General features: G+C 44.9%; 2 protein-coding genes, 1 long non-coding RNA gene and 1 pseudogene across 5 annotated transcripts; 2 read left to right on the top strand and 2 right to left on the bottom strand.

Moving 5' to 3' along the window:
• Positions 1-33,195: 33,195 nt before the first annotated feature.
• On the bottom strand, positions 33,196-38,800 carry LOC125535120 (CSC1-like protein At4g02900). Its single transcript, XM_048698176.1, has 11 exons — positions 38,439-38,800; positions 38,104-38,253; positions 37,104-37,239; positions 36,835-36,936; positions 36,463-36,582; positions 36,261-36,341; positions 35,850-36,190; positions 34,703-34,948; positions 34,253-34,577; positions 33,740-33,973; positions 33,196-33,639 (listed from the first exon to the last, which is right to left on the bottom strand). The coding sequence occupies exons 1-11, from the start codon at positions 38,750-38,752 to the stop codon at positions 33,385-33,387; spliced, it is 2,304 nt and encodes a 767-aa protein (XP_048554133.1). The 5' UTR covers positions 38,753-38,800; the 3' UTR covers positions 33,196-33,384.
• A 4,426-nt stretch (positions 38,801-43,226) lies between these two features.
• LOC125516841 lies at positions 43,227-48,377 on the top strand. Of its 3 annotated transcripts, none has more exons than XR_007287399.1 (7): positions 43,227-43,443; positions 43,722-44,080; positions 44,470-44,565; positions 46,046-46,105; positions 46,661-46,898; positions 47,667-47,732; positions 48,009-48,377. XR_007287399.1 is itself a non-coding variant. In XM_048682139.1 (5 exons), the coding sequence occupies exons 1-5, from the start codon at positions 43,329-43,331 to the stop codon at positions 46,883-46,885; spliced, it is 855 nt and encodes a 284-aa protein (XP_048538096.1). In that variant the 5' UTR covers positions 43,227-43,328; the 3' UTR covers positions 46,886-47,165. The 3 variants fall into 3 exon arrangements, 1 of the variants encoding a protein (XP_048538096.1); XR_007287400.1 differs by having other exon boundaries at positions 46,661-46,902; XM_048682139.1 differs by lacking the exons at positions 47,667-47,732; positions 48,009-48,377 and having other exon boundaries at positions 46,661-47,165.
• Positions 48,378-49,794: 1,417 nt separating this feature from the next.
• Positions 49,795-52,084, top strand: LOC125535113. The gene is made up of 2 exons (XR_007294581.1): positions 49,795-50,412; positions 50,850-52,084. It is a non-coding gene; the product is annotated as an uncharacterized LOC125535113 (long non-coding RNA).
• A 17,470-nt stretch (positions 52,085-69,554) lies between these two features.
• On the bottom strand, positions 69,555-69,693 carry LOC125533322 (annotated as a pseudogene).
• Positions 69,694-72,089: the final 2,396 nt, after the last annotated feature.

The raw sequence follows: 72,089 nt of genomic DNA, 5'->3' as shown, positions 1-72,089 counted from the left end.
ACTCGAAACAAAGACAAGAGATATTTGCGTAATACAGGAGTCAAAACCCCCGGGAGATTATATAATGAATTTTTACCGACCAAAATATGTATCGTGTAAGAAAACGGAGTCCGGAAAGTGCACGAGATGCCCACGAGGTAGGGGGCGCGCCCAGGGGGTAGGGCGTGCCCTCCACCTTCGTGGAGCCCTCGTGTCCTTCCCGGACTTCTTCTTATTTTTCTATTTTTCTAAATATTCGAAAACAGAGAAATATTGCCTTTAGAACTGTTTTGGAGTCAGTTTACTTACCGTACCACATACCTATTACTTTTCGGAGTCTAAAACATTCCAGAAAGTGTCCCTTATGTATTCCTCCAGGGTTACGGTTTCAATAACATTGGTTTCAACATTTATGGGATTACCTGAGATATAATGTTTGATTCTTTGACCGTTCACCACCTTCGGATTTGTGCCTTCGAAGTTGTTGATTTTTATGGCACCGGAACAATGGACCTCCTCGATAACATAAGGACCTTCCCATTTAGAGAGAAGTTTTCCTGCAAAAAATCTTAAACGAGAGTTGTATAACAATACATAATCACCTACATTAAACTCCCGCTTTTGTATCCTTTTATCATGCCATCTTTTAACTTTTTCTTTAAACAACTTGGCATTTTCGTAGTCTTGGGTTCTCCATTCATTGAGTGAACTAATATCAAATAACCTCTTCTCACCGGCAAGTTCAAAATCATAATTGAGCTCTTTAATAGCCCAATATGCCTTGTGTTCTAGTTCGAGAGGTAAGTGACATGCTTTTCCATATACCATTTTATACGGAGACATACCCATAGGATTTTTATATGCAGTTCTATAGGCCCATAATGCATCATCAAGTTTCTTGGACCAATTCTTTCTAGACCTATTGACAGTATTTTGCAAAATTAATTTGAGTTCTCTATTTCTCAATTCTACTTGACCACTAGACTGTGGGTGATAAGGGGATGAAATTCTATGATTAACATCATACTTAGCAAGCATTTTACGGAAAGCACCATGAATAAAATGTGAACCACCATCAGTCATTAAATATCTAGGGACTCCAAATCTTGGAAAAATAACTTCTTTAAGCATTTTAATAGAGGTGTTATGATCAGCACTACTAGTTGGAATAGCTTCTACCCACTTAGTAACATAATCAACAGCAACTAAAATATGTGTATATCCATTAGAGGCAGGAAAAGGTCCCATATAGTCAAAGCCCCAAACATCAAATGGTTTAATAACGAGTGAATAGTTCATAGGCATTTCTTGACGTCTACTAATATTACCAATTCTTTGACATTCATCACAAGATAAGACAAACTTACGGGCATCCTTGAAGAGAGTAAGCCAATAAAAATCAGATTGTAATACCTTATGTGCAGTTCTATCTCCAGCATGGTGTCCTCCATAAGCTTCGGAGTGACACTTGCGTAGGATCTGTACCTGTTCATGCTCAGGTACACAACGTCTAATAACACCATCTACTCCTTCTTTATAAAGATGTGGGTCATCCCAAAAGTAATGCCTCAAATCATAGAAGAACTTTTTCTTTTGCTGGTATGTGAAACTAGGTGGTATGAATTTGGCAACAATGTAATTAGCATAATCAGCATACCATGCAGCAGTATGAGAAGCATTTATGACATTTAATTGCTCATCAGGAAAGCTATCATCAATAGGTAGTGGTTCATCAAGCAATTTTCTAACCTAGCCAAGTTGTCTGCAACGGGGTTCTCAGCTCCCTTTCTATCAACAATATGTAAGTCAAATTCTTGTAGCAAGAGAACCCATCTAATAAGTCTAGGTTTAGCATCTTTCTTTTCCATGAGATATTTAATAGCAGCATGATCAGTGTGAATAGTTACTTCAGAATCAACAATATAAGGTCTGAACTTATCACAAGCAAATACAACTGCTAAGAATTATTTTTCAGTAGTAGCATAATTTCTTTGAGCATTGTTTAGGGTTTTACTAGCATATTGAATAACGTTTAATTTCTTATCAACTCTTTGCCCTAGAACAGCACCTATAGCATAATCACTAGCATCACACATAATTTCAAAGGGTAAATTCCAATCAGGTGGCTGAACAATAGGTGCAGAGATAAATGCTTTCTTAAGTATTTCAAATGCTTCTACACAATCATCATCAAAGACAAATGGTATATATTTTTGTAATAAATTAGTCAGAGGCCGAGAAATTTTCGAGAAGTCCTTAATGAACCTCCTATAAAATCCGGCGTGACCAAGGAAACTTCTTATACCTTTGATGTCCTTGGACATGGCATCTTCTCAATAGCATCAACCTTGGCTTTATCAACTTCAATACCTCTTTCAGAAACTTTATGCCCCAAGACAATACCTTCATTAACCATAAAGTGGAACTTTTCCCAATTCAAGACAAGATTAGTTTCTTCACATCTCTTCAAAACTCGATCAAGGTTGCTCAAGCAATCGTCAAAATAAGATCCATAGACAGAGGAATCGTCCATGAAAACCTCACAAATCTTTTCACAAAAGTCAGAGAATATAGCCATCATGCATCTCTGAAAGGTAGTAGGTGCATTACATAAACCAAAGGGCATACGTCTATAAGCAAAAGTACCAAAAGGGCAAGTAAAAGTAGTCTTTGATTGATCCTTGGCTGACACAGGTATTTGAGAGAAACCAGAATAACCATCTAGAAAGAAAAAATGTGTATGTTTGGATAATCTTTCTAGCATTTGATCGATAAAAGGTAAGGGGTAATGATCCTTTTTAGTGGCCTTATTTAATTTGCGGAAATCAATTACCATCCTATAACCTATAATAATTCTTTGAGGAATCAATTCATCTTTATCATTAGGAACGACAGTAATACCTCCCTTCTTAGGGACACAATGGATAGGACTTACCCACTGACTATCAGCAACGGGATAGATTATACATGCCTCAAGGATCTTTAGTATTTCCTTTCTTACCACTTCTTTCATTTTAGGATTCAGCCGTCGTTGATCATCACGAACTGGTTTAGCATCTTCTTCCAAATTTATTTTATGTTGACATAGAGTGGGACTAATGCCCTTAAGATCATTAAGAGTATACCCAATGGCAGCATGGTGCTTCTTTAGAGTTTTCAATAATCTCTCTTCCTCATGCTCTGAAAGGTTAACACTAATAATAACAGGATATATCTTTTTCTCATCAAGATAAGCATATTTAAGAGTATCAGGTAACGGTTTAAGCTCAAACACGGGATCACCCTTGGGTGGAGGAGGATCCCCTAGGATTTCAATGGGCAAATTGTGTTTCAGAATAGGTTCCTGTTTAAAGAATACTTCATCTATTTCCCTTCTTTCATTCATAAACATATCATTTTCATCGTCTAGCAAATATTGTTCTAAAGGATCACTAGGAGGTACGGCAATAGAAGCAAGACCAATAATTTCATCCTTACTAGGTAATTCTTCTTCACGGTGTTGTCTACTAAATTTAGAGAAATTAAATTCATGAGACATATCATCTAAACCGATAGTAACAACATACTTTTGGCAATCTATCTTAGCATTAACAGTGTTTAAGAATGGTCTACCAAATATAATGGGACAAAAGCTATCTTGTGGGGAACCAAGAACAAGAAAATCAGCAGGATATTTAGTTTTCCCACACAAGACTTCAACATCTCTAACAATTCCCATAGGTGAAATAGTATCTCTATTGGAAAGTTTAATTGTGACATCAATATCTTCTATCTCCGCAGGTGCAATATCATGCATAATTTCTTTGTATAAGGCGTAAGGTATTGCACTAGCACTAGCACCCATATCACATAAGCCATGATAACAATGATCTCCTATTTTAACAAAAATAACAGGCATGCCTACCACAGGTCTGTTTTTATCTTTAGCACAAGGTTTAGCAATTCTAGCAGTCTCATCAAGGAAATGAATAACATGCCCATCAATATTATCAGACAAGAGATCTTTAACAATATCAATATCAGGTTCAACTTTGATTTGCTCAGAAGGTGTATAAGTTTTAGTATTGCTTTTACGAACCATAGTTGAAGCTTTAGCATGATCCTTTATCCTAACAGGGAAAGGTGGTTTCTCAACATAAGAAGTAGGAACAATAAGATCATTATAAGTGATAGTCTTTTCTTCAACTTTAATAGGTGCAACTACTTTTACTTCTATGGGAGGATGATATTTAAACCACTTCTCCTTGGGGAGATCAACATAAGCAGCAAAAGATTCACAGAAAGAAGCTACTATCTCAGAGTCAAGTCCATATTTAGTGCTAAATTTATGGAAAACATCGGTATCCATAAAAGATTTAACACAATCAAACTTAGGTGTCATACCTGACTCCTTACCTTCGTCGAGGTCCCAATATTCAGAGCTGCGTTTAATTCTTTCCAATAATTCCCATTTGAATTCAATAGTCTTCTTCATAAAAAAAGCCAGCACAAGAAGTATCGAGCACGGTGCGATTGTTGTCAGAAAGCCGAGCAAATAAATTTTGAATAATCATCTCTCTTGAGAGCTCATGATTGGGGCATGAATATAACATTGATTTAAGCCTCCCCCAAGCTTGAGCGATGCTTTCTCCTTCGCGAGGCCAAAAATTATATATATAATTGCGATCACGATGAACAAGATGCATAGGATAAAACTTCTGATGAAATTCCAATTTCAATCTTTTGTAGTTCCATGACCCCATATCATCACATAGCCTATACCATGTCGATGCATCTCCCTTCAAAGATAAAGGGAAGACCTTCTTCTTAACAACATCTCCGGGTACACCTGCAAGCTTAAATAATCCACAAACTTCATCCACATATATTAGGTATTCATCAGGATGCATTGTTCCGTCTCATGCAAAAGGATTATCTAGCAGTTTTTCTATCATACCCGAAGGAATTTCAAAGCAGACATTTTCATTTTCATTTTCAGTAGGTTGAGGAGCAACTCTTTGCTCTACTGGTCGGGGTGAAGATACCCCAAACAAGCCCCTCAGAGGATTACTTTCCATAGTAACAAGTGACAGTAAATTTCAGCACACTATATAAAATTTTCCTTACCAAATTCCACCTACCAAAGGCGCTACACTCCCCGGCAACGGCGCCAGAAAAGAGTCTTGATGACCCACAAGTATAGGGGGTTTATCGTAGTCCTCTCGATAATTAAGAGTGTCAAACCCAACGAGGAGCAGAAGGAAATGATAAGCGGTTTCCAGCATGGTATTCTCCGCAAGTACTGAAATAAGTGGTAACAGATAGTTTTGTGATAGGATAGTTTGTAACGAGCAACAAGTAACAAAAGTAAATAAAGTGCAGCAAGGTGGCCCAATCCTTTTTGTAGCAAAGGACAAGCCTGGAAAAACTCTTATATAGAGAAAAGCGCTCCCGAGGATGCATGGGAATATCGTCAAGCTAGTTTTCATCACGTTCATATGATTCGCGTTCGGTACTTTGATAATTTGGTATATGGGAGGACCGGTGCTTGGGTGCTGTCCTTACTTGGACAAGCATCCCACTTATGATTAACCTCTATTACAAGCATCTGCAACTACAACAAAAGTATTAAGGTAAACCTGACCATAGCATGAAACATATGGATCCAAATCAGCCCCTCACGAAGCAACACATAAACTAGGGTTTAAGCTTCTGTCACTCTAGCAACCCATCATCTACTTATTACTTCCCAATGCCTTCCTCTAGGCCCAAACAATGGTGAAGTGTTATGTAGTCGACGTTCACATAACACCACTAGAGGAGAGACAACATACATCTCATCAAAATATCGAACGAATACCAAATTCACATGACTACTAATAGCAAGACTTCTCCCATGTCCTCAGGAAAAAACATAACTACTCACAAAGCATATTCATGTTCATAATCAGAGGGGTATCAATATGAATATAGGATCTGAACATATGATCTTCCACCAGATAAACCAACTAGCATCAACTACAAGGAGTAATTAACACTACTAGCAACCTACTAGTACCAATCCCGGACTTGGAGACAAGAATTGGATACAAGAGATGAACTGGGGTTTTGAGAGGAGATGGTGCTGATGAAGATGTTGATGGAGATTGCCCTCTCCCGATGAGAGGAGTGTTGCTGATGACGATGGGGATGATTTCCCCCTCCCGGAGGGAAGTTTCCCCGGCAGAACAGCTCCGCCAGAGCCCTAGATTGGTTCCGCCTCGTGGCGGCAGAGTTTCGTCCGAGAATATGGCTTGTGATTTTTTTCCCATCGAAAGACTTCATATAGCAGAAGATGGTCACCAGAGGGCCACTAGGGGGCCCATGAGGTAGGGGCGCGCCCAGGGGGTAGGGCACGCCCCCCACCCTCGTGGGCAGGGTGTGGCCCCCTGGTTAACTTCTTGCGCTCAATATTTATTATATATTCTGAAAATGTCTTCCGTGAAGTTTCAGGACTTTTGGAGCTGTGCAGAATAGGTCTCTAATATTTTCCAGTCCAGAATCCCAGCAGCTGGCATTCTCCCTCTTTATGTAAACCTTGTAAAATAAGAGAGAATAGGCATAAGTATTGTGACATAATGTGTAATAACATCCCATAATGCAATAAATATCGATATAAAAGCATTATGCAAAATGGACGTATCATGGAGACTATGATTCCCCCACAAGTCGGGATGAGACTCCGGACGAAAAAAGGCCATAAAAATAGAAGGCCAAAAAAACAAAAAAACAAAAAAAATGAGAGAAAAAGAGAGAAGGGGCAATTCTACTATCCTTTTACCACACTTGTGCTTCAAAGTAGCACCACATCTTCATGATAGAGAGTCTCCTATGTTGTCACTTTCATATACTAGTGGGAATTTTACATTATAGAACTTGGCATGTATATTCCAATTTTGGGCTTCCTCAAAATGCCCTAGGTCTTCATGAGAAAGAGAGTTGGATGCACACCCACTTAGTTTCTTTTGTTGAGCTTTCATACACTTATAGCTCTAGTGCATCCGTTGCATGGCAATCCCTACTCACTCACATTGATATCTATTGATGGGCATCTCCATAGCCCGTTGATACGCCTAGTTGTGAGACTATCTTCTCCTTTTTGTCTTCTCCACAACCACCATTCTATTTCACCTATAGTGCTATATCCATGGCTCACGCTCATGTATTGCATGAAGATTGAAAAAGTTTGAGAACATCAAAAGTATGAAACAATTGCTTGGCTTGTCATCGGGGTTGTGCATGATTTAAATATTTTGTGTGGTGAAGATGGAGCATAGCCAGACTATATGATTTTGTAGGGATAACTCTCTTTGGCCATGTTATTTTGAGAAGACATGATTGCTTTGTTAGTATGCTTGAAGTATTACTATTTTTATGTCGATATTAAACTTTTGTCTTGAATCTTTCGGATCTGAACATTCATGCCACAATAAATAAAATTACATTGAGAATTATGCTAGGTAGCATTCCACATCAAAAATTATGTTTTTATCATTTACCTACTCGAGGACGAGCATGAATTAAGCTCGGGGATGCTTGATACGTCTCCAACGTATCTATAATTCTTTATTGTTACATGCAATTATATTATCTGTTTTGGATGTTTAATGGGATTTAATATACCTTTTTATATTATTTTTGGGACTAACCTACTAACCAAAAGGCCCAGTGCAAATTGTTTTTTGCCTATTTCAGTGTTTCGCAGAAAAGGAATATCGAACGGAATGAAACCTTCGGGAGAGTTATTTTTGGAACAAACGCAATCTAGGAGACTTGGAGTGGACGTCAAGGAAGCATCGAGGAGGCCACGAGGCAGGGAGGCGCGCCCGCACCCTCGTGGGCCCCTCGTGGCTCCCATGACCGACTTCTTTCACCTATATATACTCATATACCCCAAAAACATCAGAGAGCACCACAAAACCCTATTTCCACCACCGCAACCTTCTGTACCCAAGAGATCCCATCTTGGGGCCTTTTCCGGAGCTCCGCCGGAGGGGGAATCGATCACGGAGGGCTTCTACATCAACACCATAGCCTCTCCGATGATGTGTGAGTAGTTTACCACAGACCTTTGGGTCCATAGTTATTAGCTAGATGACTTCTTCTCTCTCTTTGGATCTCAATACAAAGTTCTCCTCAATCTTCTTGGAGATCTATTCGATGTAATTCTTTTTGCGGTGTGTATGTCGAGATCCGATGAATTGTGGGTTTATGATCATGATTATCTATGAACAATATTTGGTCCTTCTCTGGATTCTTTTATGTATGATTTGTTATCTTTGCAAGTCTCTTAAAATTACCAGTTTGGTTTGGCCTACTAGATTGATCTTTCTTGCAATGGGTGAAGTGCTTAGCTTTGGGTTCAATCTTGCGGTGTCCTTTCCCAATGAAAGCAGGAGCAGCAAGGCACGTATTGTATTGTTGCCATCAAGGATAAAAAGATGGGGTTTATATCATATTGCTTGAGTTTATCCCTCTACATCATGCCATCTTGCCTAATGCGTTACTCTGTTCTTATGAACTTAATACTCTAGATGCATGTTGGATAGCGGTCGATGTGTGGAGTAATAGTAGTAGATGCAGAATCGTTTCGGTCTACTTGTCGCGGACGTGATGCCTATATACATGATCATGCCTAGATATTCTCATAATTATGCACTTTTCTATCAATTGCTCGACAGTAATTTGCTTACCCACCGTAATACTTATGCTATCTTGAGAGAAGCCAATAGTGAAACCTATGGCCCCCAGGTCTATTTTCCATCATACAAGTTTCCAATCTATTTTACTTTGCAATCTTTACTTTCAATCTATATCATAAAAATACCAAAAATGTATATCTTATTATCTCTATCAGATCTCACTTCTGCAAGTGGCCATGAAGGGATTGACAACCCCTTTATCGCATTGGTTGCAAGGTTCTTATTCATTTGTGTAGGTGCGATGTGACTTGTGTGTAGTCTCCTGCTGGATTGATACCTTGGTTCTCAAAAACTGAGGGAAATACTTACGCTACTTTGCTGCATCACCCTTTCCTCTTCAAGGGAAAACCAACGCAGTGCTCAAGAGGTAGCACTCCCTTTTGGGTATATGGGTAGCGTATATCATGCTCACCGTTTTAACCTGGGGGGACTTCTTCTGTCCCCCTGTGTTCGGCGGACGGGGCTCCTCGTCGTCATTCTCGCTTTGCGACCCCTTCTCCTTGTCTTCGACATTTAACTTGCCGGCCTGTTTAAAGACCCAACAGCTCCGGTGGGTATGATTGGTTGGTTTTATCAGGGGTGTTGTGGATCTGACATGGACGATCTAGTATGCGGTCCAAGCTAAATGCCCAGATTGTTCCTTTTATATGACTTCTTCCGCTGATCGGACTTGGAGCCACTGAATCCGGTGTTGACCGTCGTGTCATCAGTATTTTCACCATTGTTTCGACGCTTATGCCTGTTGCGTCGGGGCTTACCGTTGCTATTCTTGCCTTGGAGGTGCCAGGTTCACTTGCATTATGATCGCTACAGGCTAGCCAACTATCTTCGCCCACACAAAAGCGGGTCATAAGTGCCGTGAGGGCCGCCATGGACTTCGGCTTTTCTTGGCCGAGGTGTCGGGCGAGCCATTCGTCGCGGATGCTGTGCTTAAAGGCCGCTAGGGATTCGGCATACGGGCAGACGACGATCTGGTTCTTTTTAGTTAAGAACCTTGTCCAGAATTTCCTGGCTGACTCTCCGGGCTGTTGAACTATGTGACTTAAGTCGTCGGCATCCGGGGGTCGGACGTATGTGCCTTGGAAGTTGTTGCGGAAGGCGTCTTACAAGTCCTCCCAGCTGCCAATGGAGTTTTCGGGCAGGCTGTTCAACCAGTGTCGAGCTGGTCCCATGAGTTTTAGTAGGAGGTATTTGATGGCATGAAGATCATCACAGCTGGCCATATGAATATGGAGAAGAAAGTCCTCAATCCATACTACGGGATATGTTGTTCCATCATATGATTCGATATTTACAGGTTTAAACCCTTCTGGGAATTCATGCTCCATTACTTCATCAGTGAAGTAGAGGGGGTGTGCGGCGCCTCTCTATCGGGCCAGGTCGCGACTTAGTTCGGATGGAGTCTGTCTGCGGCTTTCGGCCCGGGCGTGATTATGCTTATCATGTTTGGCTTGATAGCCGTCGTCGCGCGTCGAGGCACGCCCCCGTGATCTGTAGATCGACCTGGCCGAACTTGCTCTATTCTTCAGGTCCTGCCGCAGGTCATATGTGTATCCCCGAGCCGTACTGTCTCTACCTTTACGGCGAGATAGTATGGGCCGGTGATCGTCTTGAGTTGTCGTTTTGTCCCGGCCACGTGGTGGTCGGTCAGCCGCATTACGTGTTGCTGGTATGAGCTCAAGTGCCTCATCATCGAATTGAGGTAGCAGTTTACGCTTCGGCTAACTTTTGGTTGGGCGCACGAGGCCGTATTCCTCGGCTGCCAGGACATTAGTCCATTTGTTGTTGAGTAGATCTTGATTAGCTTGAAGTTGCCGTTGTTTTTTTTCAGACTCCTTGCAGTGGCTATTAGTCGTTGCTTAAAGCGCTCCTGCTCGAGAGGTTCCTCAGGCACGATAAAGTATTCGCCGCCGAGGCTCACCTCATCCTCGGAGAGTGGAAGGTAATTACTGTCCTCCGAGTCTTTGTTTGCGGCCTGTTCATTAGGGCTAACTTGCCCATCCTCCCAATCGTTTTGTTTAGAGTTTTGATCGACGGGGTTTTCTTGGTCTTCGGCATCGCCTGGAGTATTGTTGTCTCTCGTGCTGGTATTGATGTCTTTGCTGCGGCGTGATTCAGAGCGGCATCGTCGGCATTTTGGTTGTATCTCGGGAGGTTTATCCTCTACAGGATTTTTCTCATTATAGCCGTCACCCTCCTTGGGTGTATCCACCATGTACACGTCATACAAAGAGGTGGCCATCCAGCGTCCGGTAAACAGCGGGTTTTGGGCCTCCTCTTCTCCGGCATCGTCGTCCATACCGTCGATGTCTTCGGAGCCGTAACCGAGCATGTCAGTTAAGTCCTCGACAGTGGTGATGAAGTGGGTGGTGGGTGGGACGTAAAATTCCCCGTTCTCAGCCCCTAGTCCGGGCTGGGCGTAGTTCGGACATTGCTCCTTCGTAATGATGAGGGATCGCATCAAGTCCAGAGCCTCGCTTAAACGCGAGGTTTGGCCAGGGAGAAGAGAATCCGTGGAGTACGACGGGAAGGGGATTTCTCAGCCGAGCTCACATGATGCTGACTCCGAGAGTTCAGAGCCAGTCTGGGGAAGAGTCCGACTTTGTGATGGTTTCCAGCGACACTGCTTCCTCCGACTCTCCCGTACTGGGCTTAGTGGCCACAGATAGTCCGGCGGGTTTAGAAATCCCGTCTTCGGACCTGGCGACATGCTCTGGCTCCAAGGCCATAGCAGAGGTTGGGGTCGTGAATCCTTGGAAGATCAAGTCTCCTCGGATGTCGGCGACATAATCCAACTTTCCAAAACTAATCTGGTGACCTGGGGCATAGCTGTTGATCTGCTCTAGATGGCCAAGCGAGTTGGCCCGCAGTGCGAAGCCGCCGAACACAAAGATCTGACTGGGGAGGAAAACCTTCCCCGGGGAAGCATTGTTGTAGATGATTGATGGAGCCATCGAACCTTCTGGTGACGACGCAGGGGAACTCTCAATGAAAGCACCAATGTCGGTGTCAAAACCGGCGGATCTCGGGTAGGGGGTCCCGAACTGTGCGTCTAAGGTCGATGGTGACAGGAGGTAGGGGACACGATGCTTTACCCATGTTCGGGCCCTCTTGATGGAGGTAATACCCTACGTCCTGCTTGATTGATCTTGATGAGTTTGAGGATTACAAGAGTTGATCTATGACGAGATCGTAATGGCTAAACCCTAGATGTCTAGCCTGTATGATTGTGATTGCCCCTACGAACTAAGCCCTCCGGTGTCACAGCCCTAGAATTTGATTGTAATTAGTATCATAAGCATCCATGCATCATGTCTATATTTGTTTGAAATTTGAAATGGGGATGGCAGAAACCTCCAGCACCACTTAATCCAACTAGGGTTACTAAAATATTTTTCAATGATCCTGAAATGCCCTTCAAAAATGTTCATCATCTTTGTCTTGGTCTAAAACCTCTAACAAAAATGGTGCAATACTTTCTAGGTCATCCAAAGGTCACTGGATTAAATCATATGTTATTTGAATTTGGGCATTTAAATGCTAGTAAATATTTTAAATGCCCAAGTAATACTAAACTGAAATGTTCCATGTTGGATATATTCTAAACAGTGGGCATGTTCAGTTTGGTGATTTTTGAAAGGGTCCAAGTATTTTTAATAAAGCCCTAAAGACTACAGAAAAATAGAAAACAAATTAAAAGAGAAAGAGGGAGAACCTACCTGGTGGGCCAACCGGCCCACCACTGTAGCAGCCCAGCCGGGCAAAGCCAGCCCAGCCCACCTCCACCTCCCTGTCGTCTTCCACCTCCTGCCAGAGGGCAGGAGGGCGTGTGCCCGCGGCACGCACGCGCGCGCCCGGCCACCTCCTGCTTCCTGGGGCGCCCTGAGCCTTCCGTCGCGCCATGCCCCCCCCCAAGACCCGTATGGATCGATCTCTCCCTCCCTCGCTCTCCCCCTCGCCCGTTCCCCGCCATGGCTGAAGCCTCCACGGACGCACCGCCGCCGTTCGCCGCTGCCATCGACCTCCCCACGCCCATCCAGCTATGCCACGAGTTCCGCCTCGACCCCCGCGTCCTCTTCACCAATCCAGGCGCCGCCAGGAGCTCTGTGACGACGACCCCGATCTCTTCTTCCTCCTCGGGCCCGTGGATCACCGCCGGTCGATTCGCGCCATCGAGGACGTCCCCAAGCCCACTGAGCTGCGCTTCGACCTCCCAGTGAGCTCCTCCGTAGTTTTCCCTTGTCCCCGTGGCTTGTCGCTTGCCGTAGCCACGCTAGCCACCGTACTGAGCACCGCCGTCCGCCATGGACGCCGGGCATGGCACTGCCGTGCCGCTCCACTCAAATCGACGAGCCTAGCGAGCTCCTAGATGTACCAGGAGGCCGTAGATCCCCTTAGCTGGCCTCGCCGTACCCTGCAGCCCCACGCCCGCATCAACCCGAGCTCCGGCCGCCGCCTCGCTCGTCGTCGGTGCCTCTGCAGGCCACCCCAGCTCCGACCGCCTCCACCGTTGGATGCGCCACCCTGCTAGCTCCCCGTAGATGCTTCCCGCGCGCCAAACCGGCCCCCGTAGCGAAATCCCTAAGCCCTCCGCCGCGTTTTGGTCGCCGCTGGTGGAACTCCGGCAAAGCCAACGTGGCACTGTCATTAGCCACTAATGACCCCACTAAACTAACCCCTAGCTCACTAACGGATGGGCCCCACTCTCTAATTAACCTGGTTTAGTTTCTGTTTAGTTTTAGCTAACCACAAGGGCCCCACAGGTCAGTTTGACCTGGCCACCTCACCTGTTGACCAGACCCCACCTATCTGTGTCACTAGCCTGTTCTGGGTCACTGACCAGTGGGTCCCACTGGTCAGGTTTGACCTGGACCATGCCCCGTTGACCTGCTGACATCATGACGATCTCATGCTGACGCAGTAATTAATTTCTGTTTTAAAACAATTCAGGAAATTCCAGAAAATGACTTAAACTTCAAAAAAATCATAGAAATTAAATCGTAACTACAAATGAAATAATTTATATATGAAAAATTATCAGAAAAATTCAAGGAATCTGTTTATGGCATTTTCATGCATGTTAGAAAAACTTATGGCTGCTGTTTAGGCCAATTCACATAAATGGAATTTAAACTCTCACATATGGAGTTTGAATTTGAACCTAGGGTTCAAACCAACTCCATTTAACATGTTGCTAGTTGCATTAGCTCAAAACACAGCATATTGACATGTCATGATCATGCATCATATTGTGCATTGCATTGATTGTGTTCTTTCTCTGTTGCCGGTGGTTGTCCCCTCTCGATAGACGTTGTACCGACACTGTGATCGTTGACACCGATGAAGAACTATACTATCTTCAGAAGTGCCAGGCAAGCAAAACCCCCTTGTTCATTCCGATACAAACCACTCTCTCGCTCCTGCTCTCTTTTACTGCATTAGGACAACAACGATTCAACTGTTACATGTTGCGGTAGTTGAACCCCTTTCCTCTGCATGACCTGTCATTGCCACAGTAAATAGATGAAACCCACTAGAATGAGTAGGAGTTGTTTGAGCCCTGATGTGCCTACTCATTCATGCTTGTTTGTCATGCCTGCTATTGCATAGAGTCGTGTCAGGTCTGGTTCATCGGGGATGAACCGGAGGTGTGTAAACATGTCCTACAGTGTGTGAGCTAAGTGTGTGAGCTAAGTGTGTGAACACGATTTGGTAAAGGTAGCGGTGCGAGGCCATGTAGGAGTACATGGTGGGTTGTCTCATTGAAACCGTTCTTAGGAACTGAGTTCTGTGTTTGTGATCCATGAAATAGTTACTACCACGCATTGGGCCCGAAACCAATGGACCCTCTCGGCTTCTTAATGTCAGGACCCCGATTCCAAGTCACATCGATCTAGCCGGTAACACCTCATATCACTTTGCGGCCTCACGCACGGTATTCCCACGAGTGTCGCCTTACCATGGCCCGGGACCGTTTGCGCCTTTTGGCTCACGTATATGATAGTGTCGCTAGCATCCATATGACAGAGAACCTGAGCCGACATGGCTAATCGTGAACCCAAAGCGGCACTAACCTATGGGGACAGGCATACATGAATCACATCGAGCGTGTCGGTCAGCAGCGTGTGAATCCGGGCTGTAGCACTAAGCTAACAGGACTCCGGGAACCCGGGCTGTAGCAGGCTAGGCAGGACTCCGGATGTCAACGCGTGACATTTCCCCGAAGGGACAGACAAAGGAACGAAGAGAAACACATGTCGACCAGTCAAGTGTCCTGAGCAGTAGTGCTGGGCTAGCAGGACTCCGGTGAACCGGGCTGTAGCGGACTACTATGGCTCATGGAAGCACTAGACTACATTTCCCCATAAGAGAGGCTGCCAAGGATAAACCACTAGATTGTCGAATCCCACACATACCAAGCATTTCAATCATACACACAATATGCTCGATATGTGTAAATACAACATGGCATCACAACAGAACTCTACAACTCAAGTATTTATTCATTAGGCTCCGAGGAGCGAGATATTACAAACATGGGTCTCATGACCCAACAATCATAGCATACAAATCAAAGCACATGCAGAAGCTTAACATGTCTGAGTACAGACATCTACAAATGGAAAAGGCTGAGAAGCCTGACTATCTACCAGATCCTGCCGAGGGCACAAGATCGTAGCTGAGGTATCAAGCTAAACGTCGAAGTCCATGCGAAACTACTAGCGAGACTGAAGTCTCTCTGCAAAACATAAATTAAGCAAACGTGAGTACAAATGTACCCAGCAAGACTTACATCAGAACTATCTACATATGCATCAGTATCAATAAAGGGGGTGGTGGAGTTTAACTGCAGCAAGCCAGCTTTGACTCAGTGGCTAACCTGAACTACGACTGCAAGCAACTCTTTTGAGGTGGCGCACACGAGTCCACATATTCACCATTCAATACACCACTATGGATCCGCTCCCGTCTCCCTACGGGAAGGCCATCCATAGCACTCACACTTATCTTGCGAGTTTTGGAGTATCCACTTTCACTTGTCTATGAACTGTTATAGGCAACCCAGAAGTCCATTACCGCGGACACGGCTATTCGAATAGATGATGATAACCCTGCAGGGGTGTACTTCTTCACACACGCTCTCACCACTTACCGTCGTTTACACGACATGTACTCGGCAACCTTCAAGCGGAAGCCCAACGAGGGTGTCGACCACGGCCTACCTAAACACTCAAGTCTCTAGTCCAGGTTTATCGCCTATCCAGGTTCCATCCGCAGGGAGTCCGGTCGAGGTTTCCACATACGGCCCCGGACGATGTGTACAGGGTTCCGAGACACCAAACGGGCGCCCGGCATGCCCGGCCACGGTGTATCTACCGCATCATAGCCCACCCCTAGGGTCAGCGCTACGCACGGCCGCCAACACATATCCTATAAACACCAGAAACTAGTTGCAACTCCTGGACAGAGGACAAGGGTGATCAAGAAGTTGAGAGGGTTCCATTGGTTTCGGGCCCAATGCGTGGTAGTAACTGTTTCATGGATCACAAACACAGAACTCAGATCCTAAGGACGGCTTCAATGAGACAACCCACCATGTACTCCTACATGGCCTCTCACTTCTACCTTTACCAAATCGTGTTCACACACTTAGCTCTCAACAGTAGGACATGTTTACACACCTCTGATTCATCCCCGATGAATCAGACCTGACACAACTCTATGCAATAGCAGGCATGACAAACAAGCATGAATGAGTAGGCACATCAGGGCTCAAACAACTCCTACTCATACTAGTGGGTTTCATCTATTTACTGTGGCAATGACAGGTCATGCAGAGGATAAGGGGCTCAACTACCGCAGCAAGTAACTGTTGAATCGTTGTTGTCCTAATGCAGTAAAAGAGAGCAAGAGCGAGAGAGTGAGATTGTATCAGAATGAACAAAGGGGTTTTTCTTGCCTGGCACTTCTGAAGATATCATTGGGTCTTCATCAGTGTCAACGATCACAGCGTCGGTACAACATCTATCGAGAGGGGACAAACACCGGCAACTGAGAAAGAACTCAATCAACACATGACGATATGCAACAATATGATGCATGCTATGACATGGCAATATGAATGTGTTTTGCACTAATGCATCTAGCAACAATTTAGATGAAGTCCATATGGACCAAGGGTTCATATGCAAACTCCATATTTAGCATTTAAAATGCCATTATCATGTTTTCACTTATATAGTGGGTATAAGTTGGTTGAACATGCATGAAAGTAGTGTAAATGGATAGATTGGATTTTTCTGATAATTTTTCATATATAGATTATTTCATTTGGAGTTATGGTTGAATTTCTATGATTTTTGGAAGTTTAGGCAATTTTCTGGAATTTCCTGAATAGAAATAAATCCAGAAATTACATTATTGCATCAGCATTACGTCATGCTGACCTCAGCAGGTCAACAGGGCTGCCCCGGGTCAAACCTGACCAGTGGGGTCCACTAGTCAGTGAACCAGTGCTGGTTAGGGTCGCTGACGTGTGGGCCCAGTCAACTGCCTCGTCAGCAAAGTCAACCTGACATGTGGGCCCGGTGGGTTAGTCTAAGTTAAACAGGGAATAAAATCCGGGGTTAATTAGCACGTGGGGCCCATCCGTTAGTGGCACGGTGATCAGCTAATGGCATCATTAGTGTTAACTAAGTGTGCCACGTTGGCTCGCCAGAGTTTCACCGGCGACGACCAAAAACGCGGCGGAGACGCACCGGGGTGGCTCGGGTTTCGCCTATCATGCACCGTTCGGTGCGCCGTTTGGCCCTACAAAGAGCTGGCGCGATAGCGCGTCGGATGGTGGTGGTCTCCGGGCCTAGGGTGGCCGGAGTCGACGGCGGCGAGCTCGGTTGCGGCCGCCGGAGTTCAGGCACCGATGAAAACGATGACACCATGCACGGGAGGATCAACGGGTAGCACCTACGCGTTCTGCAGGCTCTCACAAAGCCAACGGGCATATGAACGGGGCCGATTGGCCACCGGAGCCTCGTCGGCGACGGTTTCGTGCGGCGGCGTGCTTCAGGCATCATGGAAAATGGTGCTGCAGCGAGCGCTAGGCCGCGGGGTTAGGGGGAAACGATGGTGCAGCTCACAGTGATCACGATGATGGGTTCGACTTGCTCGGGGATGTCCTGTGGCCGGCGAATCGACGACGGCGGTGGTCGGCTCCCGAGGATGAGGACGACAGTGATGGCGAGGCTGAGGGGCTCCCGGGGCTTGTTTTGTTCTTCTCGTCGACGTGCAGAGCCGCGGTGGAGCCTAGGGATACGGTGGGGAGGTCAGGTGTGCTCGGTGGGCGCATTAGCAGCGAGCGGCGGCGATGGTGGTGTTCGGTCGCGGGAGGGAGAGAGAGCAGAGGAGGATAGGGTCGGAGGGAGAAGTGGATGTGGCGCCAGGGAGGTGCGTGGCATCTCCAGGGGGTCGGGGAAGCGGCAAGCAGGAGGTGGCCGGGGCGCGTGTGCACGCACGGCGGCCACACGCCCATCCTCCTGGCGAAGGAGGAAGACGACAGGGGAGGGGGCCAGGTGGGCTGGGCCGGCCACTTGGGCCGCCAGGTAAGGTCCAGGTGGGCTTCTCTCTCTTTTTTTATATTTCTTGTTTTCTATTATTCTGCAACTTTGTGGCTTTATTAAAAATACTTAGACACTTCCAAAAATCACCAAACTGCTCATGCTCACTGTATGGAATAAACCCAACATGAAACATTTCAGTTTGGGATTATTTGGACATTATTTCTTATATAACAGAAATAATTCCAACCCAAATATATTATTGATTTAAATCAAAGGCCCAAATAAATTATTTCTGTGACTCCCAAAATATTGGTTTGAATTTCACCTCATGCCAATATTTTCACAGAATAATAGGAACATTTTCTTGGACTCATTTGATGAGATTTAAATGTTGGTTATTTTTAGAGGTTTTCTAAGGCTTGGAAAATTCCTCAATTCAAATTTCAATTGAATTTAAACATGATGCAGCAACCAAACTAGTCCAAGGCCAGGGTAAAGCTAGGGCTGTGACACTTAATCACCCTTGTCCTCTGTTCAGGAGTTGCAACTAGTTCCTGGTGTTTATAGGATATGTGTTGGTGGCCGTGCGTAGCGCTGACCCTAGGGGTGGGCTATGATGCGGTAGATACACCGTGGCCGGGCATGCCGGGCGCCTGTTTGGTGTCTCGGAACCCTGTACACATCGTTCGGGGCCGTATGTGGAAACCTCGGCCGGACTCCCTGTGGATGGAACCTGGATAGGCGATAAACCTGGACTAGAGACTTGAGTGTTTAGGTCGGCCGTGGCCGACACCCTCGTTGGGCTTCCGCTTGAAGGTTGCCGAGTACATGTCGTGTAAACGGCGGTAAGTGGTGAGAGCGTGTGTGAAGAAGTACACCCCTGCAAGGTTAACATCATCTATTCGAATAGCCGTGTCCGCGGTAATGGACTTCTGGGTTGCCTATAACATTTCATAGACAAGTGAAAGTGGATACTCTAAAATGCGCAAGATAAGCGTGAGTGCTATGGATGGCGTTCTCGTAGGTAGACGAGAGCGGATCCATAGTAGTGTATTGATTGGTGAATATGTGGACTCGTGTGCGCCACCTCAAAAGAGTTGCTTGCAGTCGTAGTTCAGGTTAGCCACTGAGTCAAAGCTGGCTTGCTGCAGTTAAACTCCACCACCCCCTTTATTGATATTGATACCGATGCATATGTGGCTAGTTCTGATGTAAGTCTTGCCGAGTACCTTTGTACTCACGTTTGCTTATTTTATTTTTTGCAGAGACGTCAGTCTCGCTAGTAGTTCCGTGTGGACTTCGACGTTTAGCTTGATACCTCAGCTACGATCTTGTGCCTCGGCAGGATCTGGTAGATAGTCAGGCTTCTCAGCCGTTTTCATTTATAGATGTCTGTACTCAGACATGTTAAGCTTCCGCATGTGCTCTGATTGTATGCTATGATTGTTGGGTCATGGGACCCATGTTTGTAATATCTCGCTCCTCGGAGCCTAATGAATAAATACTTGAGTCATAGAGTTATGTTGTGATGCCGTGTTGTATTTACACATATCGAGCATATTGTGTGTATGATTGAAATACTTGGTATGTGTGGGATCCGACAATCTAGTTGTTTATCCTTGGCAGCCTCTCTATGGGGAAATGTAGTCTAGTGCTTCCTTGAGCCATAGTAGTCCGCTACAGCCCGGTTCACCGGAGTCCGGAGTCCTGCTAGCCCAGCACTACTGCTCAGGACACTTGACTGGCCGGCATGTGTTTCACTTTGTTCCTGTGCCTGTCCCTTCGGGGAAATGTCACGTGGTGATATCCGAAGTCCTGCCTAGCCTGCTACAGCCCGGGTTACCGGAGTCCTGTTAGCCCAGTGCTACAGCCCGGATTCACACGCTGCTGACCGACATGCTCGAAGTTGATTCATGTATGCCTGTCCCCATAGGTTAGTGCCGCTTTGGGTTCACGATTAGCCATGTCAGCCCGGGTTCTCTGTCATATGGATGCTAGCGACACTATCATATACGTGAGCCAAAAGGCGCAAACGGTCTCGGGCCATGGTAAGGCGACACCCGTGGGAATACCGTGCGTGAGGCCGCAAAGTGATATGAGGTGTTACCGGCTAGATCAATGTGACTTGGAATCGGGGTCCTGACAGCGTTGGTATCAGAGCCTGACTGCCTGTAGGATTACCAAGCCATACTGGTCGATGTCGAGTCTAGAAATGCTTTAGTTATATAAGGGGATTGATTATGGAAGGGAATGTAAGGCTCTTTTTACTCCTTTACCCTATGCCCTCTGATCTGAGTCACCCTCTTCTTTTCTGCGGGGGTTAAGAACTAGGCTTCTCTTCTATCTATCAGGATGACGTGTTACTAATCCATAGATTTATAGAATTGATAGTTTCAAGCCTCAGTTTCGTTCCTACTACTTCCGTATGTTGACAGTTGATCTCGGAACTTTGATATTGTGTTGTTGAGTGGTTATGCCACCATTTTGCAGGATGTCTCAAATCTTTTGAGCATTTACAGTCGTTATGCTGTCCGAGTCATCCCAGGTTTCTAAGTAGTCTGATGCATTTGCAAACCCCTTCCTCCTGTTCCTGATGTCCATTTGGGCCAGATTAATCACACTAATCGGTGAGTTGAGGTACTTTGTTGCCTCGACATATATGTTGGAGCTATTACTATGACCCTAGGTGTTTTAGGGAGTCACCTAGTAATCTAGCCATGTTTTGTGTTCTGGTGTGATGATTCTGGCCACCACTCTCGAACGCATCCCATGACGCCATTTAGTAGTAGGTATTCTATTCCTGGGTTCTTGACCCAAGATCCACTCTAATTACCTCGTGTTGATAGTGTTGCTCGTACCTCTAGGATATTAATAATCTTTGTGGTAGTCTTCGAGGTCCGTGGTGTATCATTCTTCCAAATACCATGAACCATCATGGCAGGAGTTCTCTTGAACCAAAGATCACAACCAGGGTGCTCTTGAGGAGTTCTCCATTCATAACTGTGACTCTGCCAGTCCTACCTCTCTGCATGGGTTATCCGGAAGAAACATGTTGAACTTGATTCGACATACTAATCTATGCATCCACAACTCAGAAAGTTATATGTTCCTTGAGTTGACCCTCCTCAGCTGTATCCCAACCCTAGTCTATCACTTGATAGTCAGGAATATTTGTGCATTCGTGTTCATCGATGCCTATTATTCTTGTGGTCCGTCAAGCCATTCTATTCTAGAATGACTAGGAGAAACAAACTCCAGTACCTCATCCATATCTAGGATTGGGTCAAAGCAGTTGTATTTCGCAGATCAAATGCAATCAAGCTATTGGTCTGTTCTACCCTGAAGTATTGCCCTCCTTATGTCAGGAATGTCATGAGAATTGCACCTTTCCTTATGAATTCTTGATGTAGTGACACTTCTCGCCATCATTATTCATTCCTCGGTGTCGTGCTGTCGCAACCGGAATACCGACAAGTGAATCGTGATGTGTGAAATCAATACTCCTAGCAACCCCGTTGCATGGTAGTTAATGGACAACACTCTCATTCTTAGTGTGCTGGTTATTAAATCATCATCCTAAGATTGATCGTGCTACCTAGTCCTTATTTCTGGTGCACTCTTCGATCAATGAGTTAGGATTGTGTCAGTCCCTCGCTCTCTTGATCACATCGTCTTGCCCTGAAGAGCAAGATTGTTCTCGAGCTTAGTAACATATTGGTGGTTCATGATTTCCGGATATCTTCTCGGAAGTGTTACCTGGTTGTCCCCTGACTGTTATGTTGAGTTCGTGATCAAGTTGGTTTTCCAATAAACCACCCCTTCTCCAAGAATCTGTGTTGGATACCCCTGAGCTAGTTGGTTAAGCTAAACAACAACTTGGAGAGTTGGAAGATAAAAGGCTTTGCCAAATTTGGTTCTTTCTGAAGGGATATCTTTGTGTTTGTGTGTGTACTGAAGAAAGATGATATCTTCACCAATTGGTCCTCGTGATCAGTTGTTGGATCTATTGTCTTGTCAAAACTTTGGCTTGAGTATGGGCTATCATCAAGTCAAATCAGAACCAACGATGTTCGTAATGTTGTCTTACTCGTGGATGATCCCTCGAGCATACACCATTACATCTTTTGGTCTGACCAATGTTATCATCGTGTTCACATGATGGTGGAAGTCCAGTGATATGGAAATTCCGGTGAGTTGCTGTTGAGCTCATCAGCGGCATTTTGTCTCCCCCATGATTCATGTTGAACATTGAGCTAGTGTTGGAAACTTTGTAAGCATTCCCTTCGTGTTCCGCCCATGAAGTATATGTTTGGTGAAAGAAGTGACTTTCTCTAAGTTCACGTGCACTAGGTGTAAGTTGCCGCCATGAATTTGAGAAAGGTTTGTTTTGTTTCCCTTGGAATCATCCCAAATCAGTCATGCATATGTGCGAAGTATTCTATGGTTTGGTAGATTAATTACCTCCACTCCATATGTGTTCCTAGCACACCAAGCCACAGATTGGTTTGTTCAAGGAGAAGAAGTTTCTTCTTAGGAGCTAGACTTACGCAAGGACTTCGATATCCTCGTTGATGGTTCCTCCTGAACTCGGTAGTGCTTCGTTGTAAGACTACCAGGTGGCCATGCTTGTCTAGGACAACGTGTTCACAGGTTTGTAGCAAAACCAGCTCATGTTTTGGAGCTTGCTATCACAGTTCATTCCCGAGAATCTCGCAACGTCATCTTGTCAAATTGTGTTGCAAACTCTCATTTTTCCTTCTAGACTGGATGGGTCTGGAATATCCTAACACCAACCAGATCTGAATCTCAGGCGGATATGATGGTTGGAACGTACTCCAAGAACTATATTGTTGGTCTCTCTGTAACCGGTAACGTGGATGTCGTGGCCAACACACCTATCCGGAAGGCCTATTATTGTAGTATCCTGGTTGAAGAAATTGGTCACCTCCCCATAAGGATCTCGCAGGATCTGCCTCCGTAGTTATTCCTTATGGATTCTTGAGCTTCCGAAGTCCGACCTTTTACTTGATGTTCTAGATATCAAACCATATCTATAAATGGATTATGCTAGCACATCAAGGAGAACATTAGAAGCGGAGTGCTAAATGTCTCTCGGTCGATCGTCCAGATTCTGTTCCCTTGGCCTCGCTAAGGTGAAATCTGAGAAAGTGTTATCTTCCTTTGCATCTACATCATACATCACCATTCATCATGGTGGTATGTTGTGTTGCCAGGATCCTTGACACGGATATTGGTAAAACCTTGATGAATATGGAGATGCTCAAGTTCTTGAGAGCACGCGCAAGCACTAGGTTTTACCGTTGGTGTTAACTGGGATTTGCTTCTAGTTTCCTCGGTTATGTTATAACCTTCTAAAACAGTGGACTCACTCTCGACTGTTGAGTTCTTCCCCAGTTACCAGAATCATTCCCAACATTTGCATTTTGTTCCCAGCTTGCACCTCAGTAGTTGTTGTTCAGGATCATCTTCAAAAGTGGACTTACCATGGGTCCCATCCATTTCCGATGATAAGCAAAGTCATCCATTGCGTTGTCTTCAACAAGATAGTCCACATCATCCATTCGGATCCGGATATGCCATTCCTTTGAACTCCGCCAAACGATCGATTGTGATTGCCTCAGGCTGGTATAAAGAGTTTCAATGATCTCCGAATCAAAAGTAATTCTTTTTGCCACTTAAGGGAATAATTCTACGAGTCACCTTCCCCGAGGTATCACGTTACGAAATCATGGCAAATATCTCCTTGCTACTTTGAAATTCATGCTCCATCTTATTCGAGTATGGAATTGTTGCCTACCTAGTGAACCTTCGCCATCCGTTTCACTCCATCCCTCTAGGTGTATGCTTCGTGTCTCAGCTCGAGAGATGTTACTATGTCTCATTCCATGAGTTGATCTTGTGATCATTAAGATGATCCTAAGTTGCTCGAACCTCAGGGAGGTCGATTCTTCTTAAATTCTCCCTTTCTACTCGTTGTCATGTTGGATGTAGTTCTCAAAGCAAGACGTCGAGATCAAGGTGATGCAATGAATCAACATCCTTGAGAAGGACATCTGGATCGTGAAGGTCGTGTTAGCTTTGTATCCCCTCTGTCTTCTTACCTCACGTCTTGAATCTCGGGACGAGATTCTTGTTTAGTGGGGGCGAGTTGTCACAGCCCTAGAATTTGATTGCAATTAGTATCATAAGCATCCATGCATCATGTCTATATTTGCTTGAAAGTTGAAATGGGGATGGCAGAAACCCCCAGCACCACTTAATCCAACTAGGGTTACTAAAATATTTTTCAATGATCCTGAAATGCCCTTCAAAAATGTTCATCATATTTGTCTTGGTCTAAAACCTCTGACAAAAATGGTGCAATACTTTCTAGGTCATCCAAAGGTCACTGGATTAAATCATATGTTATTTGAATTTGGGCATTTAAATGCTAGTAAATATTTTAGATGCCCAAGTAATCCTAAACTGAAATGTTCCATGTTGGATATATTCTAAATAGTGGGCATGTTCAGTTTGGTGATTTTTGAAAGGGTCTAAGTATTTATAATAAAGCCCTAAAGACTACAGAAAAATAGAAAACAAATTAAAAGAGAAAGAGGGAGAACCTACCTGGTGGGCCAACCGGCCCACCACTTTAGCAGCCCAGCCGGGCAAAGCCAGCCCAACCCACCTCCACCTCCCTGTCGTCTTCCACCTCCTGCCAGTGGGCAGGAGGGCGTGTGCCTGCGGCACGCACGCGCGCGCCCGGCCACCTCCTGCTTCCCGGGGCGCCCTGAGCCTTCCATCGCGCCACGCCGCCCCCCAAGACCCGTATGGATCGATCTCTCCCTCCCTCGCTCTCCCCCTCGCCCGTTCCCCACCATGGCCGAAGCCTCCATGGACGCACCGCCGCCGTTCGCCGCTGCCATTGACCTCCCCACGCCCATCCAGCTATGCCACGAGTTCCGCCTCGACCCCCGCGTCCTCTGCACCAATCCAGGTGCCGCCAGGATCTCCGTGACGACGACCCCGAGCTCTTCTTCCTCCTCGGACCCGTGGATCACCGCCGGTCGATTCATGCCATCAAGGACGTCCCCAAGCCCACTGAGCTGCGCTTCGACCTCCTAGTGAGCTCCTCCATCGTTTTCCCCTGTCCCCGTGGCTTGTCGCTTGCCGTAGCCACGCTAGCCACCGTACCGAGCACCGCCGTCCACCATGGATGCCGGGCATGGCGTTGCCGTGCCGCTCCACTCAAGCCGACGAGCCTAGCGAGCTCCTAGATGTACCAGGAGGCCGTAGATACCCTTAGCTGGCCTCGCCGTACCCTGCAGCCCCGCGCCCGCATCAACCCGAGCTCCGGCCGCCGCCTCGCTCGTCGTCGGTGCCTCTGCAGGCCACCCCAGCTCCGACCACCTCCACCGTTGGATGCGCCACCCTGCTAGCTCCCCGTAGATGCTTCCCACGTGCCAAACCGGCCCCCGTAGTGAAATCCCGAAGCCCTCCGCCATGTTTTGGTCGCCGCCGGCGGAACTCCGGCGAAGCCAACGTGGCATTGTCATTAGCCACTAATGACCCCACTAAACTAACCCCTAGCTCACTAACGGATGGGCCCCACTCTCTAATTAACCTGGTTTAGTTTCTGTTTAGTTTTAGCTAACCACAAGGGCCCCACAGGTCAGTTTGACCTGGCCACGTCACCTGTTGACCGGACCCCACCTGTCTGTGTCACTAGCCTGTTCTGGGTCACTGACCAGTGGGTCCCACTGGTCAGGTTTGACCTGGACCGTGCCCCGTTGACCTGCTGACGTCATGACGATGTCATGCTGATGCAGTAATTAATTTCTGTTATAAAACAATTCAGGAAATTCCAGAAAATGACTTAAACTTCAAAAAAATCATAGAAATTAAACCGTAACTCCAAATGAAATAATTTATATATGAAAAATTATCAGAAAAATTCAAGGAATCTGTTTATGGCATTTTCATGCATGTTAGAAAAACTTCTGGCTGCTGTTTAGGCCAATTCACATAAATGGAATTTAAACTCTCACATATGGAGTTTGAATTTGAACCTAGGGTTCAAACCAACTCCATTTAACATGTTGCTAGTTGCATTAGCTCAAAACACAGCATATTGACATGTCATGATCATGCATCATATTGTGCATTGCATTGATTGTGTTCTTTCTCTGTTGCCGGTGGTTGTCCCCTCTCGATAGACGTTGTACCGACGCTGTGATCGTTGACACCGATGAAGAACTATACTATCTTCAGAAGTGCCAGGCAAGCAAAACCCCCTTGTTCATTCCGATACAAACCACTCTCTCGCTCCTGCTCTCTTTTACTGCATTAGGACAACAACGATTCAACTGTTACATGTTGCGGTAGTTGAACCCCTTTCCTCTGCATGACCTGTCATTGCCACAGTAAATAGATGAAACCCACTAGCATGAGTAGGAGTTGTTTGAGCCCTGATGTGCCTACTCATTCGTACTTGTTTGTCATGCCTGCTATTGCATAGAGTCGTGTCAGGTCTGGTTCATCGGGGATGAACCAGAGGTGTGTAAACATGTCCTACAGTGTGTGAGCTAAGTGTGTGAACACGATTTGGTAAAGGTAGCAGTGAGAGGCCATGTAGGAGTACATGGTGGTTTGTCTCATTGAAACCATTCTTAGGAACTGAGTTCTGTGTTTGTGATCCATGAAACAGTTACTACCACGCATTGGGCCCGAAACCAATGGACCCTCTCGGCTTCTTAATCACCCTTGTCCTCTGTCCAGGAGTTGCAACTAGTTCCTGGTGTTTATAGGATATGTGTTGGCGGCCGTGCGTAGCGCTGACCCTAGGGGTGGGCTATGATGCGGTAGATACACCGTGGTCGGGCATGCCGGGCGCCCGTTTGGTGTCTCGGAACCCTGTACACATCGTTCGGGGCCGTATGTGGAAACCTCGGCCGGACTCCCTGCGGATGGAACCTGGATAGGCGATAAACCTAGACTGGAGACTTGAGTGTTTAGGTAGGCCGTGGCCGACACCCTCATTGGGCTTCCGCTTGAAGGTTGCCGAGTACATGTCGTGTAAACGATGGTAAGTGGTGAGAGCGTGTGTGAAGAAGTACACCCCTGCTGGGTTAACATCATCTATTCGAATAGCCGTGTCCGCAGTAATGGACTTCTGGGTTGCCTATAACAGTTCATAGACAAGTGAAAGTGGATACTCTAAAATGCACAAGATAAGCGTGAGTGCTATGGATGGCGTTCTCGTAGGTAGACGAGAGTGGATCCATAGTAGTGTATTGATTGGTGAATATGTGGACTCGTGTGCGCCACCTCAAAAGAGTTGCTTGCAGTCGTAGTTCAGGTTAGCCACTGAGTCAAAGCTGGCTTGCTGCAGTTAAACTCCACCACCCCCTTTATTGATACCGATGCATATGTAGATAGTTCTGATGTAAGTCTTGCTGGGTACATTTTTACTCACGTTTGCCTATTTTATGTTTTGCAGAGAGACGTCAGTCTCGCTAGTAGTTCCGTGTGGACTTCGACGTTTAGCTTGATACCTCAGCTACGATCTTGTGCCCTCGGCAGGATCTGGTAGATAGTCAGGCTTCTCAGCCTTTTCCATTTGTAGATTTCTGTACTCAGACATGTTAAGCTTCCGCATGTGTTTTGACTTGTATGCTCTGAATGTTGGGTCATGAGACCCATGCTTGTAATATCTCGCTCCTCGGAGCCTAATGAATAAGTACTTTGAGTCGTAGAGTTATGTTGTGATGCCATGTTGTATTTACACGTATCGAGCATATTGTGTGTATGATTGAAATGCTTGGTATGTGTGGGATCCGAAAAATCTAGTTGTTTATCCTTGGCAGCCTCTCTTATGGGGAAATGTAGTCTAGTGCTTCCTTGAGCCATAGGAGTCCGCTATAGCCCGGTTCACCGGAGTCCTGCTAGCCCAGCACTACTGCTCAGGACACTTGACTGGCCGGCATGTGTTTCACTTTGTTCCCGTGTCTGTCCCTTCGGGGAAATGTCACGTGGTGACATCCGAAGTCCTGCCTAGCCTGCTATAGCCCGGGTTACCGGAGTCCTGTTAGCCCAGTGCTATAGCCCAGATTCACACGCTGCTGACCGACATGCTCGAAGTTGATTCATGTATGCCTGTCCCCATAGGTTAGTGCCGCTTTGGGTTCACGATTAGCCATGTCGGCCCGGGTTCTCTGTCATATGGATGCTAGCGACACTATCATATACGTGAGCCAAAAGGCGCAAACGGTCCCGGGCCATGGTAAGGCGACACCCATGGGAATACCGTGCATGAGGCCGCAAAGTGATATGAGGTGTTACCGGCTAGATCGATGTGACTTGGAATCGGGGTCCTGACATCCGGTTTATATAGACATCGGAGGGGCCTAGGGTTTGTATAGAGTCGGTTTACAAAGGAAGGAATCTACATATCCGAACGCCAAGCTTGCCATCCACGCAAAGGAGAGTCCCATCCAGACACAGGAGGAAGTCTTATGTCTTATATCTTCATAGCCCATTAGTTCGGCCCATGTTACATAGTCCGGATGCCCGAGGACCCCTTAATCCAGGACTCCCTCACTAAGTTGATTACCTATCTAACTTGTTTAATCTGTTATGCTAAGTTGATTACCTATGTAGCTTGTTAAATTGCTATGCTAAGTTGAGTAATGTTGCTATGCTAAGTTGAGTAATGTTGCTATGTTAATTGTCATTCTCTATCGCTGACGGAGGGAAACGTCGACTTTTTTTTGTTGCCTAGAAACTCTATTAGTGGCATGTGGAACATAAGCCATGCCACAACTGTGAAAAATTACGGGAGACGTGGTGTCCACCTCGCCACCAGTGGTGCCATATCAGTGGCATGGGGTTGACATGCCACTAAGGCACGTCGTCACTAGCATTTTTCTCTGCACTAGTGACACGATGCAGCAACCTCAGAGTCACCGCAAGATTCTAGGCAAGGTGTGTGTGTGTGTGTGAGAGAGAGAGAGATCAGATAAGGAAGGTCAAAGATGGTTATGGTCAAAAGATGCTCGTTGGCACTTTGACTTGCCACGTAAGCTCTGTGGGTGGGTTCAACCAGTCAAGTTCGCTATTATGACACACTAATATTTGAATCCATGATTTTTGTTACTCACTGCCCTCCAAAGTGGTGTTTTATTTTGTGATTTTTGTCGAAAGTGGTGGTTACCTATTACCATAGCCATATATGTGGGGGTTCTTAGCAATTTACTCTCCTCAAACTGATTTCCCCTTCCTTCTGGATCATTCAGGGCATCAACTTTATGCTCATACAAGTCATCATCACCATCTTCTTAGTCAGAATATGAATCTTCAATCCCCCATATCACACTGTGAATTTGAAGTTTCAATGTCGTTGCCATCTTCCTTGTACTTATTAGCTAAAGCTAGAGTTCTAGTAGTTGCTCGGACGGGAATAAACTTGAGCTATCAAGGTCAATGATATGATGAGAGCTCGATCATCACTTGATTGCACTTTAGGTTGCTTTTTGTGCTGATCAGGGAAGACACGACAGGTGTATAAGCAATGGCACCATCTCAAGCAAAGCCAAAAGTTAGGTGCACATGATCCAGATAAATTAGAAGAAACATATGACATGCCTTTGCCTTCTATATCATGTCCAGAGTTTGTTGGTATTTGCTAATCAACTTCATGCCATCCCCATTAACTTGCTCCTCATGCAAGAACAATAAACCTTCACTCTTCATTCATCTCATACCCTAAGTCCTCCCCCACATCTCCAATCTATAGAAAAGGGACATGTTTCCATGTCACAATAATGGAACAACTGAAATATGCCATCAATCATGTGAACTATTACGCCCAGATCCAGCAAAAAATCCTTCATGATTAAGCTCCGTTTAGAAGCAAATGTCTACAGTTACAACATGAAGTCAGAGAGAAACATGTCAGCTTTTAGAGCACATGCCACACGGAATTTGGGAGAAAAAATACAAGCTTGAAACCAACATTTCACCCCAAATTGACCACAACCACAAAAGGCTAATCACAGTGTTGCACACATTACTACTCCCTCCGTCCCAAAATAAGTGTCTCAACTTTGTACTAATTTTAATACAAAATTATAGTAAGGTTATAAGGCACTTATTTTGGGACGGGGGGAGTATATCGATGATGGATGGACAAACATTTTGCAAGAATCGAATGGTCATGATATTGTAAATGTACCCCCTCATTTCTTTTTTACTTTGCATACATAAGTTCCGTCTTAAGTCAAACATAGTAAAATTTGACTAAGATTAAAAAATAAAAAAAAAACCAATCTCCACAACATAAATTAATACCATTAGATGCATCATGAAATTAATTTTCAAATCATATATTTTTATTTGTAAATGTTAATATCATTTAATATAAATTTAATAAAATTTACGAAGTTTGATTTTAGGCAAATCTTATATGCGGGATAAAAAACCCGAGGGAAGTATGTTCTTCCTTTTTTTGATTCATATAAGAATCTTTTTTTAGCAAGAAAACTAGGTCTTTATTGATCCATACCAATGTTTACAGGAAAAGCGATTAGGTCACTTGACGTGCCCAACCAAATATGGCGTCCGTAAGGTAGAGAAGTATCTGACCTAGCTAACCTATGAGCTTCAGTATTTGAAGCTCGAGGTTCGAAAACAAAATTACAAGAAGTAAAATTTCATATAAGAGTCAATGAGGCCTATCATTTCTGAAAAGAAGTTTCGGCCCATTGCTCACCCCGAATCCGTTCTTCTGTCTCACGTTACACTTCCCACGCGCCCGTTGCACAAGGAACGGCGCGCGCTCCGCTCTGGGCTGCGAGTCTGCAACCCGCCGCCGCCTCTCTCAGGCTCTCAGATGTCGCCGCCGCCGCCGCCGCCATTCCCACCACTTTATGCCCTACCTCACTCGTCACATTCCCCGCCTCCGCCTCATTCGTTCCCTCTCCTCCGCTCACCTCCGAGACCACCGCTTCCTCCTGCGCTTCGCTGCCCTCGCCAAGGAGCTCTCCGACCAGCCCGCGCCCTTGCCTCTCCCGTCCCGGCCGCAGTCCCCGCACCCCTACGACTACAACCGCCTCATGTCCGCGCATGCCGCGTTGGATGCTGTCGACGGGGCCGGCGCCGGCGCCGACCGCGCCCTCCACCTGCTCGACGAAATGCGCAGCGTCCTCCAGCGCCGCCCAGACGCCGCCTGCTTCACCACAGTTGCTGCAGCGCTCTCAGCTGCCTCCCGCCCGGACGCCGCCCTCGCCGTGCTAGAAGCGATGGCCGTGGACGGTGTCAGGCCCGACACCGTGGCATGCACGGTCCTGGTCGGGGTGTACGCCTGCCACCTGCGGCGGTTCGACGCCGCCTACGAGGTCATGGGGTGGATGACGGAGAATGGTGTGCCCCCAGATGTTGTCACATACTCGACTCTGATATGTGGGCTGTGCAGTGCCGGGCGGGTTGCCGAAGCTCTGGGCGTGCTGGACTTGATGCTGGAGGAAGGGTGCCGCCCGAATGCGCACACATATACACCTATCATGCACGCGTACTGCACTTCTGGGATGATTCATGAGGCCAAGAAGCTGTTGGACTCAATGATTGCTGCCGGATGTGCTCCAAGCACGGCTACTTACAATGTCTTGATTAAAGCTCTTTGCAAGGTCGGAGCTTTTGAGGAAGTAGAGGTGCTTCTTGAGGAGAGCAGCTCAAAAGGGTGGACGCCGGATACAATCACATACAGCACTTACATGGACGGGCTATGCAGATCTGGTAGGTTAGATAAGAGCTTTGCATTGGTCGATAGGATGCTATCCAAGGGGCTGCATCCTAATGAGGTTACTCTGAATATCCTTCTTGATGGCGTTTGTCGCACCTCAAGTGTGTGGGCTGCGAAATGGCTTTTGGAGTGCAGTGCAGACATTGGATGGGATGCCAGTGTTGTCAACTATAACACCGTGATGAGGAGGCTTTGTGATGAGTGGAAATGGTTGGCTGTTGTCAAGCTGTTCACTGACATGTCGAAGAAGGGCATAGCTCCAAATAGCTGGACTTTCAACATCGTAGTCCACAGCCTCTGTAAACTTGGGAAGCTTCACAATGCACTTTGCTTGATGGGGAGTGAAGGGTTTGTTGCCAGTGTTATCACATACAATACATTGATCCGTCATCTCAGTTTGTTGGGGAAATCTAACGAGGTCTACCTCTTGCTTCATGACATGATTGAAGAGGGCATTGCCCCCAATGAAACCACCTACATTCTTGTGATTGATTGTCTATGTAGAGAGGGTAAATTCTTGGCTGCTCTTAGCTGTTTCTACCGATCACTAGAGGATGGTTTCTCTCCGTCTGTAGTTACAAGTATTGTACGAGGTCTCATTGTTGGTGGTAAGTTTGGCGAGTTGCATACTTTAATTGGGTGGATTCTTGGACAAGGCTTTGCAATAGATGTGTACTTGTACCGAGTAGTGATCATTGCTTTTTGTAAGAAAGGATACTGTCAAGGCACAGAAATGTACAAAGTATGTCATATATTGGAAAGAATGCTCAGCTTGAGATGATTTTTCTCCAACAATTAACACGGAAGAAATTCCAGTTCTGTTGCTATATTGTACTTTCCAAGATCTCTATAAGATAACCTTTTATAATTTTAGTGTCATCCTTTTTCCAGTTGTTGTTTATGTTGCTTATTTTCTTTATGAGCAGAGCCTCTAATTTACTTTTTTTCCGTAAGTTTAAGGCTTGAAAGTATCAGTAGAAGTTCTGAATTGATGCACCCATTTGCCCAAGTTCGTTTGGTAGGAAATTTGTTTTGACATATCCAAACTTTCAAGACTCCTGTAGCTTGCATTTGTAAGACATCATCGCATGCGCTAGTATCATAATATTAATAAATTCAACTGATGGAAGGACTCGATTCAACTAATGACAGTGTTTTGAGTTTTTTAAGTGCTCTGGGGCTCAAATCATAATCTTGCGCAGCAGCACATGCTAATGCAGTAATGCGACTGTTGATCATGTATATTGTACATTCTGCTACTTCCTGCATTTCCTTTTTGCTCCAACGTGTACAAGATCACCAAAAAATCCAGAAACTTTACATTTTCTCAAGCAGGATGCATCCGACTGAATTCTCCTTCACTAGTGCCAACACTGGAATTGAACTTGCTTTCTGCTGGTGTGTTCATGCGCGATTGACGCTTCGTCGCAACGGTGGGATTCTTCTCTTCTTCATCCATGGCAACAAGCTCATACATGTCATCCTTCTGGAAGACCGGGTGCACATATGCATCCTTCAGGTATTCTCTCAAACTCATAGTCGGGTCATTTGCTCGTTGCAGTGTGTCCTTCACCATGGCTTCCTGCAAAACCAAACAGTAAGTGTATGCACCAAGGCCATCCTAGCTCAATATTTGAGACACTATGGTGAAGATCTTAATGAAGGGTAAGTTTCAACCCTACCTGCAAGGGGAACTTTACATACGCTGGTTCAAACCGACCCTTGCAAACATAGTGGAACCATATGGTCAGGACAGGAAGAGGAAGGAGAGCGACAGTAGACTTCTCTGCTTCCTGTGTGCTCAGTAGTCCCAGTAGGAGGATTTGTGATACTATTAATGCGGCAATAAGTCGTGTTTGCACATCTGGCCAGAATAGTGCGCCGCTCTCGTATTGCTGGTTATAGACATTAATGATCTTGCAGCGAAAGAAGCCGAAAATATATTAGTGGCCTAAGCTAGTAGAAAAAATGAAGTATGAAAGCTGCCTAGCATGCAGGGTATTTTAGTTTACTGAATGAAACATCCAGTTGTTTACTAAGAATGGCATGGATAGTTATAACTTTATGAGCATAAATAGGTGTTTTATGCTGATATGAATGTGATGACAGCAAACATACTGGTGCAAGACCTCACAAAAAGAAATAAAAACATACTGGTGAAAGAACAGAAAGATGATATGAACAGGGATTAGTACCTGGTGTCTGAACACAAGATAGGCAAGGCTGAAGAACACGATGATGAAAGGAAGAAGAATTGGTGTGACAACAGCATATACTAGTCCTAGCAGGAAGTAGAGTTGTATTCGTGGTTCAGTGGTGCCAAAATCCAAGCTCCCAGGATCCATGGCCTGCTGACGATCCTGCTCAGTTCTGACCAAGAAAGTGTTCTTTATGTGGAACATGACCAACGGCTTCAACCTGAGAACTTCAGCAGCGATACCGGCCCATCCATCAACCATTACATATGTAATGAAAAATGTTGCTTTCATGGGAATTGATTCTCCAACAGTCTCTGGAATTCTTGTCATGACAAAAGGAGAACGAATGGCAAAAGAATTAGGTGGCAGTAAACATTGGCCCCATCCATTGTTTTAATAGAAATACCATTAATGCAAAAAAAGAAGCAATTTCAAGATCTAGCCTACTTGTTAGCTGGCTGATGGATAAAAGTGTCGAGCTGTTGGAATGCTGTTCCAGTTATTACACTCCCCAAGAATACATTGACAAAAAGGAACATGAAGTATGTTGATGCGGTCCTCCTGTCCAATCCAGAGATTGATATATGACCTTCCATCTTGCTCATGGTCATTAGAAACATCGGGAGAAGTATAAGGAAGATTTTTAATGCAATCCCTGGCAAGAAACCTTGTATAACTGACTTCAAAGAATTTCTGCAGGACAGTGCATCAATAATGAAAATATGAAACTAGATCCAGAAAGACAATATCTTCCAGACAAATACTCCCTCCGTCCCATAATATAAGATCGTTTTTGACAATACACTAGTGTAAAAAATGCTCTTATATTATGGGACGGAGTACAATATAGCCATTTTATGTAATTTGAGGTTTACTAAATTTATCAAAATTTCTTTCAGCACTTTATTGCTCAGTAAAGAAACATATTTGGGCAACATTTTTATTAATCGGTATTTAGGTTTCTAGAGAGCAGAATTGAGTATAACTTCTACCAATCTAGATTTCCAGCACTGGAAAAATATACCTTGTTCCCTACCAAAATAAATGGTATCTTTATAACATGTTCAAATCTTACATTTATTTGAGGTTCTTGTTTTCCACGAGCTTTATAATATCTGTTCAATGTAGCAACTAGCAAGAAAATGATATTTATGAAATAGTACAACATTACACTATATAAGATGTTAAGATGCTGTTGTTAAATGATGTTGAGAACGGCTACAAATGAACTGCAAATGTTGGCCAATGGCAAAATTGCTCCATGATGCATATCATTGCAAAGATCATCCAAGTTGGAGTATACCATCGCTGTGTCACTGGCATGTGGACCTGTTGCCCTCTTGTAAGCCTAACATGTCATGGTAGTTTGAATTTTGCACATCTTTTTGATTGAACCAAGCTAATTTATCAAATCAAAATGTGTACATGTAGCTCTTAGGACCTGAACTAACCGAGTCGCAAGCCAGTCATTGCCTTAAATCGTTGGAGTAGTAGGATGGCAGGATTCAGAAGATGCTTCTTGTGAAAAACATGCTGTAAATGCTCTTTTCTCTTATTTAAAATTCAACTATAAACTACTAGAAATAAAACTCACCTTTCTATTATGGGTTTCAAGAAAGGAAGCAGCCGCTCAATCTCATCTAGATTTGCCAAGGATTGGACAAATGCAATTGGTATCATGAAGAAAAAAGTGAGGAAGAACAGCGCAACGGAAATGATAAGCCTCCTAACCGAGAGCTCAACAAAAGGGATTGCGAGATTAGGCCAGTAAACATCACGAGGTTCCGGAGCCCACTCGGTTAGCCACACTGTCGGATTACTTGTCTGCTGTGTTTGAGCACAAACAGCAGCCCCCCACTGACTTTTGAAAGAAACAAATGCCGCCGGCATAATAGCATTAGGGTCACTCATCACCTTTTGTCTCTCCACGTCTTCCTGGAACACAAGTTAAGGACTATCAATATTGCCCAGTGTTGTGGACCATTCCTTTCAATGAAGCTAGTACCTGTTTACATAGCTCCTCAATTTCTGCCTTGTAGTATTCTATAGCATCCACCTTTCGCCCCCAAAGACCCCACAGTCCTGTCTATAAGAGATGTAGTCTAGTCATATACCACTTGCCAGATTAATAAATCACACAGTGAAATAGCTTTGTTATAGATGAAAAGAAGCTTCAAGTGCATGCTTTGCATAGGAGAAAATCATACCTTCATAGTTGGCTTCTTTGCAGGATTATGAGCATGCTGATTTTCGTAGTAGACCAGCCAGTTCTTCAAGCCTTTCTTCTTCTCAACCAAACCGGCAAGGGCGTTTGCATTGTATACAATCTGTTGATAACACACTCACCAAATTACTCCAAATGTGATAATAAAAAAGGAGCAACTGGAATTTTGGTATAGACATGGTATCCCTTTTTCTAGAAGAGTAAACAGATGCTTCTACTTCAGATGAAGAGTATAGAAAAGCTTGCACTTCAAAATAAAAATATCTGCTTCAGTTTTATTTTTCTTGGTTCTCGTTAATGTTTTTGATTCACCATAACAATACCACAGTGGAGATAAGATCGGCAAAAGTAAAACCTGATGACTGAGGTAATGATCTCGATGATTCACAGCAAAGAAATGCTCAACATGTTCACTAACTGTTTCATCTGGGTCCGGTGGTACATTTCTCACAAGTACCTAAATAGAGCAGGATAGGAGTGAAAAGTAGGAAACTTTACGCAACACTAGTAAGTCTGCTAAAATAAGTTTAAACGCAACAAGTCTAAGAAGATAAAAAAATAACATTTAAATCTGATGATTTTTTAATCTATTAGTTAAATTGGTATGAAGAATATATTTCTTACCGTGAATTGATCAGGTCGACGACTCTGATTAGCAAGAAAGCGCAATCTCATAGTTGTTATAACCTTATATTCATGAAACAACACGTAAAATGTCCAAAAGGTAAACACATAGGCCATTCCTATATGTATCCAAAACCTATGAAAACATTCAACAGTTATTGTCAGCCAAGTGAAGACGTAGACAGTACAAAACATAGATATTGAAAAAGAAGAAGTGCGTAAGAGAAAATTTGTAGCTATATGGAGTCATTCAGTTTCAGTTGCAGATACAAAACATGAGTTGTCTTTGTTTTGCTCCAAATATATGCAGCCTGCGTATGGTTTTTTCCTGGAAGCATTACAGTTCAGTATTATCTCCAAAGCACTGGCTTACTCCCAACTCTTAACATTGTATTTTTCAACACTCTACAGCTAGGTTTTTCTGTTTGTTAAGTACAATGCAAAATTAAGTTATTGTAAGTTGCACCATAAGTCCTAACTAAATGGCTTCCTAGAGGGTTAAGCAAAGAAAATTGTACTTTTTTTGAACGGAAAACTGTAGTGAGGCCCTGACAGTAAAATTGTATGTAAAGGAGACATAAATACAAGAGGGAGCTGCATAAGGGGGTGTTAAAAAAATACTACGACAGAATCCTAAAGATTGACTGCAAAAAATGACAAGAACTGGAATAACCTTCACTAACGGACCTTTTTTGCAGGTAATCCTTACATGTGGAAGTAAGAACATGGCTAAGTTTCAAATGGTTCTGTTTGGTAAGTAATTGATCAACTTAAACCAGTTCAATTACCAACGGTTTCGGTTTAGCTATAATTAAGCCATTACTGCGTAACTATTTTGTGCCACTTTATTATGGATATAGAATATCTGAAAATAATACGATAGCTTTTGCGATCTTGGAACACTCCGTAATAGAAAACACACAGCTCTTCAAAGAAACAACATGATCCATGGATGTGCTGTAAGAAATACAACATATAGGCGGAGTAAACAAAACCATACCGTTTTGAACCTTTTCCAAGATTTGATATCGAAAGCTTGTCGATTTCATCATAATTCAGATCCTTTTCATGTTCCAAAGTTCCACTACTCCAATTAACAGGCACTAGGACAATGAATGCCAGCAAAGCAATTGGCACAAATATTTTTAAACTGTAAAGCAAGAAAGCAATGCGCCGTCAGTAAATGTAATTTCTTTGTCTGTCATCTCAAGAAAGAGTCGTGTTTTATACTAGCAGTCGAGAGCTCGAGGTCATCTTTTTTGAGCTTGCAAGACATGAAAGTGAAAGCAAAAATACAGTGATGTGAGAATTGAGAAACATGAAAATCATGCTGACCCAAGAAGGTAGATGCGGACATATACTGCGGCGTCTAGTCCTGCATGCTCAATTAGCTCTGGCTCCGGCATTTGTAGTGCTGCGGGCATCCAATTCAGAAAGCGCAGATACGTCGAGAAATCGGCGTTCACGAATTTAGAGAAACCAGCCCCGATGTGCCTCGGGCTGCTCCTTGTCCCTTTGAGGTACCATTTTGGAAAGTACACCCGATCATTAATGGGTTGTATCCTCAGAATTGCAAACGCTAGAAGAAAACCCAATGCTGATGATATGTTTATCCCCGCAGCAACGGCGATTTCGTTGAGGGAACCCATCTGTCTGTCTCTAGAGAGACTCACTCCAGAACACGCTTCATCAAAGCGTAGTTAACTGCAAGGCTAAATATCTGCATAGAAAAGAAGCAATGGGAACAAAAAAGAAGTCTCTTAGAGTTAATAAAACCATGGTCATCTGCTGTAATAATATACTTAGTAGTAGGATGGCCATCTGCTGGTCATGATAAGAGTACGAACATCAAATCCTTGTGAGTAATTCTTCTGGACAACTTGGAAAGATTTCTGCAGTTCATACCAGAATTCCATACCGGAAAAACCAGCAGGATAGAAAATGAAAACCTAGATACAGCCAATATAGCAATAACACGTGTTAAGCTTGTTAATGACAATATGTTTTTTTTTTGTCCTGGGAAAATGCATGTTAGGTGCAACATACACAGGAACGAATGTGATCCGAAGAGATTTTCAATGACATCGTTCGAGGATCTATGAAGCGGCGCCCCCAGAACATGCTCCATTTTGGTTTGCCGATAAATGCATGCCTTGACCAATATCACCACCGGATGAATCAAAGGCACTCGAGATTGGGCACAGCCATGTATGAGACGGGGTAGGAGGGCATTACCTCCTAGGCTAGGCACCCCTCACGCTTCTTCGCCGGACGACGCTTCCTGCGGCCGCGATCGGCGCGCCGGCCGGGGAAAAGGCCCGCGGGCAGAGACGGCAGGGAAACGCAGAGAGATTTGTGATGGAGATTTGGATTTTGCCGGGCGATGGCGAGGGGATGGGGACGACGACGCCGGGCCGGGGCCGGTTCCCTCGTCTCGGCTGGCGCGCGCCTCCCTTGTGTCCGGCTGCGGGCCGCGGCGGAATGACGATACGATGGAGGGGTGGCGGTTTCCAACCGACGTCCTCGTCGGTTAAATTGCAACTGTACCAGCTCAGAATTTTCCTTTTTTGTAAACTCTCGACCAAATTTCATGCACTGTACGTACTTAGTGTACCATTTATATTAGACTATTATGTCTCCTGAATTCAACTTGTATGTCAGAATCCAAACTCCAATTTTTAAAGAAAAAACTGAGTTTGATTCTACAATGTTTCAACATTAAATATTTATATTTCTTTCATGAATATGCAAAAACTTGTGTATCTTTGATTGATAGAAGAAGTAGAAGTAAGTACAAAAAAGAACGGAATGGGGTACATCGCATGTCACATTCATAAAATGGCGTAACACATGGTGCCTGGAGCAGAGAGACATGGGGTGCTCGGCCCAAACAGATGCTACAATACAACACCGAAAATCCAAATCAGGATGATGTCCCAAAAATCGTAATTTAGTACCACACACACACGATGAGCAAGCAAGACGACACCAAAAATTATTGTCACATGAAAACGAGAATTATTCATTATGTTGATTTTTGCCATTTAAATTTTGAACCTCGTGTTTACACATAAAAATTGACTCGATGTCAATTGGAGATTGACTAACGTGTTGTCTGCGTAGGGCAGGATCAAACAACACAACTATGTGCATGCTTTTCAAAAATTTATGTGTTTAATTTTTTATCGCTGCGTCACATAGTATGAATTCTCAAGGGAATTCCTTTAAATTCGATGGGTGGTATCCACCGCGGCAAGGAGGACCTTTGGCCTTACCCACGGATTAATTCATGCAAGTGGTCCCACATAGTTGTGCAGGTATTTTTTGTAAAACTTTGTTTTCTTTTCAACCTTGTCTTCACACCATAACACAAAATTATCTGAAATTTTTGGAGATGACTGGTGCACAGAGGAGCGAGTTTGTGTATTTTGGTGGGTACAACTGTGCATGTAGGTTCCACCTACAAATTATTTTCTAACTTATTGAGCCATTGAAGCAACGCATTGAGCTACAATCCAACGATTCCATCGTCGCTATGAGTGGACAATTTTAAAGATATGGTAAGTTATGGTAAGAATTCTCGCAGACCTTCCTATTATGAGGAAATCCACAGAAGTTCAAATGGGAAAGGAAAGGGAAATCCAACTGGTTTGATTGCTTGTGTGATCCTTTTGAAATGGATGGTGTGAGTTCATTAAATGCTCGACAAGCCGCCAGATTAGCGGCACACAAATCATGTTCACCAACTGAGTTTGTTCAATGGTTGTATCATAATTGGTTAATGAAAAAAAAACGGGCTGGGACTAAGAAAAGTTTGGCGATGTGTTTGCTCCTGAGTCAGAATTTATGATTTCAATTGTTGTGGGAGTCAACTTATTCCTGGAATTCAATTTCAATTTTTGAATCCTATATCCAATCCATGAGAGCCAAAACGATGTTAGCATAACAGGTGGATGATGCAACACGTTGTTCTTATTGTAAAGATTGTTTTATTGTGAAATTGGTGGTTGTACAAAGAAAAAGATATGTGCAAGGTCGTGGTTTATCATAAATTGTACTTCCTGCTAAAATATTTGGATATATATATCGCCATGATTATCCTTTCTAATTCGTTAACAACGTTACCTTTTTCTTTCAAAGTTAAATCTTGTTTATATTAAATCAATAGAACATCATATACAACCAGATATAGATTAAGTAAACCAATAGACACAAAAACGTCTAATACTATGACTACGACTATGACTACGACTATTAGATGAACCACATTGCCCTTCAACGCACATCAAACTGTATTCTTCAAGCCCACCGATCCTGAATTGATCGTGTCAACAAATGTTTCAACGCTACCATCGTAGCTACATAGACCTCACCTCCTTCTTTCACTTCCCATGGTCATCGCCGACTTTACTATGCCACTACTTCTATGACTTGCTTGTTGAGTACCCGACCTAACATTTAGTCAAATAAGGATTGTTAGACCCATCACCCACAACCGTGTTTCGAGGCCTCTATGATTTTCTTTAACTAGCTAAACAGTCGTGTGTTGCTATGAAAAATTAATTAAATGCTCGTATATAGATATAGAAGCCTTCTTTTTTGCATGAACTAGTTAAACTCTTGTGCAATTGTAGGCCCTAACTTTGTTGGAATAAAACAACATCATAAATATACATCAATCAAATCGGTTAATTAAAAGATCATGATACATTTGCTGCAACGTAGGATGTATCATATTTGTAGTACCTAATTTTTATTATTGATAATGTAGAATTAATCTGTGAATGGAAGACCACCAACTTACGAATTTATAAGAGCAGATATAAGGGATGTATTGTGAACCCGACATGAAAAAAAAAGACACATAGGTTCATGTGGTTGTGTCAAAGGTTTGACGTCATGAAGTATCTGTACACTTTGGAACTCTTTATGATTAAACACCATTTAAAACCACTTGAATACAACTGAACCCATTGGACTTTTCATTTTTCAAAAATGGTGAATAGTTCGAATATAAAACATAAAAATGGCAAACTTATGGAAGCTACCTATGGGTCCCCACTACCCCCCCCCCCCCCCCCCCCCCCCCCCGGGCCTCTTTGGATCACAGAAATTTAGAAATGTAGAAAAAGGAAAAACATAGGAATGAGATGCCATGTACTATGAATTACTACATGATGTCAAACCATATGAATTTTATAACACGCGCCTTTGGGTAGTGCACAGAAAAATGGATGCATAATGGTAGACGATTAAGGAGAGAGAATAGCGAGATATAGTGGACTACATCCGTCTGGGTTTATTGGGGCCCATCATATTTGTGTCAGGCTTTGGCCGTCTATATGACTAATAAAATATAAAGTACACACTATAAAAAGTACATTGTTGGATTTGCATTTGAAAGTGTTTTCCAATGGTATAATTTTCATAACATATAATCTACATTTTACTAGTTAAATTAATATGTCAAATTTGGCCCAAAATAAAAGGGGGACATAATAAACCCAGACGGAGGAAGTTACTGTATTGGACTTCTCGAAAGAAAGTAGAAAATAAAGTGAGGTTTGAGCTCATGTCTAATAAATATATACGGAATGGAGGGTATATGAATGGATTCCGTAGGAATTTGACGAACCGATTCCTATGATCCAAAGGACTTTCATAGAAACAATTCGTATGGTCCTTCATAAAATTCTTTCAAAATATAGAGGGTCGACACCATCCGTTGAGTTCAAAAGGGGGGCAACTGGGACAAACTTCAAGTCAGATTCGATTTACTGCAGCTGTATATATGGCGAGGGACCATCGACCAAATCAAATCGGATGATTGCCGGGGAATAAAGGGGAGGGACCAGCGGCGTGGAATTTTGGAGGGGTTCTCGAAGTTTCAATTTCTTTCGTCGACGATGGAGACAACTCAACACAGTGTAGTGTTGTGTTTTGGATGTCTTCACGAAAATTTCATCTAGTGCGTGTGATGTTTTGCTTAACTGCATGCAATCTCAGCCTTGATTTCTATATCGGGCGGTGCATTTTTTTTGAATTGTTTGGATTGTTTACACATGTGTCATGTGGTTATCGGGCGGTGCATATGGTATGAAGATAAGCACAAAATGAAGCATCTACGGGGTCCGAAACGCAAAAAGAAATCCAAAACCCCCAACCCTCCTACCTCTGCTTCCTCTGGTGACGGATTGCGGCGCCGCCGACGAGTCACCGAGCGAGATGGCGAGCTCGGCGCTGAGGCGATCTCTTCCACGGCGCGGCTCGCTCCGCCGCCTCCTCCCTTCCCACCCACCACCCGCCGCCACCTCCTCGTTCCGTCGCTCCTTCCAGTCCGGTGAGCACCCCGAACCCCTGTCTCATGTGCAGTATCTCCGGCACCTCGTGCCGCATCCGGACTTAGCTCACCCTTTCTGTACCAACTGAATCGAGCGGCGGGTACGGAGATCTAGGTTTAAAGAAAATCCGCCCTCTAGCTTCCCCGTGCTGAAATCCCTCGTCATTTTGTGACGACGACATGCCTGACATCTGGGGAATTGCCGTTTAAAATGTCTCGGCGATCCTGTTCTTTTTCTTCTTCTTACATGCTTGTTTGCTCCAAATGCTGCTTCGCAGAAGAGGGCGCGGCGGGCGAAAGCACGGAGGACTTTGAAAAGCGGATGTTTGGGAACCAGAGGGAGCCGGATGCCAACTCGTTCTTCGGGAAGCTCGATGGGGTTGGGAGCTCCTTCGGAGGAAGACATGGCACCGGCTCTGGGATGGGTGCCTTCAGTCAGCAGGGTGGGATGGGTAACTTGTTTGGTGAGAGGAGTGTTCATGGGATCATGGATGGTTTCGACTCCTTGAACGATGGCATGAACGAGAAGTTGGACGAAGCGGCCCGCACCTTTCACATGACGGATGAGGTTGAGGACGATGACTATGATTTCAGGCCAGATGTGAATTACAGGCGAGGCTCGACTTACAATGTCCGGGTAAGAGGGATATCTGTTCCATTACTTCAGTGATTCAAGTATTAGAGAGATCACAAATCCTTTGCAATCTTGAGATTTTGTTTAGCCCATACGAGTATTCAGGAAGCGTCACTAAATGTGTGAGCTAGATTTTTCTTAGTTAGTATATTTCCATGCAGCAGAGTACTATTTTGTGGATAGATGTCTGTTAAAAGTCAAAACAGAAAGAAATTGCTCGTTTGATTCACTATTGCCTGAAGTCCTGAACAACTGTAACCACCAGAAGATAGTGTTATAGTATCATTTTAACTTTCAAATACCATTTATTATTTAAGCATGCAAGCATCAGTATGTTATCTACTGAAATCACTCTTTTAACACCAGATTTTATTCAACTCTACTGCATGCAGGATCTTGACCTAACAAAACCTGCAGCCCCAAGGAATCCTCCTAGACCTCAGTTTGAAACATCTACAAAGGAAGTTTTAAGGAAAGCTGATTTTAGGGTGAGTACATCTGCCTGGCAACCTATGTAAACTGGCCACAGTTTTAGTTTTAGTTTTGAGTACTTTGGCAGCTTGTAAACTCTAGAACTGTTAACCATTATAAAGTTCAGGAATACAATGACTATGGTATGCCTCAAACAGCACTTCTTTCGTGAATGGTTGGAGTAAGTCATATGCTAGATGATGATACATCCATGCTATTTTTTCCAAATATCTGGTGACGCTACCCTAAGGTTGTTAGGGTTCTGACATTTTCTCTTGATGCTTTCTGTCGCCATATTTGAGTTTAGCAATTATTAACAAGTTCAGTATAGTTGAACTCAGATGTTGCTTGTTATTCTGTTAATTTGAATTATTGCCTCACATTCTTCTAACTTTCTAAGATGATGTTTAGATGCCAATATTGGAACACAGCAAGTGTCAAAGCGATTTGAATGCTATGTAGGCATGGAACATATTATTTTCCTTATTTTTCTTATTTCCAAAAACCACTCATGTGTTAGCACACAAACCCCTGCGCACTTCAGATTAGTATTGCACGGCCACCTGCATTATAGAAGAAGAAAATGTAACCAATCAGCACAAATAAAAGTAGAATATTTTCAAGAGGAAGACCATATCACTAGGCAAGTTCTGCTAGCCAACCCAATCAATACAAACAAAACTGCAGCAACCATAGCCCGAATCTTCTCAAGCACAAAAAGTGAACTTGTTAAATCTTTGGTTTGTGTTGCCTAGAGCTTACTCATCAGGCTTGTTCTATTATTGATCTCTCCATCCCAAAATGCATATTGCTAAAACCTTCTCCAAGAACAGACACAATTGTTTTGTCCTGCATGTGCTTGGCAACAAGCACCATCCATATTTCCCCTACAAAAAACTTATAAACACACATGCATCAATATCTACAAGCAGAACTGAAAGTAATAAAATATTTGAACCTTGTCATACATCAGGAAAAAAAAATTAAATCTTCCTTTGCCGGCCATAACCAACATAAGATTCTTGGAGAGTATGTAGAAGCTTCTCACATGGTTATTCTTGCTGCCACACATGGCGGCGTAATTTAGCTCCTGTGAGACGGCGAGATTGGTAATTGAGCTCAGGCTACTTTTGCAATCAAATCTGATAGCATTTCATTAGATTTGATTCACAATTGTCTTAACCAATAAAAATACCGCCTATGTTTTGCTAGAGGGAGTAATCAGTAATGGTATTGAAGCGACGGAAATATGAACGTGGTAGTGTTTTGGTTGGAGGTCTGCCACTTTGCTTAAACAGTGTGTATGACTAAACTGCTCATCTTTGGTGGTTTGTAACCTTTTTTTTTGAATAATTTACCTACTGCCAGACACCTTCATGCATGGATACATGGTTTTCGAGAGACCAATTTTGATCTGCTTGATACATTTCGATATCTTGACCTATTACAACTATCTTCAAGTTGCATTCTCTGACCACATGGAATTATTCCTTGCAGAATGTTAGATTCCTTGCCAACTTTATTACAGAGGCTGGCATTATCATCAAGAGGAATCAGGTAATAGGGTACTTTCCCGGCTTTTATATAAGATATAAGAAAATATTGGGTGGACAGATTCTTGTCTTCCTGATATATAATATAAATGCAGATCATGGTTTCTCAGATTGTTGTCAATAATGCTATTCTCTTGTTCAGAGCTAAATGCATATTCTCTTACGAAGGAGTGTCAGAGTTCAAGCAGCAACTGCCCTGCAATGCATTATATTTCAAATGTTACTCTTACAGTCTTACTAACAGAAATGGGACACTGGTTATTTGTGAATGTCCCCCTTCGCTCATAGTGCTGTTGTTGAGGTGTTCATTTTCATGCTTGTTGAGCACAAACTTTTTCATGCATAATCTTAAAGTAACCCAACTTATAATTAAGGCGGCACACATAACATCATCTCCCTTTGTCAATGCTCAGTATGTAGTGTTTTTATTGTATCTTGTTTTACTGTTACCTTGAGAGAGTACCTGCCTGCTTCTGAGGGTCAGCTTCATGGGTGTATCCATGTTCTTTATGAGGCACCTACTTGCCTATTGTTTCTAACTTATTGATCTGCTCTCCAGACCAAGATAAGTGCAAAAGCTCAGCGCAAGGTGGCGAGAGAGATTAAAACAGCGCGTGCACTGGGGCTGATGCCTTTCACGACGATGGGCAAGAGACCATTCATCTTTGGCAGAAGTGCGGAGGAGGATGCTTCAGAAGAGGAATATGGGTATGATTTTGTCCAGAAGGATGCTGGACCTGAAGATACTGCTGGCGATGCTGTGCCCGATGTGGAGACTGCGTAAACAATCTGGAGTAGTAGGTCATTTATAGAAAAGTTCTCGCTTCTACTCAGTGCCTCGTGTTATGTATGCCACTCTATTTTTCCTATCTAGTATGGATGCCTCTTGAGAATAATGGAAGCTTACGCTCCGCAAAACATGAAACTGTTGATAGTATTGACTTATGGATAAGCTATTCCTCATTTTTAGCTTGTTTCTCCCCATTTGTATGGTTACAGCCTTAGACATAATATCAAGCCCTTCTAAATGAGGCACCATTATGAATATATAACAGTTAAGAACATTTTATAAGTTGTCAGTCATTGCATTTTTGGACATCTAATTTCTTTGTTGTGCACAGCACAGCTCTGCATTTTATCGTGCACCGACTGTTTTACCTTGTTCTTGGTCCAGTTCATGTACATACATGCATATATACACCTTCTGTGCAATCCAGACAGTAAGACAGTCTGCTCGTATGTATTCCAGTGAATTAATTCCTGGATATAATACTAGTATAGGCTTAGGTCATGTTCGCATTTACTTTAGCTAGCCATTCACTAGTTTGACATTGGTGTGGGTTCTGTAGATCAATGTAGTTTCATGCATTAGGAAACACTGATTGTGCCGAAGTGGATAATACTGATTCATTTGTTTCATGTTCTCTCAACCACTTCCGTGCGGAGTTCCTAAATATCCGTGATCATCTGTTTTCTTGCAGCCCATGCACACCTTTTCTGTTGGACCGTCTATTTGTTGTTCCAAAAAGGAAAAATGATTTAACAGAAAATATTGCATGTTGCAGGAACTATGGTGACTTGTGGATCTATCACTGATTTACCAAATTTTTGATGTTTTCGCTCTTTATGAGGTTGGTTTTTGTTCACTTTGGTTACTAGAATGATATCAGAATAAGACATCTGCAGTTAAATTGTTGATATTTTTAGCATGAACTGAAACTTGCACGGCTAGCTCTTACCAAACTTTTCATGATGCGCTTCTGTTTATTCAAACTAATACTACTCTGGTTAACTTCCAGAAATCAATGTTCGCATTCATCATGTGCATGTAGTTTTCACAAGAAGTTCACCACATTGAATAGGCCTTGCATCTATGTATCCATAATGTTTTTTCCTCTGTCATGCAGGGTAAGCTTACTCCAGATGTGGAAGATCAGTTGGAGAGAACGTGGTTCCCAAGTTAGCAACACTGTAGACGTCAAATATGATTATGCTGCAGTTTCAACTACGTCTGAACAACAGTAGATATGTGTTTTTCATATGTACTCTACTCCCGAAGTGTAAAAATAGCATCGATCAGAATATCAGGAGCCCCAGCTTGCACGGTTGTGTATCATTGCCTGCTAATCGACGTTCGTATGTGGTTGTTCCTGATCAAAACTTCCTGATCATATCTTGTACAGGAAGGAAAAATGTATATCAGTTCCCTCATCAACTCTTTGTGCTCTAGTTTTTGGGAACCTCCAACAGCCTATACCTCCTCCTGCACCTGGAAAGACCGTAGCCTATGTAACTGGACGGGGATATATTGAGACTGCATCTGCTTCAGTTGTTGCTGCTCTTCCGAGTTCATTAAGCTGCATGCTATGGGCTCAACGTCTTCCGTGTGTGCAAGATAATTTATTGGCTTGCCTGTCTAAGTGATGGATTGAGTTCAGGTTTCTTACTCTTTTCAAATAAAAAGTTCAGGTTTTCATTGTAGAATGAGGAGGGGTTAATGCATCGTCGATTTGGGATACAGGGGCACATAACTGCGATATAGAGGCGGGGGCTCTGGGCCCAGATCCCCCCCGTTTTATCATGCAATTGTTGCCATGGATTGGGAACTCTAGATTTTGATTTCAGGTCCCCATGTTTTCTTTTTGATAGAGGCCTATGGCTGATTCCACCAGTAAAAATGACATTTTTGCGGAACACAATAAGCATGGTCTGCCATGCCATAGTAAGGCAAATGATCATGGCAAGATGATGACCTGATGATTTCTTTGGTAGAGGGAATCGAGACTATATATGTGCAAGAGGCAGTTTTCCCACCACCACACAATGCATACATGGTGTTGGCTGGGTGAAACGGTCCATACTCCATGCTCTTTGTTTCTGAGATATTAGAGTAAACCAATAGAAAAATCATATTTCGGTTCAACGAATTTGTGAGCCAATAGAGGGACCCGCTCCCTGGTTCATGTTGAACCAGGATGGGAGGAGAGCCAATAGAGGGATTTCCTGTTGAACCAACATGGGAGGAGTGCTAGGACCGGAACAATTGGAGGGAATTAATCGAAAAACCGACGAGGGATTTCTCGGATTTTGGTGCAAAATACGGGATAGTTGAGAAGATAATCGCGTCTACTTTTGACGAATTCTTTCTTTTTTTTTCTCGATGGGAATGACATATATAGCCGGGTCGGTTTAGTGATTACCGAGAGTAAAACATGAGGTAAATGGAATCAAACCCCTTGGTTCAACTAAATTACAGTGAACAGTAACTAAAGCAATAAGCCAAGTAACAAAAGCCATTGGATCTTGCCATGGTTGGATAACCGACTGTGCCCTTCACTTGTGTTGCTCTGATTTGATTGGGTTGTTTCATAGTCGATTTTCTCACAGCATAAAAACCGGTGATATAACTTTTTCTTTTGACAGTCTGTACTTATGATGCTTGGTTATAAACCATAGTCACCTTGAAATTCATAGAAAACTCACTAGAAGTTTTACTGTTTCCCTTCTTAAGTTTTTATTCTCTCAATACCATTGACCGGTGCCAAGATGATTCTGTTTCCCCAGTCATGTCTGCTGTTATCTAGGAATTTATCAAGCAGTCAGCGGTCCAATTAATATAAATGTATCTGAACTTCTCCTTTTCAATTGTTGATGAAATTGCTGTAAGGCTCAACGGCCTACCGGGCCCTTAGATCCGCGCCCTGATCGGGGGCGCTCAACCCACTATGGTTGACGGGTCCCTGTCACCTGCACTATATAAAGAGATGGGGGCCGGCGGCTCACACCACGAGGTTCTTCACCAGCCGCACACCCCACCGACAATCCCTTCCGATCTAGGGTTAGTGCAGTGCTGACGGAAAGCACCGCCACTGTTACTCTCTGCCATCACCGGCCACCGTCACCATGGCCGGCACCGGGACCTCCTCGAGCCACAAGTGAAGGTAGGTTTACCGGAATAACTAGCCCAATCCGATCCAGAGAACATAACAATTGATACAAGAATGAGTTATGCAGTAGCATTTATTTAAGCGCAGTTTAAAGAACAGGCCATTGCCGAATCATTTTGTCTAAGCGCAATTTCTCACGAGGGTTTGCTAAGCGCAAAGTTATATTGTCTGGATACTTTTGTTCTGATTTTTCAAATTGATTTCAGGATTCTACCTTCTTGCCAAGTAGAAGAGGCTGCGGACAAACCTATATATAGGTGGACACATAGATTGTTAGTGGATATACTCTTAAACATCTATGTGCTGCGATGGTACTTGTTTTCTTGACTCTGATGTTGGCAAAGAGGACAACTGAACCTGACAGGTGTGCATCAGCTTACTCAATGCATTGATTGAATCTATTTTTCTAGGGTTATAGTTCGATTGAACCACTTGAAATCTGATGTTAGTATTGCTTGTTCTGCTTTGAGCAATACAAATACACCAAAATTGATGCTACAGTATCATGGATCCCCATATTCCACTGATGCTAAAATATGCGACCATAATTGTGATGTTTTCGCTCTTTATGAGGTTGATCTTTGTTCACTTTGATTACTAGAATGATATCAGAATAAGACATATGCAGTTAACTTCTTGGTATTTTTCCATGAACTGAATCTGTTCAAACCAATACTACCCTGGTTCCCTTCCAAAAATCAATGTTCTCATTCATCATGTGTACGTAGTTTTGACAGCAACATGAACAGGCCTTGCATCTATGTATCCATGTGACTAAAATATTTTTCCTCTATCATGCAGGGTAAGCTTACTCCAGATGTGGAAGATCAGTTGGAGAGAACGCGGTTCCCAAGATAGCAACACTGTAGACGTCAAATATGATTATGCTGCAGTTTCAAATACGTCTGAACAACAGTAGATATGTGTTTTTCATGTGTACTTGCAAAGTGTAAAAATAGGGTCGATCTGAATCTCGGGAGCCCCAGCGTGCACCGTTTTGTGTTATTGCCTGCTAATCGATGTTTGTATGTGGTTGTTCCCGATCAAATCTTTTACACAAAGGGAAAATGTATATCAGCGGCCTCATCAACTCTCTGGTCCAGTTTTTTCTGAACGACCAATGGTCTATAACCCGCCCCGCTCCTGGAAAGACCAGAGCCTATGTAACTGGATAGGGATTTACTGTGACTGCATCCGCTTCGGTTGTTGCTGCTCTTGGGAGTCCATTAAGCTGCATGCTATGCGCTCGATGATTTCCATGGTTGCAAAGTCATATATCGGCTTGGCTATCTAAGTCACTAAGGACGGACTGAGTTCCGATTTCTTATTCCTCTTTCAAAACATAAAAGAAAAAGAGTTCAGGTTTTCAGCACAGAATGAGGATGGGTTAATGTGTCATCGATTTGGGATAGAGTTAGAGGTGGGAGCTCTGGATCCAGATTTCCCCTGTTTTATCATGCGAGTGTTGTTATGGATTGGGAAACTCTAGATTTTGATTTCAGGTACCCATGGTTTCATTCGATAGAGGTGTATGGCTGATTCCAGCAGTAAAAATAGCACTTTTGCAAAACACAATAAGTATGATGATCTGCCATGCCATAGTAATGCAAATGATCATGACAATATGACCTGATGATTTCCTTGGTAGCAGGGAATCGAGACTATATATATGCAAGCGGCAGTTTTCCCACTACCACACAATGCATACATGGTGTTCGCTGGGTGAAACGGTCCATACTCCACGCTTTTGTTTCTGAGATATTAGAGTAAACCAATACAAAAAGCATATTTTGCTTCACCAAATTTGTGCTCCAATAGAGGGATCGCCTGTTGATCCAGCATGGGAGGAGTGCCAGGACCAAAACAATTGGAAGGAATTCATCGAAAAACCGAACGAGGGATTTGTCGGATTACAGAGATGGTTGTGAAGATGATCACTTTTACTTGTAATTAATCTAAGGAACTATGTTTTGTCGAATTCTTTCTTACACTTTACTCAGATGGGAACGGTAAAAATAGCCAGATCGGTTTGGTGATTACCGAGAGTAAAGCATGTGGTAAATGGCCTAAGCAAAGCACCTAGTTAACCAAAATTACAGTAAACAGTAATTAAAACAATAAGCCAAGTAACAACAGCCATTGTATTTCTCAATCACACGTGCACCGTTGGATAAGTGAATGTGGCCTTCACTTGTGTTTCTCTGATGGACAACTGAGGGATATATGTTGAGATTCCTTTTCTGCTAGGACCTGACAAGGAGTCAATGAGAAAGAAGTATCCTAAGAGTCCGCTAGGAAATTGTAAGATTAGGAAAGACTGCATTTGTATAAGGAAGTCTAATCATATTAGGAGAATATGAAAGCTCAAGGCCTCAAGCATCAGTTATATAAGGATGGCATGCGCCCATGTTTGAGGAGGCAAGAACAATCAATCTGTTTCACCAAGTTGTCCTCGCATCTAAACCTATGTATATGCAATCCTTTTTGCGGCCATGCATTTTCTGGTGGATCAAGGTTCAAAACAGTTGGTATTAGAGCCAACCACAATGGCTTTCGCTGCTGCCGCCAAGATGTCGCGGAGGATACTCCGAGTCACGACTCATCAGGCTATGTATCTCCTCATGAGGAGCGTGCGTGCTTCATCATTTTGACCCTTATGGAGAGCATTGAAATTTTCCCAGGAAGATTAAGAAACATGGCCTTCATCAAATATGGTTTAGACAAAATTTTGGAATTTGCAGGGCCGGAACATCAACAATTGTTGTTGTCAGCTTTCAATCGAGTTGCCCCCTGTATTTGTCCAGTTCATTAGGTGCAACGCAAATGCAGTCTACGGTTATGACACATCAATATGAAGTGGTGGTAGAAGGGCAGTAACAAAAGCATCACAAGAAGCAGAGACAGTGCATGCACATCCAAGCTCGACGTCGGCAGCAACCGACACAAATAGGGGAATCACCACTATATATATGGAAGCGGAAGTTTTTTCATCACCATACAATGACACATTGCATATACAAAGGCCCTCTATTGGGTGAGTGAACACTAGTAGAAAACAGACCTTTTGTCCGGAGCATCAGTCCCAGCCTGCTTTTGGCCCGCGACTAGTGTGACCATTAGTCCCGATTCCAACGGCTAGGAGCGGACGGGGACACGAGCATCATTAATTCCGGTTCATTTTTGACCTATAGTCCCGATTGGTGATACCAACCGGGACTAAAGGGGTGGTGGCAGGCCGGCGTCAGGTTGGGGCCCCCACGAGACCCTTTAGTCCCGGTTTGTATCACCAACCAGGACTAAAGTTGTCCCTATATAAACCCCTGCTTCGTCCCGAGCTCATTCTCTCCGTTTTCTCCTTTCCCTTCTCTGTTCTTCCCCTTAGCTCAAGCCCATCCTTCATTTTTTGCCAAGATTTGTCAAGATTTGAAGCACCCCATCTATCAAGTGTTCACAAAGGTAAGTTGTCCTTCCATCTTTCATTGCTAGATTAGCTCGTGCAATGCTTTATAAGTATAGTGCTATGTTGGGGGCCAAGACGTGGTTGACATGGGGTCTGTATCAAGAGACAACCTCGTAAGCTTTCTCTGATTGTGCCTGATGCCATCTTCGGTGCTTATGATTCCTACATAAAACGAATGGCGCTTATGACCTTACGAAGGTCCTCGGCCAGGTGGCCAGTTCCTTCTAATCTATGCCCAAAGCTCTCTTATTTCCAGCTTGAGCTTGTACTCAAGCTCTTCGTCGACATGCCTGAACCATCGCATTTGCGGTCTCAAACATTCCGTTTCAATTGATCGAAATGCATGTTCTCTATATAAAGTGCTTCACGTGCAGATAAAGCGCTTGATTGCTTGTTTGTGTCAACTAAAAGAAAGACTGCTTATTTGTGTTACAATCGATCAAGGCATGTACAAAGTAGTAATAAAACAGTACAAAAAACATGATTCATGAGATATGCGTTGTACATGCACTAGTATATCGAATTGATTGAGCTGGATACATGCCATGTGGTCACTGACATACGTGGTTAAAAGGTGATCGATATTATTGGAAGTTCATAAAGATCATGCTGGTGTCAAAGAGCAGAACCATGACTTGAAGGGGAGTCAGGTACTTGGTGAAGAGGAAGGTGTGGTGAATTCAAGGAGCTTAATGCTATTTCTAACCTTCTCTTAGACAAGTAGACCAGCGCCGGGGCACCCGCTCCCGTCCGCTCCCTCCCGCTAGGGTTCCGCCGCCGCCGCCGGCGGCGCCCTAGCCCCCTCCCGCCGCCGCCGGCCGCCGGCTCGCGCGCCCCGGCCCTCCCCGCCCCCCCTCTTCCCCCTCCCCATCCCGTTCCCGCCCCTGCGCCGCCTCCCCGGGAGGTGGCCGGGGCGGCGCGCCCCTCCTCTTCCCTCGGCCGCCACCCTCGTGAGCTCTCCCCCGCCGCCGCCACCGAGTGCCCCTGCGCTGGCCCGGGTGCTGCCGGCGGCGGCGGGCCCTTCTGTACCCGCGCGTTTGTCTCCCTCCCGGGGCTGGTGACGGCGGCGGTGATGCTCGGCTGGGCGGCGGCCCGGCGACCCGGCATCGGTCGTCGGCGGTAGGCGCGGTGGCGGTGCTGCCCTTGGCAGCAGGGCGGCGTGGTGGCGTGCGGTGGCCGGCGGCGCGTCCCCGGCCCAGATCTGGGCCCTCCTGGCCCCATTTGGGTCCTAGCGGGCCGGTCCCTGGCGTGGCTTCGTCGTCGTCTGTGTGGTGAGGAGGAGGAGCGGCTCGGATGGGGGGCGGAGATGCCGATGGCGTGCCTGCTGCAGCGCGATGGCGGGAGCTTTCCGGGAATGGAGTTCCCGGCCAGGCCTGTGGGCACACGGGCCTGGTAGGCTCCCGCTAGTGTGTCCGGTCGGCTACCGTCGTTGACGGTGGAGGTTGTGCCCTCCCGCGTGCCGACGGTGCTACGGCCCCTAGTCCCGGCTCCTATCCCTTGTTGTGCAGACCTCACCTCGTGGTGCCGTGGTGAGACGACGTGGAGGCTTCTTGACCATGGTGGCGCAAGATGGTGGTCGGTTTGGTGGCAGGCTCTGGAGCACCCGAGGTGAAGGTTGGGATCGGGGGAACCCCTGTCGGCCTGTCCGACACCGACGCGGCGACGCCGGTGGGTGCCGCCGGACCTTCCTGGAGGGCGTCGGGGGCGACCCTTCCTCTCGCCTCGTCATGTACCGGGGGAAACCCTTGGCAGCAGCGTCGTCTTCGTCGCGGTCCTTCTTGGAGGTGCTGATTGGTACCGGTGCTTCAGAGCCTTGGAGCTTGGTGGGAGATCTTCGGTGGGCGCAGTGGTCGTGAAGCTTCTTCGTTTCCGTCGATCTGCCGTTGTCGGCATTCATTTCTCTTGTTGTTTCTCTTTCGTTTCTTTTGGGTGTGATTGTGCTGCTTCCACCCCAGCACCTATCCTTGGATGTATCGGTTGGTTGCTTTGGAATACAAAGCGGGGGAAACCTTTTTTTTCTTAATTCAAGGAGCTTACAGTTTTTTCAGTTTGGTCAAATGGCAGTTAAGAAAACACGACAAAGTTCACGTGGGGCATGTTAGATAAGTGAGCAACTGATCTTTACTGAGGGCCTACGGCCAACACATATACAGATATGGTAAAGTGCAGAAAAGCCCCTTATACAATGAGGATGCACACAATGAACTATATACATCTAACACCCCCCTCAAACTCATGGTGGATCAACAACACTAAGTTTGGAGAGGAAAAACCCATGCTGCGCTCGAGTCTGTGCCTTCGTGAAGAAGTCAACCAACTGTAACTCCGAGGGAACATAGTGAAGAGCGAGAGTCTGATCCTGCACAGCAGCACGCACAAAGTGGGCATCCACACCGATGTGCTTGGTGAGCTCATGCTTCACCGGGTCACGCGCAATACTGATAGCACCAGTGTTGTCGGACAGTAGAGGAGTGGAGGTAGTAGCAGACACACCAAAATCCTCAAGTAACCATCGTAACCAGATCACCTCAGCCGTCAACATAGCCATGGCTCGCAACTCAGCCTCTGTACTCGAGCGAGAAACTGTAGTCTGCTTCTTGGTCTTCCAGGCAATAAGAGAGCCACCAAGAAAGACACAGTAAGCAGACAACGAGCGTCGATCAGAGGGATCACTAGCCCAGGTAGCATCAGAGTAGGCCTGGAGCTCAAGAGAGCTGGAGCGGGGAAAGAAAAGGCGCTGAGAGATCGTGCCAATAAGATATTGTAGAACACGGAGAAGGTGACTATAGTGGACAGAGGTGGGGGCTGAAACAAACTGACTCAGGATGTGGACAGGATAGGAGATGTCAGGGCGCGTGACAGCCAGATAGACAAGGCTGCCAACGAGGTGACGATAGCGAGTGGGATTAGAAAGAGGGTCACCATCAGAGGCACGAAGCTGAACGTTGAGCTCCATAGGAGTCACAACTGTGCGCTCATCACCAAGAGCAGCACGAGCAAGAAGATCCTGAATATATTTTTCTTGGGAGATGTAGAAGCCATCATAGGTCGAGGAGATCTCAATCCCAAGAAAGTAGCGAAGAGGACCAAGATCAGTCATGAGGAACTGGTCTCGAAGGCGAGCCTTAACAAAGGCAATGTACTCAGAGTCGTCACCGGTGATGATCATGTCATCGACATAGAGAAGGAGAAGAGTCCGACCACGAGGAGACGTGTGAACAAACAACGCAGGATCATGATGGCTGGGCAAGAAACCAGCGGCAGTCACCATAGAGGCGAAGCGCTCAAACCAGGCGCGAGGGGCCTGTTTGAGACCATAGAGGGAGCGGCGAAGTCTACGGACCATACCATCAGGAGCATAGTACCCTGGTGGTGGCTGCATATAAACCTCCTCACGCAACTCGCCATTGAGAAAAGCGTTCTGAACATCAAGTTGAGAGATAGACCACTGGCGAACAGAAGCCACAGCAAGGAGAGTGCGGACAGTGGTCATGTGGGCCACATGAGCGAATGTCTCATCATAATCGCGTCCCTGTTCCTGCTGAAAACCACGGGCCACAAGACGAGCTTTGTAGCGCTCAAGAGAACCATCAGAGCGAGTCTTAATCTTGTAGACCCACTTGCAGGTGATGGGACGGACACCGGAAGGAAGGGGAGAAAGATCCCATGTGCCAGAGCGCTCAAGAGCAGCAAGCTCTTCGGCCATCGCAAGTTGCCATTCAGGATGAGTCATGGCAGTTCGGTAGGAGGTGGGCTCAGCAACAACAGAGAGACCATACCGATCAGGAGAGTAGCGATCAGGCGGGGGGCAAGGCCGAGCACGGAGGTTGTGAACCGGGGGAGGCGTGAGAGGAGGTGCCCCAGAGGTGGAAGGCTCGACAGAGGAGACATCCTCAGTACGAGATCGGCGAGTGTAATGGAGAGGAAATGGTGAGAGAGGACGACGGGCTGGAGAGGATGGTGGAGAGGTGGAGGAGGAGGGTGTAGAAGACGGTGGCGGTGGGGAATGAGAAGGAACGAGAGGTGCCGGAGGAAGAGGTGGCACATGAGGCACATAGTAGGGTGCATCGGGAAGGAGAAGGAATGAAAGGTCATCCACAGAGAAATTCGAGGAAGAAGAACGTGGGTAGTAAGAACGAGACTCGTCAAAAGTCATATCACGCGAGATGCGCAAGCGACGACCCATAGGGTCCCAACATCGATATCCCTTGTGCTCATCACTGTAACCAAGAAAAACACACTCAACTGACTGAGCCGTCAGTTTGGTGCGTTCGCGGGGGGCAAGAAGAACATAGCACACACATCCAAACATACGAAGAGCGGAGTAGTCGGAAGAGTGACCAGTGAGACACTCCATAGGAATACCACCCTGCAGAGCAGATGAGGGCTGAATGTTGATGAGATAGGTGGCTGCGGAAACAGCCTCAGCCCAAAAATGGGGTGGAAGGGAAGCAGCAATCATCAGTGCACGAGCCGTCTCAAGCAAATGACGATGCTTTCGTTCGGCAACGCCATTCTGAGCATGAGCACCAGGACAAGAGAACTGGGCAAGAGTACCCTGTTCCGCGAGAAAACCACGCAACAGCTGAGAGATATACTCTCCAGCGGAGTCACCACGAAAAGTGCGAATGGGCATGGCAAACTGGGTGTGGACCATGGCAGCAAAACGTTTGTATATAGGGAGAAACTCGCTACGAGATTTCATGAAGTAGAGCCAAGTGTGGCGAGAAAAATCATCAATAAACAAAACATAATAGCGATGACCACCTTTCGAATCAAAAGGAGCAGGACCCCAGACATCAGAATGAACTAAATCAAAAGGACGCTGAGATACAGACTCACTAGTAGGATAAGGTAACTGAGTCTGTTTGCCAAGTCTGCAACCATTACAATGTAAGGAGACATCTCTAGATACAGACCCTAAGAGGCCCTGACGAACTAAAGAAGGCAAGCAAGAGCCACAGATGTGACCAAGGCGATGATGCCACTACTGGAAGGACGCAGACAAAGAGGCAGTAAGAGCACGAGAGCTGGCAGAAGTGGTGGCAGCAGAAGGAACACAAAGCCAGTCAACCTCCCAAAGGCCCTCTGACTCACGGCGCCGGGGGCCAGCACCAACCAAAGCCTTGGTGCGACGATCCTGAATGGAGCAAGAGTCGGTATCAAGAATGACACGACAACCAGAATCAGTAAGTTGGGCAGCGGAAAAAAGATTCATGAGGAACATGAGAAACACTCGGAACAGAAAAGGATGGAGTGGAAAGAACACCACGACTAGCAATAGGAAGAGAAGTGCCATCGGCAGTAAGAACATTAACAGGTGAATCAAGAGGTCGGAGAGAAGACAACGCGGAAGAATCAGAAGACATATGTAAGGAGGCTCCAGAATCCAAAACCCACGAGGATGTACCTGACTGTGTAGATGCTGGTGATGGTGAGGAAGAGGATGCAGTCACAGCAACAGCAGAGCCAGTCGACGAGGAGCCTGAGGAAGCAAGAAGACGCTTCAGGCGAACAATGTCCTGGTCAGTGAGTGACGGAGTCGAGGAAGACACAGGAGGTCCGCTGGATGAGGAGCGCCTCTGGTCTCTCTTCTTCAGGCGAGAATCAGACTCTGGGTGACCTGGCCGGGAGCAGTAACCACAGACGGTGTCACGGCGCGACGTGCCCTTCTCAGCATATGGAGAACGGCTTACCCCCCCTGGAGGAGTAGGCAGGAGCGGCGGAGCGCTGAGGCGAGCAGGCGACACAGGAGCTCGGACGACCAGCATGGATGGAACCAGAAGTAACCCAGCAGAGCAAAGGCGGGTCTCCTCAGCACGAAGCTCAGCAAGTATCTCTGAGATAGGAACACGACCACGAGCAAGCAAGTGAGCACGGCGAGGTTCGAACTCAGACCGGAGACGAGATAAGAACTCATGGACTCGCTGAAACTCGAGATCAGATCGAGTAGTCTGACAGCAACAACAGGCTCCACAAACAACTGTCCGAAGAGAGTCAAGCTGGCGCCGGATGGCAGAACACTGTGAATAGAACTCATCAACAGAAGAATCACTTTGCTGGAGTGTGTGTTCCTGGCGCACGACAGATAGGTAGAGAGCATCACCAGAGGGCTGATAGCGCTGACAGAGGTAAGACCACATCGCTACAACAGTGCCAAGTCCCATGAACTCCGAAGCAAACTGAGAGAGAACACTCGCAGTGAGAACAGCAATAGCTCGAGCATCATCATTGCACCACTGAGTGTAAGCAGACAGATCATCCCGGTACACAAAGAGTGCACCGGAATAAGCGGATACCTGCTGATCATAAGCATCAATCGCAACATCATCTAGAACCTTGGCATCATCGCGGTCAGCCTGAGAAGCATCAGCAGCAAGGACCGATGGCACGGGTGGGATTGGGGCCACGGGCGCCACCGGGCATGGCGGACATGGGACCTCGCCAGAGATAACACCCCACAGAAGGAGTCCACGCATATGGATGTGCATGAAGCCCACAAACTCAGCATAGTTGGTGCCATCAAAGATCACCGAGCACCGAGGGACCGCGACATAGCCCGAAGAGGACATGAGGAAGTCAGTCTGCTGCTATTGTCAGCGTTTTTTTTTTGGTTGGTCAACGGGCCCTCAACTGGATCTGGATCGAGAGAAAGGCTCGAACCAACGCCCGATCTGGATCGACCACGACCAGAGAGGCGATCTGGATGAAAAAGGCTTGAACGAGCGCCCGATCTGGATCGACCACGACCAGAGAGGCAGGGGGCGGTGACCTGGAGGAGACCCGGCGGCCGGACCAGGGAGCAGCGGCAGCGGTCGGACCGGGGGGAAGCGGCGGCGGCCGGACTGAGCGGCAGCGGCGACCATTCGAGGCGGCCTCAACGCAGTAGCGGCTGTTGCCGAACGGGGCGACGACGACGGCCGAAAGAAGTGGGAACGGAGACGAGCGGGGGAGGAAGCAGCCAGCAAGACCAGAGACGGTCAGCCTCAGGCTGCAACGGGAGCGGAGGAGAGCGCCGAGCAACGAGCCGGACGGCGGCAGCGACGAGGAAGGAGCATGCACGGAGTTGCAGTGTGCGGGAGAGAGGCTAACCTAGCATCTGATACCATGTTAGATAAGTAAGCAACTGATCTTTACTGAGGGCCTACGGCCAGTATATATACAGACGTGGTAAAGTGCAGAAAAATCCCTTATAAACTGAATGCAGGAGAGAAGGTGGGATCGGTGCATCACCTACCATCAGAAATTAGTCACCTTGCAACCGATTCTCTGAATCTGTGTGGTAAGACTCGTACAAAGAGAACAGTAAGACAGGAGACGGTCTGGCAGAGAAGCCTTTGGGTGACCGGATGAAATTGAACTGTGATGGGGCCTTTAAGCCGACTACTACAGGCTCAGGTGGTTGGGGATTCATCATACGCGACAACACTGGTCCACTGGAGACTCCGAGGATCAGGTGCTGGTCAGCTGCGAAATGTTGCGACAGCAACCCGCGCAGAGGCGGAAGCGTGTGCGGCGGGGCCTTCAGGCTGGTTGTAACCGGAAGTATCATATAATTATGCGTATGATACTAGTGTATGATACTATCTCCGTAATGCATAGTATCATAAGTTAGTATTTTAGGTTGTTTTATTAATTGACATGCATGACATAAAGTGGTACAACATTTAATATGATACGGTATTATGATATGATATCACTCTCTCTTTCCTTATTTAATTGTATGCCACATCATCCAAAAAATCTAGTTGTCATGTATGATAACGCTTATGATACTCCCATTACGACTAGCCTAAGTCGGCTTGTGAGTGGGGAATGATGAATGTTGATGTGGAATCGGACTGTCAGGCTCTAATTAATGCAGTCAAAGGCAAGGCGTCTGATCTAGCAGCTGAAGGAGTGATCTTCAGGGACATCCGGCAGTTTGCTCGTTTAAACTTTACTATTATTTCTTTCCCTTTTGCCCCCAGGGCGTGTAATAAGCTAGCACACTCCATAGCTGCCTTTGGTGCACATTGTGATGCGACTAAGCAAATTTGGTCTAAGGACCTGCCTGACGATGTAAACGTCTTGATGGCCAGCCTTGGAGCTGAGCCGGTGTGATTTATGGAATCGGAAGTGTTCCATCTCAAAAAAAAAAAAATTAAGCAGATAACCAGTACTGGTCCTCTACTTCCTATGGTCAGATCAATAGGCACTGATGATGTAGGGGCTAGCAGCGGCCGAGTTGATTTTACATCTCTAAAGCCTTGTTATGGTTCTTTGCCTGCCGAATGTACGAAGAACAAAGTGTATGAGTTGGTTAATCATGTGTGTGTACACCCACCTCTCTGCTTCATCTATTCTGTTTCCATTAAACTCTAGTCTCAAAGAAAAGATAGTACATACATGGATGACTCATAGCTTGCGTGGTTAGTGGAGGTAGTTCATGGTTGTACCTCTAGTTCACCAGGACCGAATCTTAGGTTTGATATCTTGTGTGTCTTACAAAGATGGACTGGTTTTAAGCAACAAATGTTAGTAACGAGGAGTTATTGTTGACTTCATCAATCTTAAACCTCCACGACTCTAGTGTACTAGTGATATATGTGTGTATGTCTTTATTATACTTTATGTTTCTAAATGAAATCCATATGACAATTATATGTTCCAATAACATCAAGCATCCAAACAGAGAATATAATTGTACAATCTATTGTTTAGGCTAACTGTCGGATGCACGAATAATCAATGGTCTAAACTCAATCTTTTCACTGTGCATTCACGTATTTGCTTCTAATAAGTATCTTTTGGAGGACCTCAAATATACAAATTAAAATAGTACAAAAAACAGCTTTTTAGGAGATATGAGTTGTACAGGCACTAGTGGATTGATGGAGCTAGATACATGCCATGTGGTCATTACTGTGGTTAAAAGGTGATCGATATCATTGCAAGTCTTTCCACACAGAAAATATCATTGTAAGTCTTTCCACACAAAAAATATCATTGTAAGTCATAAAGATTATGCTGATCAAAGAACAGAACCAGAACTTGAAGAGGAGTCAGATACTTGGTGAAGAGGAATGTGTGAATTCAAGGAGTTCGCTAGTTTTTTCAGTTTGGTCCAATAGGAGTTAAGAAAGAAGGAAAAAGTTTTCGTGGGTTAGGCATATGCATGATGGAATGGCTAGATCGACTTCTTTTATAAAAGCAACTGATGATACTGAAGGGGTCCAAGATATAGTATGTATTGCTTTGTGAGGGGCATTCCCTAACCTCGCTGTAGATATTGGGCATTGGAGGCACCGGAAATTTATTTATGCCATGGTTAGGAAGTGCACCACAACTTATGTGTCCAATTTGAGCAACCGGGTTGAATAATTGTACTAGTGATGATTGGTTCCCATGGTCAGATTAATGGCCACTACTAATACACATGCTAGAATCCTCTTCTACCGTCTACCATCGGGTACCTTAGTTGATTTTACTTCTCCAAAGCCTTTTCCCAAACTCTCATACAATGGTTGCTTGTGGAAAACAACCGGCATTAGGTAGGAGACATGATTGGGAGGAATAAGGAGCAAACAACTAGACAAAATAGGTTTCTCTTAGTTCTATTTGGTACCTCACGTGATTGATGTGACTTGCTTATGTAGCTGCTGAGTTGGCATGTCCAGGAGACCCATTGTTAGCATCCAAGTTGGAATAACCCAAACTCACCCAAGTTTTGAACGTTTATGCGCACATGGGCCAACATTCAGCGGAGAGCCCACTCCATCTCAAAATCCCAAGACTGAAGGGAGGAACGAATCTCTCCCTTATAAACTGGTTGTGGCCTCCTCCCATAAGCAAGATGGGACTAAACCCGAGCCAGTCTCACTGACGTACAACAACCCTAACACCCATGCCCATTTTCACCACACATAATGTAGTGCGCCTCAATGTGGGCATAATACTGTTTTTTAGGGAAAGCCTTCATAGCGGTTTTTGTTCATTAGTGTAACACTTACGTCGTTTGAGATTAGAATCATAATAAATGAAGGAGATTGGGACGAAAAAACCGGACCCTTCCCCCTCGGCGACGCTCCCACTCCCGCGAGGGAAACCCTAGTGACCATGCCATGCCCTCCTCCTCACTCCATCTTCCACTCGTCGCGCCTTGGGGCTTAGGTCACACTTGCATTTACTTTAGCTAGCCATTCACTAGTATGATATTGCCATGGGTTCTGCAGATCAATGTAGTTTGATGTGTTAGGAAACACTAATTGTGCCGAAGTGGATAATAGTGATTCATTTGTTTAGGTGTATCATTTCTCTCAACCACTTCCGTGTGAAGTTCCTAAAATATCCGTGATATATCTGCTTTCTTGCAGCCCATGCACACCTTTTATTGGACCTTCTATTTTTTGTTCAAAAAGGAAAAATGATTTAACAGTAAATATTGCAAGTTACAGTAACTCTAGTGACTTGTGCATCTATGTCGAGGGACAAGATGTGAATGTGGTTGACAAGGGTTTTTGTATCAAGAGAGCACCTCATAGCTTTCTCTGATTGTGCCTGATGCCATCTTTAGTGTTTATGATTCATGACCTTATGAAGGTCCTTGGCCAAGTGGTCAGTTCCTTTTAATCTATGCCCAAAGATCTCTTATTTCCAGCTTGCACTCAAGCTCTTCGTTGACATGCCTAAACCTTCACATCTGCAGTCTCAAACATTCCATTTCAGTTGATCAATGAATGTGATGTATATAAAGTGCTTCTGGTGCAGATAAAGCGCTTGATTGCTTGTTTGTGTTACAATTGATCAAGGCCTATACTCTGTATCTAATATATATGGTCTCAGATATACATACAAAGTAATAAAACAGTACAAAAAACATGATTCATGAGATATGAGTTGTACATGCACTAGTGGATCAAATTGGTGGATCTAGATACATGCCATGTGTTCACTAACGTGGTTAAAAGGTGATCGATATTATTGCAAGTCATAAAGACCAATAGCTGTTAAGAAAGAACGGAACTGGGAGTTGAAGGGGAGTCATCTACTTGGAGAAGAGGAAGGTGTGAAGTTAAGGGGTTGGCTAGTGTTTTCAGTGTGGTCCAATGTCAGTTAAGAGAAATAGGAGAAACTTCACGTGGGCCAAGCATGCGTTATGGAATGGCTAGATCGACTTCTATAAAAGCAATGGAGATGATACTGAAGGGGTTCCAAGATCTAGCAAGAAGTAACTAGGGTGTGGTCGGAACCATATTATGTATTGCTTTGTGAGGGACATTCATCATTGGGTGTAGAAAAACACTCTCATATCTCTTTGTAGATACTGGGAATTAGAGGCATCATGAATCTATTCACGCCCAGGTTAGGAGGTGTAGCTTGAGGGTTAAGTAATTGTACTTGGGGATGATTAGTACCCGGGTCAGATCAGTAGGCACTACTGATGCAGAGGCCAGAAGCCTCTTCTATATTCTACGATCGGGTAGCCGAGTTGATTTGACGTCTCTAAAGCCTTGTCATGATTCCTTGATCTAATGACCCGTTGTCGCGATGTTCGTGGGACGTGAGTATAGCTGATACTACGATTGCTTGTGTATAACAACCGACATAAGAGCATCTCCAACAACTCGTCTATATGGTCGTCTGTAGTTCTTGGTCCAGTTCATGTACATGCTTACACACCCAATGCGTAATCCAGACAGTCTACTTGTGTATAGTTGAATTTATTCCTGGATATGATAGTATAGGCTTAGGTTATGCTTGCATTTACTTTACCTATCCGTTCATTTGTTGGACATTGGTGTGTATTCTACAAATCAACTAGTTTTGTTTACATTGCAGATCAACGAGTTTGATGTGTTAGAAAATCCTGATAATGAGATGTTGGATAATGGTGATTGAAAGATTTGAGGCGTGGAAGCGTATGCAATTCTGCAGGGACGCATGCATGTTTATATAACTCAACAAGTTTACGATCGGCAGGTAGTTGGTAATCTTGACCCATACTCCAAGCTATACAAGAGATGAGATCATATCTACTCTAACTACATGCCTAGATTACAATACACATGCATATATGCATATACCATCATGACACACATGTCACGTTACAAAGATACAAGCCTATCGTTTAACATCCTCCCTCAATCTTAACATATCAAGGTTTAGATTGTTTCTGAAGGCTTGAAGCTGTCGAACTTGCAGTGGTTTGGTAAACCCATCAGCTACTTGATCTTCGGTTGGGATGAACTTTATCTCTAACTTCTTCTGAGCAACTCTTTCTCGAAAAAAATGAAAATCAATCCCTATGTGTTTTGTCCTTGCATGAAACACATGATTTGCAGAAAGGTATGTTGCTCCTAGATTATCACACCATATAGGCGTGACACATGTGGTCTATAGACACCCAACTCATCAAGTAGTGTTTTCACCCACATTACCTCAGCAGTAGCATTTGCTAGTGACTTGTACTCTCCCTCAGTACTTGATCTTGAGACAGTTGCTTGTTTCTTTGCTTGCCATGACACAAGGTTGGAGCCAAGAAACACTACAAAGCCCCCTGTGGACTTTCTATCATCTAGACATCCTGCCCAATCAGCATCAGAGAAGGCACTTACTGTAGTTGATGGAGACCTGCATATACTTAGTCCTACTCCAGTGCTTCCCCGAATGTATCTCGGTATTCTCTTCACAGTTGTCCAATGCAAAGATATTGGTGCATGCAAGAACTGACACACCTTATTAATTGAGAATGACATGTCAGGTCTTGTTAACGTAAGATATTGAAGTGCTCCAACTATACTTCGATATTTTGTTCCCTCTTCTAGACTTAGCAGTTTGCCTTCATTCAATGAAAATTTTTCTGTGGTTGACATAGGTGTACTAGAAGGTTTACAATCCCTCATTCCTACACGACTTAAAACATCAGAAGCATATTTCTCTTGGGTGAGCAAAATACCATCTCGCACCTTCTTTACTTCAATGCCTAAGAAGTAGTGCAACTCTCCCAAATCTTTTAGGTCAAATTCACTTTTTAAGTTTCTTAGAAAGGCTAATGTGGAATCTTGTGAGGAGCTTGCTACAATCATGTCATCAACATAAATCAACATGTATATGATCACCTTTCCTTTCTTGAAGAAGAATAAGGAAGTATCTCCCTTTGATGGGCAGACTCCAAGATGTTGCAACTTGAGGCTCAGTCTTGAATACCATGCCCTTGGTGCTTGTTTTAAACCATACAAGGCTTTATCCAACCTGCATACATGGTTAGGTCTGGAGCTACTTTCAAAGCCTGGTGGTTGCCGCATACCTCTTCCTCGAGAACACCATGTAGAAACGCATTCTGAACATCCAATTGGCGAAGATTCCATCCCCTGGAAATAGCAACAGACAGAACAAGTCTGATAGTAGCAGCCTTCACTACTGGACTAAATGTGTCCTCATAATCAATGCCATAATGTTGTTTGAAACCTTTAGCTACTAGCCTAGCTTTATATCTATCTATTGTTCCATCTACCTTCTTTTTAATTTTGTATACCCATTTATAGTCTATAATATTCCTCCCTGGCTTCGGTGGAACTAAGTGCCAGGTGTTGTTCTTCATTAAAGCATCATACTCAATACTCATAACATTTTTCCAATTTTTATCATGCAAGGCTTCTAGCACATTCTGTGGCTCACCAGTAGCTGCAAAGTTCACAAACTTAAAGTTTTTTTCATACCTGACCGTGCCATCCTTGGGCACTAGGGATTTGTTAATACCTCGCTGTGAACGAGTGACCCGCGTGGTTATAGTTGGTGTAGCCACAGCAGATCCGGTAGCAGCCATAGAGGATCCCATTCCTCGTACTGACACGGATGGCGGCGGCGAATCACCCTCGATAGCCGTGTGATCGGTCAGTTGGGAATCCGCGGTCTCCCGCGAACTATCGGGTGATGATGGCGACCCGTGATCACGGGCACTCACCGGGCTGTAGGCGCCATCATTGCGCTGTGGGGCCGACGCCTCAGCCCCAGCTGGCTCTCGACACGTCACGCGTGACGACGTGGGTGTGTCATCCCCGCCCGACCACACTGACACGCCAGACTGCATGGCGCGCACTAACGGGCTGGATCCACCATGCGCGGTTGGCGGCGGCAAATCACTCCCGGGGTCCGCGCCGGTCCTGCCTGCTCCTTCTGCACCAAATCGCTCGGGATCGGTGCTATCAGTGCTGGCAGCTGTACCAGCCTCGTGTCCAGTGCCTGTACAACTTTGGTGCTGCATAAAATCATGGTTTAGAATAGCATTTGTTTTTCACTGTTTTCATTAGTAGCATCAGAACGGCTATTAAGCAAATGATCATCGACATTTATTTCACCCCCTTGATCAGTTGGATTGAGAAGCTCTGGAGGCAGTAGAAGAATTTCTGCTCGAAGACGAGCCCCTGCGTTTGGGTGCAAGGCAGCAAAGGGAAACACGGTTTCATCAAAAACCGTGTCTCTGGAGATATAGACTCGCCCAGTTGAGATGTCTAAACACTTAAAACCTTTATGAAGATTACTATACCCCAAGAAGGCACACTATTTTGAGAGAAATTGGAGCTTGTGTGTATTGTAAGGGCGTAGGTTTAGCCAGCAGGCGCACCCAAAGATCCGAAGAGTAGAATAATTGGGTTTTTCATGGGATAGTTTCTCAAGAGGTGTTCCAAACTTGATGACTTTGCTTGGAAGCCTGTTAATGAGATAAGTGGCTGCAATGAAGGCCTCATCCCAAAACTTCAGAGGCATGGATGCTTGAGCTAGGAGGGAGAGTCCAACTTCGACAATGTGTCTATGTTTTTGTTCGGCTGACCCGTTTTGCTGGTGAGCATGAGGACAGGAGACATGGTGTGATATGCCAATGTGAGTAAAAAAGGAATTTAACTTGACATATCCCCCCCCCCCGAGTCAGTCTAAAGGGCAAGAATCTTGCGATCAAATTGTCTCTCAACGAGTTTTTGGAAGTCATGAAATTTTTGAAAAACTTATCACTTATGTTTGATTAGGTAGATCCATGTGAACTTACTGAAATCATCTATGAAGCTCACATAGTATTTCTTTCTACCTATAGACTCAACATCAGGTCCCCACACATCGGAAAAATAAGTTCCAAAGGAAACTTTGATTCACTTATTGATTTTGGATAAGGCAGCTGATGGCTTTTGCCTTTTTGACAAGAATCACAAATAAAATCGCTGTTGAACAGCTTGACACACGGGAGCTTATTCTGACTAATTATTTTGCTAACAATAGTAGATGAAGGATGTCCTAGATGTCGGTGCCACCTATCCGAGGAGGGTGTGACACTGAGCGCTTGCTTCTTGGCGCCTTGTCCCGTGTGTTTAACATGGTATAGACCTCTTCTACCCCTGCCTTGGAGAAGGACCCTCCTCGTTCCCCGATCATTTACAAAAAAAGAATAGGGATGAATTTCAACGAAGGAATTGTTGTCAACAGCAAGACGACTTGCAGAGATTAGGGTTTTGTTTGCTTCGGGTACGTGAAGTATATTATTTAGATGAAAATCATGATCTTGGGTATGAATAGCTGAATGCCAATGTGTCTAATAATCATACCTGGTCCACTCGTAGTATGAATCTGCTCATTTCCAGTGTAGCGGTCTCACACTGTCAGCTTCTCCAGGTCTCCTGTGATGTGGTCGGTGGCACCACTTTCCAAGTACCAGTTGGTGTCCACCCCATACTTCGGTGCAGCAAGGTTGGCCGATTTCTCCTCCACACCTTGGTAGGATTCGTCGTAGCGTTTCCAGCACTTCCAGACTGGGTGACCCATCTTGGCACAGATCTAGCACTGGACCCTGGGTGCAGAGGCATGGTTGTTGGTGTAGTTGCCTCCGCTGCTGCCATTGCTATTGTTGTGTGTGCCACCGCCGCGACCTCCTGATCGGGGGTAGCCGCACCCACCGCGGTCACCACCGTTGTCGCCTTGTCTACGGCCGCGATCACCACCGCCACCACCAGGTTTGCGACCTTGGATAGCAGCGTTGGCAGAGGATTGTGGCCCTCCGCCTCGGAGACCCAGCCTCATTTCGAAGCTAAGCAGCTGTGAGAACAGCTCAGCCACGGTGACCGGCTCCACCCAGGAACACATGGCAGACACCACCAGATCGAAGTCTTCTTCGAGCCCGGCCAGGATGTGTGAGACGATGTCGTCCTCATCCACCCTCTTCCCTATGGCTATCAGCTTGTCGCAGAGGGACTTGATCTTCCCAACATAGTTAATGATGGAGGAGTTGCCCTTCTGCAAGTTTGCGAGGGCGATGCGAACATTGGTGGTCTGGGAACGGGTGCGGGATGCAAGCAACCCTTCAACCGTATTCCATAGCTCTGCTGAGGTGTGGCAAGACGTGACCTGGATGGCTATCTCACGAGGAAGAGTCGTCAGGAGATAGGAGAAGGCTTGTTGATCTTGTGCATACCAGGCTTGGAACTCAAGGTTCGGCACCTTCGCCATGGTCTTGCCGTCAGATGCAGTCACATCGATCTGCATGGGTGGTGGTGGTTGCTCGACATCGAGGTACTTGGCCATCTGTGCCCCGGATTGCCGAGAGCATGGTCTCCAGCCATAGTGCTTGATTGCCCTTCGTGAGCTTCTCGGTGGCGGCGTGAACAAATGGCGAGGATGGGAAGGAACTTCAAGACGCTACCATGGATGAGCTCGAGGATGGCTCTGGTTACCATGAAAGATTTGAGGTGTGGAAGTGTATGCAATTTTGCTGGGACGCGTGCGTGTTTATATAACTCAGCAAGTTTACAAGATCGGCAGGTAGTTGGTAGTCTTGACCCATACTCCAAGCTATACAAGAGATGAGATCATATCTACTCTAACTACCTGCCTAGATTCCAATACACACGCATATACGCATATACCATCATGACACACATGTCACGTTACAAAGATACAAGCCTACCGTTTAACAGTGATCCATTGGTTTAGGTATATCAGTTTTCTCAACCTCTTCCACGTGGAATTCCTAAAATATCCGCGATCTATCTGGTTTCTTGCAGCCCATGCACACCATTTCTGTTGGACCATGTATTTGTTGTTCCATAGGGAAACGATTTAACAGAAAACATTGGATGTTGCAGGAAATCTGGTGGCTTGTGGATCTATGTCTGAGGGCCAAGACATGGTTGACATGGAGTCTGTATCAAGAGAGAACTTCACAAGCTTTCTCTGATTGTGCCTGATGTCATCTTCAGTATTTTTTACATGATCTTTAGTGTGTATGATTCCCAGATAAAACGAACGACACTTGCGGTATTATCAAGGTCCTTGGCTAATTGCCCAGTTCCTTTTTATATGTGCCCCTAGCTCTCTTTATTTTCAGCCTGCACCCGAGCTCTTTGACACGCCTGAACCGTCGCTTTCCATTTCAACTGATCAATGCATGTGTTGTATATAAAGTGCTTCAGGTGCAGATAAAGTGCTTGATTAATTGTATACAAATAAAACAGTACATAAACTGCTTCAGGAGATATGAGTTGTGCAGACACTACTGGATAAAATTGATGGAGCCAAATACATGCCATGTGGTTGTGATCGATATTATTGTAGGTCACAAAGACCATGATGGTTTCAAAGAAAAAGAAGAAGTACATAACTGAGACTTGAAGGGAAGTCAGGTACTAGGTGTGAAGTCTAAAGAGTTCTTTTACAATTTAGTCCAATGACTTGAAGATAGTAGCAAAAAGTCCTGGATCAACTTCCTCTATAAAAACGATGGAGATGATTTTTTTTAGAAAAGGAAACGATGGAGATGATACTGAAAGGATCAGATCCTGATATTCCTGATTCATCTCATTGTAGATATTGGGCACTGGAGGCACCGGGATTTTATTTATAACATCCATGAAAATTGCACCTCAACTCGTGCGTCTAACTTGACCAGACATGTTAAGTACCAGCACTCTTCCTCCACTTCCTCTGGTCAGATCAGTAGGCACCGATGATGTAGAGGCTAGCAGCCTGAGTATTATCCAGCGACTAAGTTGACTTTACTTCTGTAAAGCCTTGTTATGGTTCCTTGACTGCCGAGTGTATGAGGAACCAAGTTTATGAGTGTGCACCCACCTCTTTGCTTCATCAATTGTGTCTTCATTAAACTCCAGTCTCAATGAAAAGAGTACATACAAGGATGATTTATATCTTGTGTGGTTCGTGGAGGTAGTTGATACGTACCTCTAGTTCACCAAGATCGAATCTTAGGTTTGATATCATGCATGTCTTACGGAGATGGACCGTTTTTTAAGGGCATGTACAACGATGTACAATCATCTGTCTATAAGAGGTTACAGCTAGGATTTTAGATGACGTGGGTGAGAGAAATTGAGAAGAGAGAAAGATCCCATCGATAGAATTAACGACGATCTGCAACGCTTGAAAATCGCTCGCTACCGACGGCCTTCCTGGCGTTGTATCGAGTGCATCTGTAAGAATGGCAACTGCCCCTTTTGTACAGTGTAGGAGCGGTGGGGTCGGCCGGAGATGGATGGGATTTAACTTCGTAGGCTAATTAACATATCTATTAATTTTAGGTGTTATAGATAGTAAGAAAGGAC

The sequence above is a fragment of the Triticum urartu genome, chromosome 1 (genome assembly GCF_003073215.2).
Source record: "Triticum urartu cultivar G1812 chromosome 1, Tu2.1, whole genome shotgun sequence".
Lineage (NCBI taxonomy): Eukaryota > Viridiplantae > Streptophyta > Magnoliopsida > Poales > Poaceae > Triticum > Triticum urartu.
Note: the sequence above shows the minus strand (reverse complement) of the source record. Positions and strands in the feature narration are given on the sequence as shown.

Excerpts from the sequence above, each read along its gene's own strand:
- LOC125516841 (XM_048682139.1), top strand. The coding sequence starts at position 43,329 with ATGGCGAGCTCGGCGCTGAGGCGATCTCTTCCACGGCGCGGCTCGCTC. Across the intron at positions 44,081-44,469 it reads GCTCGACTTACAATGTCCGG|GATCTTGACCTAACAAAACC; the intron begins GTAAGAGGGATA and ends TACTGCATGCAG. Across the intron at positions 44,566-46,045 it reads TAAGGAAAGCTGATTTTAGG|AATGTTAGATTCCTTGCCAA; the intron begins GTGAGTACATCT and ends TATTCCTTGCAG.
- LOC125535120 (XM_048698176.1), bottom strand. The coding sequence starts at position 38,752 with ATGGGTTCCCTCAACGAAATCGCCGTTGCTGCGGGGATAAACATATCA. Across the intron at positions 37,240-38,103 it reads CTTGGAAAAGGTTCAAAACG|GTTTTGGATACATATAGGAA; the intron begins GTATGGTTTTGT and ends ATGTTTTCATAG. Across the intron at positions 34,578-34,702 it reads ATCCATCAGCCAGCTAACAA|AATTCCAGAGACTGTTGGAG; the intron begins GTAGGCTAGATC and ends TGTCATGACAAG.